This window comes from Lithobates pipiens, unplaced genomic scaffold, assembly GCF_037356315.1.
Source record: "Lithobates pipiens isolate NorthernLeopardFrog02 unplaced genomic scaffold, aLitPip1_a1.2 Scaffold_3, whole genome shotgun sequence".
Taxonomy (NCBI): domain Eukaryota; kingdom Metazoa; phylum Chordata; class Amphibia; order Anura; family Ranidae; genus Lithobates; species Lithobates pipiens.
In genome coordinates this window covers 47,989,842-48,061,930 of record NW_027507790.1, presented here as the reverse complement: position 1 = coordinate 48,061,930, position 72,089 = coordinate 47,989,842, and the positions used below count along the sequence as shown (strand labels likewise).

Sequence of the window (72,089 nt, the reverse complement as noted above, 5' to 3'; positions counted from 1 at the left end):
CGGGCCCCGCCTACCTGTACACGCGCTCGAAATGGGCGGACTTTCCGAGCGGGAACAGTCCGCTCATTTCGAAAGTACAGCGGACAGGCCCACACACGGGCGGACTGTTCGCTCAAACACAGTTTCAGCGGACAGTTTTTCGGAATTTCCGAAAGACTTTGTCCGTCCAACTGTCCGCTGAAACTGTCCGCTGAAAGCCCACACACGAGCGGACTGTCCGCCCAAACACTGTTCAGCGGACAAGGTTGGGCGAACAGTCCGCCCGTGTGTACGCGGCCTTAATCTAGGCTTGCCTGTAGGTCAAAGTGGTTTGTAAGGGTTTACAACCACTTTAAGTCATTTAAGATAGTGAGTGACTGCCATATTAGATTTACTCTGGTCTTTAGTTCAAATTGCTTACAGACAAACTTCAGTATTTTTCATTTTTTAAATTATATTTTATTGCTAAAGTCTGGTTTGTAATATCCTTTCTTGAACAGGACTGAAGGACATACATTTTTTTTGGGTACAGCGTCGCACGACCGCACGATTGTCAGTTAAAGTAACACAGTGCCGTATCGCAAAAAATGGCCTGGTCATTAAGGAGTAAAACCTTCTGGAGCTGAAGTGATTAAAGCACATGGTGCTATCTTGTATGTGTGTGAAGGGTTAACTGCTTGAGTAACTTGTCCCAGTGGTGATCACACTTAAGCTGGGCATAGACTGTTTCATTCACACTAGAAAAGTTGATTCAAGAATCCCCCTGTCGGGAGATTGTAATCTGACAGTGCCGGCTGCAGCTGCTGATCGCAAACATTTTCCAGAGTGTCCGATCGACTTCTGTTGAACAAGGAGGGAAACACAAAGATTGAAATTTGTCTGGTCCCTGCTGAACCAGCTGAATCTCTATGCCCAGCTTTAGTCTGCTGGTACTTAGATTGTTGTCCCACAAGCTGGAAAGTGAGGCTGGGAGAGTACTTGTTTTATATCTCTGAAATTAAGAATATCAAAAACATTACTAAACGCTATATATATATATATATATATATATATATATATATATATATATATATATATATATATAATTGGTTCCCAGTAGGGATGAGCCGAACACCCCCCGGTTCGGTTCGTAGCAGAACATGCGAACAGGCAAAACATTTGTGGGAACACCTATGGGACGCGAATGTGAAAAATCAAGAGTGCTCATTTTAACCACTTAACAACTGGCCCATAGCCGAATGACAGCTACAGGGTGGTTGCTTAACTCCGGGACGGAGTACAGTGACGTCCTCCCAGAATTTCACTCTCGCGCACCCCCTGGGGCGCGCACCCGAGAACATCCGTGACCATCATGGATCACGGTAAACGGACGCTCATCGCAGCTGTTTACCACGTGATCGCTCTGTCAAATGACAGAGCGATCACTTGTAAACAAACCGGCGTCATGACATGACGCTGATTCCTCCCTCCCCTCTCTGTACCGATCGGTACAGTGTGAGAGATTGGTGGCAGCAGTGCTGTGGGCTAGATATGTAGTGCCCACAGCACTGCTCTGTAACAACCCAGCAATACCCTGCCAATACTCTGCCATAAACTGCCATACCCAGCCATACTCGATGATACCCTGCAATACCCAGCGATACTTTGTGATACCCTGCAATACCTAGCTATACTCGACAATACCCAGCCATGTTCAGCCATACTCGGTGAGACCCTGCCATGCGCAGCCATACTCTGTGAGACCCTGCCATGCGCAGCCATACTCTGTGAGACCCTGCCATGCTCAGCCATAGTCGGTGATACCCTGCAATACCAAGCCATACTCGGTGATACCCTGCAATACCCAGCCATACTTGGTGATACCCTGCAATACCCAGCCATCCTCTGCAATACTTGGTGATATCCAGTCATGCTTGGCCATGCTTGGCCATACCCGGCCATGCTCAGCCATGCTCAGCCATGCTCGGCCATGCTCGGCTGTACTCTGTATGTGGCCAGGCTGTGGCAGTCTCACACATGTGGTATTGCCGTACTCAGGAGGAGTAGGAGAATCTATTTTGGGGTATAATTTTTGGTATGTACATGCTATGTGTTAGAAATATTGTATAAATGGACAACTTTGTGTTTGAAAAAATGCATTTTAACCACTTCCCACCCGCTGGCCGTCATATGACATCCTTGACTTTGTGCGGGGATATCTGAATGATGCCTGGAGCTACAAGCATCATTCAGATATCAGCTATTTCAGCCGGCGATTCTCTACACCAGGGATATGCAATTAGTGAACCTCCAGCAGTTGCAAAACTACAAGTCCCATCATGCCTCTGCCTCTGGGTGTCATGCTTGTGGCTGTCAGTCTTGCTATGCCTCATGGGACTTGTAGTTCTGCAACAGCTGGAGGTCCGCTAATTGCATATCCCTGCTCTACACCATAAGAATGATGATAGCAGCTGTTCCGCTGCTTTATCATTCTTACGGGAGGCGAGAGGGGACACCCCCCCTCTCACTGCCCTCCGGTGCTTCTGACTCACCACTACGTTCAAAGCCAGAATCAAGTTTTTTATTTTTCTTATTTTAGGCTTCCCAGCCTAGAGGTGAGATGTGGGGTCTTATTGACCCCATATCTCACTGTAAAGAGGACCTGTCATGCCATATTCCTATTACAAGGGATGTTTTTTGGGGGGAAAAAGTGTCAAACTAAAATAAATAAAGTAAAATGAACAATAAAAAAAAATGTAAGCGCCCCTGTCCCCATGTGCTCGCATGCAGAAGCGAACTCATATGTAAGTCCTGCCCACATATGAAAACGGTGTTCAAAGCACACACGTGAGGTATCGCTGCGAACATTAGAGCAAGAGCAATAATTTTGGCCCTAGACCTCCTCTGTAACTCAAAACATTTAACCAGAGTGTTACAGCCCCGGTACATCCTTGCTATATGCTTTGGCCTTCTACTGCCCTTCATATGCCCCAATTACGGCGCATATGCCTAGCTCCCATGTTGTTCACGTTGAATATCTGGAAAAGGTGCAATGACCGCTTTTCCCTATCCTCACCGTGTCCACCGCTTTTAAATATCCTATTTAACCCAGACATCCCAGATAGCCTGTCCAATGATCGTATGCTACCATGGACCCAAGCGGGACTCTTTCAACTTCGACACTTTGCTAACCCGGCGACACGCCATTTATTGACTTTTCCCACCTTGCAAAAGCAACACCAGATCCCCCAAAGGCTTCTACATTCATACTTACAGATCAGACACTTTTTCTCTATCAGGTCCCCTTCTCTGACTCTGGACAAACCCACAGACTTTGAGAGCCTATGTGCTAAGGGTCCTTACGAACCCAGACTGATCTCTACTATTTACACGATATTACATGACGCCATACCTATGACGGTGAACACCCACCACTACATGAGGAAATGGTCTCAGATTCTACAACACGATATTTCCCTGGTGGACTGGGGGAACATATGGGAGCACACTTCCAGAATATCTCGATGTGTGACCCACAAGGAAACTGCATACAAAGTTCTAATGCACTGGTATAGGACTCCAGATATTCTACATGCCCGTAACAGGTTAATTTCGAAGCAATGCTGGCGATGTGGTGGGGAAGTCGGCTCTCACTACCATATTTTTTGGGACTGCCCCCTAGTCCACCAGTTCTGGCTCCAAGTCCAAAATCTGTTAGAAACACTGGCTGGCACTCCTATTCCCCTGACGCCCATGCATTATCTGCTAGGCCTCCCTTTCTCTGGTATTTCTAAGGCCTTGCGTAGATTGTTGTCCTTCATCTTATTGGCTGCTAAAAGGGTCATACCCAGGTTATGGTTGTCCACCTCTCCACCTACACTTCCGCAATTGATCACCACTGTAGCTGACATACGCAGAATGGAACACTTGACGGCCGTAGTGGAGGGTAAGATGCAGAAATTTTCTAAAATCTGGTCAACATGGGATGAGTCTACATATGGCTCTGATGGGATTGCTCCTACTTAGTTAAACCTGGATACATACATGTCCCCGAGAGAAGGTCTGAAATCTATTTTTTTTTCCTTACAGCTCTCTTTGAAGTTACATAGTCTGTTTACAGTTTCTGTCTATAACCCCCTTAAAGATACAGTAGAAGATCACTACTTTAATCACATCGCTATGCCTCTATATGTTTAGAGTTTGTATGCCTTGTAATCAAAGTATACCTGCAATCTCGATATGTTAATATTAATATTTCATGTATATTTTCTTCTGTATGCTGTTGAAAATTTAAAATAAACAATTACAAAAAAAAAAAAACATTTAACCAGTAAAAAAATTTAAAGCGTCGCCTATGGGGATTTTTAAGTAGCAAAGTTTGGCGCCATTCCACGAGTGTGTGCAATTTTGAAGGGTGACATGTTAGGTATCTATTTACTCAGTGTAACTTCATCTTTCACATTAAGCAAAAACATTGGGCTAACTTTACTGTTTCGTTTTTTTAAAATCACAAAACTGTTTTTTTTTTCACAAAAAAAAGCATTAGAAAAATTGCTGCACAAATACCGTGCGAGATAAAAAGTTGCAACGACCACCATTGTATTCTCCAGGGTGTTTGCTAAAAAAACATATATAATGTTTTGGGATTCTATGTAATTTTCTAGCAAATAAATGATGATTTTTACATGTAGGAGAGAAATGTCAGAATTGTCCTGGGTGCTCCAGAACGCCTGATGGCACTCCCTGCATGTTGGGCCTCTGTATGTTGCCACGCTGTGTAAAAGTCTCACACATGTGGTATCACCATACTCGGGAGTAATAGCAGAATGTGTTTTGGGGTGTAATTTGTGGTATGCATATGCCGTGTGTGAGAAATAACCTGATAATATGACAATTTTGTGGGGGGAAAAAAAGGAAAGAAAAATCTTGATTTTGCAAAGAATTGTGGGAAAAAAATTACAACTTCAAAAAACTCACTATGCCTCTTACTAAATACCTTGGAATGTCTTCTTTCCAAAAAGCAGTCATTTGGGGGGTATTTTTACTTTCCTTGCTTGTTAGGGTCTGGCTTGTTAGACATGAGATAGGCCGTCAGTACTTCAGGGGTGATCAATTTTCAGATATTGGCACCATAGCTTGTGGACTCTATAACTTTCACACAGACAAAATAATATACACCAATTTGTACTTATTTTTACCAAAGATATGTAGTAGTATAAATTTTGGCCAATTACAAATTTGCAAATTTTCGTTCTTTTTTCTTTTATAGCACAAAAAATAAAAAACCCAGCAGTGATTAAATAACACCAAAAGAAAGCTCTATTTGTGTGATAAAAAGGACAAAAATTTCATATAGGTACAGTGTTGCATGACTGGGTAATTGTCATTCAAAATGTGAGCGCACCGAAAGCTGAAAATTGGTCTGGTTATTAAGGGGGTTTAAGTGCCCAGTGGTCAAGTGGTTAAAGGCTTATATGCAAGTTATTGCCATAAAAAAGTGTTTGGGGACCTGGGTCCTGCCCCAGGGGATATGTATCAATGCAAAAAAAAAAGTTTTAAAAAATTACAGTTTTTTTTCCGGAGAAGTGATTTTAATAATGCTTAAAGTGAAACAATAAAAATTTAATATTCCTTTAAATATCATGGCTGGGGGGGTCTCCTTAGTCTGCCTGTAAAGTAGTGCATCTTTCCCATGTTTATAACAGTACCACAGCAAAATTACATTTCTAAAGTAAAAAATTTCATTCCAAACTGCTCGCAGCTGTAATGTATTGTAGACCTGAACATCGAGCTCACCCCTAGTTCCCAGCATATTGCCTTAGTAGAAAAAGCAGTCACGTGTTAGTAGCTTTCAACACCAGTCAAAACTTGTGGAGATTTAATAAAATGAGCAGACAGTATTTGAATATTGGAAGTATCCCAACCAGTGTTGGTCATCTTACTTTAAAAAAGTAATTAGTTAAGTTACAAATTACTTCTCCCAAAAAGTAATTGTGTTAATAACTCAGTTACCACGTTGGAAAAGTAATTAGTTACTCAGCAGAGTAACTGTGATGCGGTGGTACTTGAGGGGTTGCAGTGGTGGTACTTGGGGGGTGGCAGAGGTGGTGTACTTGGGGGGGGGGGGGTGGCAGGCAGCGGTGGTGGTGCCATCCTCTCCCACCACCACCTCTGCCTCTTATTGATCCCATCCCCCACCACCACTGATCTCATCCCTATCCCCCCATCACCTCTGTTGTAGAAGTGATGGTGGGTGGGTAGGAAATCGGGATGGGATCAGTAAGAAGCAGAGGTGGTGGAGGACTTGGGATGGATCAGTTGCACTAAAATTTAAATCGTCAGTCACTTCCATGCCTCCAGGGATGCCTTTCCTCATGGGGAGAGAGAGAGAGAGAGAGACCCTCCCCTTCACTCGATTGGTGTCAGCTGACTTCGTTTTTCAGTGTCCACCCCCCCTCCCTACATTCTCTCTCTCTCTGGATAGGCGGGGCGGTCCAGATAATCTATCTGAGTCTTGGCCTCTTCTCAGTGGGCGAAAGCCCTGCTCCCCACGGCGGAACGAACAGCCAGACAGCGTTGCCACGGTGGGCCTCCCAGTACTGTCTAGGCCAGTGATGGCGAACCTTGGCACCCCAGATGTTTTGGAACTACATTTCCCATGATTCCCAAGCACTCTTCAATGTAGCTGAGCATCATGGGAAATGTAGTTCCAAAACATCTGGGGTGCCAAGGTTCGCCATCACTGGTCTAGGCGGTAGATGTAATTGCGGTACCGCCCAAGTAATGGGAATGGAGTTACCATGAGGGGAAGAGTAATCAGTTAGATTACTCGTTACCCTCCAAAGTAACTGCATTAAGTAACTCTGTTTATTTTAACTCAATTACTTACATCACTGATCCCAACACAAGCTAAAATATGGTATACATTAATTAAATGAACTTTTTTAATCCAAATTAGTTTTTCTCTCAGCATTAGTCTGCTGCATTATTGAGGCTGGTATGGTACACTAATGTCAATGGCAAGTATTGCGATACAAACACTGAGCAATGCATGAAGAATGCAGATATTTCATCTTATGATCAGGAAGTAGCAGTATTACAGGAAAGCTATAACTGTCACACAGCATTAGTCATCATTTCAGCCATTAAAGGCAGCCATTGTCATTCTACTGCATGGTAAAAAGGAACAAGTGTATGCAGCCAAAACATCAGCAAATGTAAAGCTCACCTCTGTTGTGTGAAAATCACACTATGCACAGCAAACACATTTGTAGTAAACACAAAAACTCAGCAACATAAAGAAGAAAGGTTAAATCAACTTGAAGTAGTTTACAACTAATGAAGAAATACATAGTGTCCATCCGACAGCTATCTCAAAGGGTTTTCTGCTATACATATAGGTTAAAGCAGACCTCCATCCGAAATGTTTGTCAATATTTTACCCACGGGCAGTGGTGTCGCTAGGTGGTGGCTTTTGGGGCTATAGCCCCAAGTCTCTGCAGGGGACCCCAAGGAGAGGGGAGGCTCTCTGGGGACCCTGATGTAAGTGGGGGGCTCTCTGGGGACCCTGATGCAAGAGGGAGGCTCTCTGGGGACCCTGATTTTAAGGGGGAGGCTCTCTGGGGACCCTGATTTAAGGGGGAGGCTCTCTGGGAACCCTGATGTAAGTGGGGGGCTCTCTGGGGACTCTGATGCAAGGGGGTGGCTCTCTGGGGACCCTGATTTAAGGGGGAGGCTCTCTGGGAACCCTGATGTAAGGAGGGCCCCTCTGGGGACCCTGATGTAAGTGGGGGGGGGGCTCTCTGGGCATATATACACACACGTATATATTACTGTCTATACAATGGCATCACGGCTTCGCCATTCAAAGGACCTGAGCCCACAAGCCTGGAAGGAAAACTGGGTGAAGATGGAAGCCCTGTCAACAGCGCACTGCTGAAGGTTTTTTTGTTTGTTTTGTTTTTTAAGGTAAATATAAGATGATACAAGCCATTTTTTTTTTCAAGTTTACTACCGCTTTAAATATCTCTTATGTTATTTTTGCTGTCTTTGCATCTTCGGGTAACGCTACCCTCACTTTTTGACAGAAAAAGAATTGGGGGGGGGGGGGATCTTCCACTAGGGTCACTTGCTCCAGTGACAACTTTGTCAAAAGACTACTCTGCCTTCACTTTCGTGGGATGACAACTTACTGTTGTTTGGTGACAGGAAACATAAGGAAATTTCACAGACTGCATATAAAAACCCAAAAAGGCTACAATCCTCCACACTATCTAAAACTAATTTTGGCTCGAGTTAAATTTTAAAGTAGTATTTCACAGGTTGTGGACCTTTGCTTGCCTTTGACCTGTGTTTGGGGTACTATTCCTCCCACAGACACCAATGACAGGGCACCATTAAGTACACTACTACGGATTTGGACACAATTCTTCCTACTGACCAACAATGGGGCACCATTTCTCCCACAGACACCAATAATGAGGCTCGATTCTTCTGGATGACACCAACAATTTGGACAAAATTCATCCCACTAACACCAAAGACGGGGCACTATTTCTCCCATTGACACCAACGATGGAGCACCGTTCCTTCTACTGATAACAGTTATGGGGTCCTATTCTTCCTCCCACTAACCAAAGGCACTATGTAATTTATTACTCCAACTACTTACCTACCCCGAGGTATGGTTTACTCCCATTGACTACTTTCATTGAGTTATTTGCTACTTCCACTGGCCAAAGTCCATCCAGCCTATGGTTTGAAGAACAGTAGACTGGCCCTTTGTTTAAAAAGTTTGAGGACTCCTGCTTAACCACTTGAGTACCAACTTGTAATATCGCTTCATTACCAGGCTTTTTCAGTTTTCCAGCACTGTGATGGTTGTATTACTGAATCCTTCCAGTACAATAGAAAGGCAGAAAAAATTAATAAAAAAAATAACATAAATAAATTAATAAAACACCCTCTCACCCAATGACTTATTCATTTGTTAATTTTTATTTTCTGCTTCTCTGGGAGGATAGACCATATTATGTACTTTATATTGTACTTGTTTGTATGACGTATATATAAGGCATTCATTTATGTTTTGTTTATTTGCAGTACTAAGTGCATCACCATTTTATAATACAGAGATTTTTGAGGTCATAAAGTTTCTGAAGAAGTGGGGTGTCCCACGAACCATGTAGACCAATATATATCGAACTTACTTTACATCTCTCACCTGAGCTTTGTAGATGGGTTGATTATTATAATTGACCGCTTCACATCACTGAGGACATTTTCACATCTTCCACCTTTAATTGAAACTGGGATCTGCTTGCTAGTTCTGTGTATCTGCTTTTGGTGAACTATGCTGCCTTCAAATTCTTTACCTCTGTCCATATCACTGTGATGTTTATTTTAATTTCTTATTGTCTATACCTAAATTATGAGCTGTTCTTATCTTTATGACTGTGACCGTTCTGCTCTCTTGTAGTCAGTCTCTGGTGTAAGAAGTTCATTCTGTTAGCCATGTGTTCCTCCTATGCAATCCTGACTAATTAATTGGCAATACCCTTACCCAAACTCCAGTATAAATTTAGGCCACCTCTAGGGCATGGCAGCTATCATCTTGGGTAAAGTATTGATATTGGATTACCGTATATACTCGAGTATAAGCCGAGATTTTCAGCCTCTTTTTTGAGGCTGAAAGTGCCCCCCTCGGCTTATACTCGAGTCATCGCTGTCTGCCCGCTCGATCAGCGTGTCGAGCAGACAGACAGCGGCCATTCTACGATTCAAAAGCCGCGCCTCCGGCTCCGCCTTCGCCTGTGATAGGCGGAACACTGAATTTCCCAGCAGCCTGTGTTCCGCCTATCACGGACATCGTATCATCCTCGTACTACGGACGAGGATGATACGATGTCAGTGATAGGCGGAACACAGGCTGCTGGGAAATTCAGTGTTCCGGCTATCACAGGCGAAGGAGGAGGCGCGGCTTTTGAATTTTACAATGGCCGCCGAAGAGGGCACGGGACGGAGGCAAGGCAAGGCAAGGCACGGCACGGCACGGCACGGGACGGGACGGAGGCAAGGCAAGGCACGACGGCAAGGCACGGCACGGGACGGAACGGAGGCAAGGCACGGGACGGAGGCTCGGGACAAAGGTAGGCTGGACACACACACACACACACACACACACACACACACACACACACACACACACACACACACACACACACACACACAGGGATGGGTGGATGGATGGAGACACACACAGGGATGGGTGGATGGATGGAGACACACACAGGGATGGATGGATGGAGACACACACACACAGGGATGGAGACACACACACACAGGGATGGATGGATGGATGGACACACACACACACAGGGATGGATGGACGGACACACAGGGATGGACGGACACACACACAGGGATGGACAGGCATGTCTCACCCTCGGCTTATACACGAGTCAATAAGTTTGCCAGTTTTTTTGGGGGTAAATTGGGGGCCTCGGCTTATATTCGGGTCGGCCTATACTCGAGTATATACGGTAAGTATTACACTTCGGCTCAGCACTTCAGCAAATGCACAAAGTGAAAATCCACAACAGACCTCAACAGAACACTAAACAGACTACAGGTGACCTCCTGCACAATCAATACTTCCCTCTTTTAACCCAGCTACTATAGAGGAAGTCACTAAACTTTTTTTGTAATGCACACCTAACCTCCTGTTCCTTGTCAAATACTATGGTCACCATCTGAGTCTATCCTACACCTTTAACTCATATCTTCAACCTCTACTGGCATCTTCCTCAACCTTCTAAAACATGCGCTAGTCACTCCCATGCCAAAAAAAGACCTCACTAGACCTCACCAATCTTAACAACCTAAGACCCATCTCTTTATTCCCTTTTGCCTCCAAACTCCTTGAATGTTTATTCTACAACCAACTGAGCGACCACCTCATTGAGAATAACCTTCTTGATCCCCTTCAGTCTGGATTTCGCCCACAGCACTCCACAGAAACTGCCCTCCTAAAACTCAGAAATGACTTACTAACAGCCAAAACCAATGGTCATTATCCCATATTCTATAGGCCCGTACACACGATCGGACTTTTTGACAACAAACATGCAAATTAGCTGTTTTGAGGCAACATCCGGCCGTATGTACGCTCCATCGGACAAACTTTTTCGGTTTTCAGCGGACTATTGTTGGCTGTGCGAACGGACAAATTTTTTGACAACATAAGTCCGATCGTGTGTACACAAAACCATTGGACTTTTGTACAAGGTACAAACACGCATGCTCAAAACCAACGCAAAAGATCAGAGAACATTACAAAAGTTGACCAAAGATGGCGCTGGAGTAATTGAACGTCTTCTTTTGAAGTGTCGTCAGTATGTTGAGACGTCACTATGTTCGTGTTTGTTGCCTAAAAAGTCAGATCGTGTGTATGCAATACAAACGTACGGCCAACGCCCTTTGTACAAAAATCCAAGGGAAAGTTTCTATAAAGTCAGTTTGTGTGTATGGGGCTTTACTCTTGGACCTTTCCTCTGCCTTTGATACAGTTGACCAACCCCTCCTCAAAAAAAAAAAAACTCAATTTCCTTGGTCTCCATGGCTGCACTCTCTGTTGGTTTGAATCTTACCTATCTCATCGCACCTTCAGTGTCACTTAAAACTCCACTTGCTCCTCTCCAACTCCTCTTACCATTGGGGTCCCCCAAGGTCCTGTCCTAGGACCTCTACTATTCTCGATCTACACGTCCTCCCTGGGTCAGCTGATAGCCTCCCATGGCTTCTACTACCATTTATATGCTGATGACACCCAAATCTATCTCTCTGCCCCTCACCTCACCCCATCAATCTCCTAACGCATCACTGAATTACTAACAGCCATATCAGCCTGGATGTCAAACCACTTCCTCAAACTGAATCTAAAACCGAGCTCCAATATTTCCTCCCCCATGTGCCCCGTCCCTTGAATTCTCTGTCAAGATCAATGGCACATCTGTCGGTCCTTCCCCACATGCCAGGGTACCCCAAAAGCCACCACCTAGCGACACCACTGTATTATGTATTTCAACAGTTGGTTATGGTTACTATCGGAGGCATATTTAAAGTCTCACTCAATTTGATTTAATATTTCGTTTATAACCCAGGGATTATGTATCCTATGATGTTATTATAATCTTGCAACAATTATAGCAGCTCACCTATATCTTTCTGAATATTTTCAAAATAATTGTAAATATAAATGGATTTAACGTTTTTCTTTTTTAACAGTGGGAAAGGGTTAGGCCTCATGTACACTACTGCTGCTAAGTTTTATATTGTTGCATCTGTGACCATTAAGGAAGAATTTCCCTCACTTGCTGCTTTGTCACAGAGACCACGAGTTTACAAAATCAGACAGTATTAAAATAAATTTTTATACAAGTAAAGTGGGAAAGGAAAGAACCTCTATCAGATTTTTATTTTAGTATTTGTCACCACTGGGGAGATCCCCTAACTTCCCGTCTGGACACAAGGACAAACTAGTATAGCAGATCTACCCAATAATGGTTAAGACAACAGTGACAACTTGACAGAGGGTATAACCCTTCCCCACACACAAAAAAAATCAGTTTTGGTTGCAGTGGGGTATTAAAAAATAAGTATCAGTTCCAGCACAATTTGAATTTTCATGTCATCACTCACACTAGCTTGAGCTCAGCCCATCAAAGATTATGGCTGATCCCAGATCTTCTGTTTCCAGATTCCTGACAACTTGAAGAGTTCCTACAAGAGAAGTAAGGCCAAAGCCTTTTTGAACATACTCCTCTTCTGGGTCACAGGAGTGCACTTGCTTTTGCACTCCTGTGACCAGGAATCAACTGACAATGGGCTAAAGCCTGCTGTTGACTGACATCATAGAGCCACGCCAAACTCTGGAAGGATCCTGACCATATTGTCAGGTTTGCCTGATTGGCTGTGGCTGCTCCCTCTCAAGCCCAGCGCTCCATGGGGGGGGGGCACCGCTCTCTGCTCAGAGTTGATAGAACTGAGAGATCAGCGGCCATGTAATCCCTCAGTTGTCAGGCTTAGAGTGGATGGAGGACAGCTTCAGCAGCAAAGAGGCGAGTGTGTAAATGTGTTTATTTTTATCTACCCTAAACTTCTCCTTTAAGCCTTTAGCAAGCACAGGTCATGGATGTCTAGATGTCAGGACCAAATTTAACAGCAACAGTATACTTCAGTTTACTTGCCAATAACATTTAGCTACCGAAATATTTTTTCCACTTTTTTTAAAGGGCATATACAAGGCCTTTATTAAATACTGTTTAAATAGTGGCTGCATTGCAGATCTTTTTGTCTGTGTGCGATTTAGTTAAGGGACTGGCATAAGTTCATGAGCACTGACTTCACCTTCTGAAATCTTATTCCAGGTAAGTGATTTAACATAATAGAGTGGAATTTTAGCCAAATCATGCTAGTTATGCTTAGAGTGGGAAAGGCCACCACAGCAATTTTATACCAGATCTTTGTAGCGGCTTAGAGTAAAATTAAAGTGGTTGTAAACCCCATTTATGAAATTAGACCCAAGCACATATATCTGCAGTGTTTACTTATCTCTCTCAAAAGTTCTAAGTGCCATATCTTTCTGCTGTTCCGTTCCTCACTTCTGACAAGCTCTCCAACACACGGGATAGCAGCTGAAACTTTGCGTCGGGAGGCAGCTTAGAAGAGGATAACCAGAGAGCTTGTCTATTCAGAGTACAGCTCTGCATGTTCCTTCATTCCTCTAGGTGGAGTGCGGGTGTGTGCCTTTCCTCCAATCAGCTCTCACACAGTGTAAGCCCAGTCTCCACACCCACTGCTGAATGATGAAGAAAGATTTGTAACACGATTTGCACTAAAGCGTGTAGAAAGGGAAAGACTGCAAACATACATGTAAAATGTAGGGTTTCACCCCTGTGTATCACCTGAGGCTATTCACTTCACTGGGTTTAGGAGAGGGTTTACAACCAATTTAACCACTATGGATCCACGGTATAGCCGAATGACGGCTACAGTGCGGACCTGCTTTGCCGGGACTACGTCTATTGGCGTCGTCCCGTGCACGAGCGGCCTGCGTGGCGAGCTCTGTGATCAGCGAGTCTATGAGACTCGGCTGATCACGGATCGGAGCAAGGGGTCGATCCCGACCCCTTACCACGTGATGTGACACAACAGAGCTGGTAATCGGCTATTTTTCCTCCTCGTGCTGATAGCGCGAGGAGAAAAAAAAAAGCAGAATAAACGGCGGCCGGGATCGGGACATCAGTCCCGATCACGGCCAGCTTATCAGTGCCCACCTGCCCCCTGCCAGTGCCACCTAACTAATAAAAAAAAGTGCCACCCATCAGTGCCCAAAATCTGCCTCAACAACAGTGCTGCACTCCAGTGCCACCTATCAGAGTCACCTATCAGTGCCCATCAGTCCCATCTATCAGTGGTACCCATCAGTGCCATCTTATCTGTGCCCATCAGTGCCACCTTATCTGTGCCCATCAGTACTGCCTTAACTGTGCCTATCAGTGCCCACCAGTGCCGCCTCATCAGCGCATTTCAATGAAGGAGAAAAATTACCTTTATATTTTAAATTTTATAACAAACTAAGAAAAAAAAAATTTATTTTGCATTTTTGTTTCTTTAGCAAAAAATAAAACTCCCAGCTGTAATTAAATACCACCAAAAGAAAGCTCTATTTGTGGGAAAAAATTATAAAAATTTCATTTGGGTACAGTGTTGTATGCCCGCGCAATTGTCATTCAAAGTGCATCAGCGCTGAAAGCTGAAAATTGGTCTGGGCAGGAGGGGGGTTTAAGTGCCCAGTAAGCAAGTGGTTAAAGTGGAAATTCACCCAAAAGGTCCCAAAAAGATGCAGGACCATTCAGATAGCACTGCACAGCGAGCAGCCAGCTGTGAAGCCGCAAGCAGTAACAGCCAGCTACTCTGTAAGTATGCTGGTGCTGGAGACAGAAGCGCAGTGAAGAAACTGGCTGGGTGAGGATCCTATTATAAGTCAGCAGCTACAGTTTTTGTAGCTGCTGACTATTAATAGTGCAAAAAAATTTCTGAACAATCATTTTAACTACTGGATAGAGTGGAGGGGATTAGAACCTGTCAGTATTTTTATTTTATTATTTTACTCTGCGTCTGTGCCCCCGTTAGGGAGATTCACCGTATTTGTTCTGTTTACCACCATCATCGAGAGTGAAAGTAAATCCCAAATTTTGGGTTGTCATCAGAACAATAATAGATGGGAAATCTTCTGAGGAGGACACTAGTTCCCGGGGATAACCAGGGATTCCCTCACTTTGGATGAATTGGTTCTCACTTCCTCTATTGTATATGGGACAGGAAGTGAAAAGAAATCTCCCTAATGGGAGACATGGCAAAAAAAAAAAAGCATAAAAATTGTAGTGCTCCCTCATATTGGTGGTCTGTGGAAATGTGTCCCCTTACATTGAGGGTCAGTGACATCACTAGTCAATGGAGATGACCCCCTTCGATTGGTGGTGAATGGAGAACAACACAATTACACTGGTGCTCAGTGGGAGGGATTCCTATTATGGGAGGCAAGAATGCCCCCCTTACAGATAGCCAAAAAGATCAAATGTGCTCATTGCTCCAGGAACCCTGATCTACAGTGTTCTAGCAGCTGACAACGCAGGTCTATTCAGCCACAACTCACTGGAGTGTCATGGTCATCAGAAGCCATATTGTTGCACTAAAGTAGCTACTGGAGCTGGTGATTGTGTAGTGAGTGATTGAGCTGGGAATTTCTTGGATTTCTACAACCCAGGCCTTTCACGGACCACAATTCATTTATTCCCATCAACAGTTTCTTTTTTCTATCTGCTCATGTGACGTGGCTCTTGGAAACTCAAGAAAGCATTAAAACCTGACGTTGGTTCTGAGACAATAAGATGAAACTCCCTAAGGGGAAGTATACAGAAATAAAAGACTGACAGAAGTTCCCCACTATGCTGCAACAGGTACTATATACTTATTGGGACTGGTTAAAACCCATCCTTACTCCATTTAGAAAAATAAAGTTTGGCAAGAATTGAGCTTTAATTGCATTGTAGTCCACAGGTAGGCCTGGGACCTGACTACTATCTGAAAGGGGTTTCCTTAAAATGGAAGAAACGCCTAACTAAATCTATGTACCCATTTTAATCTGCACTAGTCATGTGATCCTGCAACTCTGACTCAACTGTATCAGTGAGCGGCTGCTACAGGGGAGAGGATGTGCCAACAGCAGATAGGCAACAGGAACCTATGGGTGACTTTACGGTTCCCAGAATTCATTGTTGAGCACACCCTTACACATGGGATCTAGAGATGCGGAATCATGTGACTGGTTTAAAAAATAAACAGATGATTTTTTTTATTTTATGCAGACGATGTGGAAGGAGGGGGAGGGAATGTTTTTAAGAATAGTTAGTGTTGGGCTTTACTAGCACTTTAAGAACTTCAAATTGCTTGAGTCCTCCAGTTCGCATGTCACGTGTTTTAAGTGCTTATTTATCCACTTGCCAGGATTTTACAGAAAGTCGGGCAAATACAATTTTCATATGGATGTCAGTGAAAGCAGTCTACTTTTTTTTTTTCCTTATTACTAATGTCCTTTTTATAGACACTTTTTTTTTTTTAACCACTTGCCGCCCGCCCTATAGCAAATGGACGGTGGCAAAGTGGTTTCATAATCCTGACCGGACGTCATATGACGTGATCAGGATTATGAGCCGATGCGCGCCCCCGGGGGGCGCGCATCGTGGCGACCGTTGTTGCAGGGTGTCAGTCTGACACCCGGCAACTACGATCTCGGTAAAGAGTCTCCGACGGAGACTCTTTACCATGTGATCAGCCGTGTCCAATCACGGCTGATCACAGTGTAAATGGGAAAAGCCGGTGATCGGCTTTTCCTCACTCGCGTCTGTCAGACGCGAGTAGAGGAGAGCCGATCGGCTGCTCCTCTGACAGGGGGGGGTCTGTGCTGATCGATTATCAGCACAGCCCCCCCGAGGATGCCCACACTGGACCACCAGGGACGCCACCAGACCACCAGGGATGCCAAGGACAAGGTATGCCACCCTAGACCACCAGGGATTCTAGTCAGTGCCACAATGGATGCCAATCAGTGCCCATAATGGATGCCAATCAGTGCCCACAATGGGCATCACTGATTGGCATGCATTGATTGGCACTGATTGGCATCCATTAGTGCAATATATTATAATACAATGCCGCCTATCAGTTCCCATCTGTGCCGCCTATCAGTGCCTACCTGTGCCACCTACCCATGCCCACCTGAGCCACCTAACCCATGCCCACCTGTGCCACTTATCCATGCCCATCCGTGCCAATTTGTGCCACCTATCAGTGCCCATTCGTGCCGCCCATCAGTGCCACATATCGGTGTCCATCAATGCCACCTCATCAGTGCCACTTCATTGGTGCCACCTCATCGGTGCCCATCAGTGCCGCCTTATCATTGCCCATCAGTGTAACCCCATCAGTGCCCATCAGTGAAGGAGAAAACTTACTTATTTGCAAAGTTTTGAAACTGAAACAAAAAAAAACATTTTTTTCAAAATTTTCAGTATTTTTTTTATTTGTTTAGCAAAAAATAAAAACCGTAGAGGTGATCAAATACCACCAAAAGAAAGCTCTATTTGTGGGAAAAAAATGATACAAATTTCATTTGGGTACAGTGTAGCATGACCGCGCAATTGTCATTCAAAGTGCGACAACGCTGAAAGCTCAAAATTGGTCTGGGCAGGAAGGTGTTTAAGTGCCCGGCGTTGAAGTGGTTAAGTTTGTTTCCAGCCAAAATTATTTTTTTCTTATGCCGCGTACACACGATCAAACAATCGAGTGGAAAAGTCCGGCAAACTCAAGTCCGCCGGACATTCCCCCCGTGTGTAGCCTCCGGCATACTTTTTTGACCCGAAAGTACTACGTGTGTACGCAGCATTAGTTTTGGAATAGAGTAGGGAAGGGTAAGAAGCTCTGTCTGCTTTTTACCGCCATTTAGGGTTCCCTTAGAGAAATTTACCATCACTTCCTGTCATTCTGACATTTTACCAGACAGTGGGAGGAACAGCAGCAACATACAGGAATAAATATGCTTTTTTCCTAGTAGAGTATGGGGAAGCTAGAACCCTTGTCAGAATTATATTGTTTTGTGCATTGCAGTTGCAGATTTTACCTCACTTTCCGGCCTGATTCAGGACAGGAAATAAGCTACATCATCTAAGCTACACAATAAAAAAAATAATAATAATAATTTAAAAAAACACCTGACAGGAGTTCTAATCTTTCTCCGATTTATGCAAAATCAGAAGTTTCTGACTAGCCATACACTTAAAGGCTGGATTCACGAGCATAACCAGCATCCATTTTGTTGAGTGGCATGCTGCATGGAATGTTGAGTGGCAGGGGAAAACAATACATTGAAGATGTAACCTGCACTTAGAGGTCATGTAGCAATACACTCCATTAAGGTAAACAGCAGGGGATAACAACCAATTTTAAATGCATTTGTGAATTCAGCCTTAAGAGATACAGTGCCTCGCAAAAGTATTCACCCCTCTTGGCTTTTTACCTATTTTGTTACATTACAACCTTTAGTTCAATGTTTTTTTTTAATCTAAATTATATGTGATGGATCAGAACACAATAGTCTAAGTTGGTGAAGTAAAATTAGAAAAATATATACATAAAACTATTTTTCATAAATAAAAAACTGATAATTGGAATGTGCGTGTGTGTTCACCCCCTTTGTTATGAAGCCCATAGAAAGCTCTGGTGCAACCAATTACCTTCACAAGTCACATAATTAGTGAAACGATTTCCAATCTAAGTGTCACATGATCTGTCATTACATATACACACCTTTTTGAAAGGCCCCAGAGGCTGCAACACCGAAGCAAGGGGCACCACTAACCAAACACTGCCATGAAGACCAAGGAACTCTCCAAACAAGGGACAATGTTGTTGAGAAGTCCAAGTCAGGATTAGGTTACAAAAAAATAAATATCCAAATCTTTGATGATCCCTAGGAGCACCATCAAATCTATCATAACCAAAGGGATAGAACAGGGCACAACAGCAAACCTACCAAGAGACCGCCTCACACCAAAACTCACAGACCGAGCAAGGAGGGCATTAATCAGAGAGCTAGCAGAGACCTAAGGTAACCCCGGAGGACCTGCAGAGTTCCACAGCAGAGACTGGAGTATCTGTTCATAGGATGACAATAAGCCGTACCCACCCTAGAGTTGGGCTTTATGGCAGAGTGGCCAGAAGAAAGCCATTACTTTTTAGCAAAAACAAAACAGCGCGTTTTGAGTTTGCAAAAAGGCATGTGGGAGACTCCCAAAATGTATGGAGGAAGGTCCTCTTGTCCGATGAGACTAAAATTTAACTTTTTGGCCAAAGAAAATCCTGTCTGGCGCAAACCCAACACATCGCATCACCCAAAGAACACCGTTCCCACAGTGAAACATGGTGGTGACAGCATCATGCTGTGAGGATGTTTTTCAGCAGTCGGGACTGGGAAACTGGTCAGAGTTGTGGGAAAGATGGATGGTGCTAAATACAGGGATATTCATGAGCAAAACCTGGACCACTTTGTGTGTGATTTGAGGCTAGGACAGAGGTTCACCTTCCAGCAGGACAATGACCCCAAACACACTGCTAAAGCAACACTTAAATGGTTTAAGGGGAAACGTGTAAATGTTTTGGAATGGCCTAGTCAAAGCCCAGACTTCAATCCAATAGAAAATCTGTGGTCAGACTTAAAGATTGCTGTTCACAAGTGCAAACCATTCAACTTGAAGGAGCTGGAGTCGTTTTGCAAGGAGGAATGGGCAAAAAAAAAAAAAACAGTGGTAAGATGTGGCAAGCTGATAGGGACTTATGCAAAGTGACTTGGAGCTGTGACAGCCACAAAAGGTGGCTCTACAAAGTATTGACTTTAGGCGGGTGAATAGTTATGCACATTGACTTTTTCTGTTATTTTGTCATATTTGTTTTTTGCTTCACAATAAAAAAATCTTCAAAGTTGTGGGCATGTTCTGTAAATTAAATGATGCAAATCCTCAAAACAATCCATGGTAATTCCAGGTTATGAGGCAACAAAACACGAAAAATGCCAAGGGGGTGAATACTTTTGCAAGTCACTGTATGTGCCTGTATTTGGCAACATGGTCAGTGTTATAAAAATACACATAGTAACTTGTCCTAATGAGTTCTTCAATACCACTAAGCAAATTTGTAGGAAATACAGGACTGGCACTGCAGACTTACTTTTGAAGGGATAACCTCCAGGACTATAATTCTGACAACTTCATTGTTGAATATCTTGACCTACAAAACCCCCATCAGAGTCTCTAGGTCAGATCATTACTAAGTAGTCATGCCAGGATGACAAGCCCAGAGCTCTGTATCATCATAAACTTCACAAACTTGTTGACAGGTTTACTTCTATCCAGACTGGTTCCCTTTTTATGAACATTAGCCACACAAAAAAAAATTGTCCAGCAGATTTAGGAATTTCTAATCACGTGATTTTTGTGTGGTTTATTTAGGCCTTCAAAATGGACCTTGCATTAAAAATAGAGCCCCTTACGCCTATAAACAAAACACATGGGGAAAAATTGCAAGCAAAAAAGACAAAACAATGGGAGAAGAAAAAAAAGGTACTAACCATACACTCAGCTTCTGGCATACTAGCCTGGGTGCAAATGATCTTCATCCAGGGATGTCAATTTTCACAAACATGGCCTCAACTGAGTGAAAGAAGTCATTAACCCCCAGGAAACCAGGTGCAAGGTTAGTAACTTTTTCCTATTTAGGCTACTTTCACAATTGGGTGTTGCAGGCGCTGGTGGTAAAGAAGGCTTAACGTAGCAGTGCTTTACCGTCATTGTAGCGGCCACTAGTGGGGCAGTTTTAACCCCAGCTAGTGGCCGAAAAAGGGTTAAAACCGCCCACGAAGCGCCACAGTGCTTTGGCGCGTTTCTCCATTGTTTTCTATGGGAAGGGGTGCTTTAGGAGCGGTAAATACTCCGCTCCTACGATGCAGACGGCAGGACTTTTTTTGACCATCCTGCAAGAGCACCGCTCCGGCTTTCACACTGGAGACAGCAGCGGCTGTTCCAGGGTGCTTTACAGGAGCTATTTTTAGCGCTGTAACGCCTGCACCCCAGTGTGAAAGGGGCCTTTCTCCTAACATTTTTATATGGGGGATGGGGCTCTACTAAATAGAGATATCCTATTTTTTTTTTTTATGCAAAGTCGGCTTTTACGCAACCCTGTCACCAAACTGAATGAGAGAAAGTGAATACTTAACTTTCCTGTCACTGATCCGCTGAAGGGAAACCGCTGAATGAAATCTTCTTCAGGGAGCGTCAGATGCCTGTGTCTAATGCCGCGTACACATGATTGGATTGCATACACACGGTCACACAAACGTTCTCTGAACCTTTGACCATCAAAAACGCGGTGACGTACAACACGACGACGGCCGAGAAAATTAAGTTCAATGCTTCAGAGCATGAGTTGAATTGTTTCCGAGCATGCATAGGAAATTTGGTTGGTACAGGCGATCGGAGTTTCCGATCGGAACTTTTTCCGACAGAAAAATTGAGAACCTGCTCTCAATCTTTTGCTGGCGGGAATTCCGCCAGCAAAAGTCCGATGAAGCATACACATGGTCGGAATTTCCCACCAAAAGTTCACATCAGACTTTTGCTGGCGGAATTTTCGATCATGTGTACGGGGCATAAAAGCTGAGTATATACACATTTTATTTTTTGTAGGCTCAACTAACCAGCAGGTTGAATGGAAAAAAAACTGAAACGGATTCCTCACACAAGGGATGTTGATGCAGGTATTCTATGGTACTCTGGCAGCCCCCGTCAGGATACACCCATCACTTTCAGCCATGGAATGCTGTTTTTTGCAGCATGACCATTCAACAGATGATCATTATACCAGCTTCTGTTGGACAGACAGATGAACACACTGACTCAAATTCAGCCATAATTTCAGTACATGTTTTAGGCTCAACACAATACTCAGTACTAGTTCCACTCATCAAGCCCTGCACCTCTACAGGACAGTGTAGTGAAACAGGGGTCAGAGGGAGGAAACACTGATCATCATAGGGATCCAGTAGGTCGACATTTCTGGAAATGTAGTTTCTGAAAGAGACGTCAACTTGTAAGAATTTCAACTGAGCTGCAGGAAAGGTAAGTATTCACTCAGTCTTCTTTACATGTACATTTTATAGTTACTTGCATTTCGGCAGCCAGATCACTTTAATTAACACTTGTCAAGAGGGGAAAAAAGTATGGGCAATCATTGCTGCGCTCAAGTATGACAGCCAAGCAAATAGGATTTTTCAGAACATCAGCAATGGCTGCCCCTGTATTTGTTCTATGACATTTCCAAGACAACTGAGCACATTACAAGCAGTAGAATTCTAAATATTTTTTTTTTTGCATAGTGCGTTAAAGATCTTTAGAGAAGACTATACTCAAAATGAATACAGTAGAGTACAAAGGCAACATCTACCGAAATACAGCTGATTTCCAGTCTAGGTATTCCATGGAGGGATACAACAGTCATTCTGGCACCTACACCATACATGGCTGCACAGCAGAAACATCAAACATGTCAAGGCAAGAACCTTTTACATAAGTAAAAGTTGAGAAAAGTTATCATTAGCTCTTGCACATAATGGACGTTCACTGTAACCTTAACTGATGTCAGTTAGCACCATCCATCATCACAACACACACATTTGAAGGAATGAAAGGTTTTTGAGGTAAAGCTGCTGTTGGGAAGAATTTTTCCTGTGCACACCTTGTTTCCCGTGTAAGTTTATTGATGGAAACTGCAATTCTGACACTAGAAAAAAGGAGAAAACTGCAGAAGAGTATCATTGTACGCTGAGCTAGTTCATGACATACAATATCAAAGTGCTATCAATAGAATGAACTGTGAACTTTACAAAATGGTTTTCCATATTACACATGCTATTTTAAGCTAATGTACAAAGTAAAATAAAGAACACTTAAGATTCCCAACACAGACTCAAACAGTGATTTTAAATTAAAATTGTGAGCCAGCATCTCTTTGTTGATTTTCAGCACACACAAAGCTTGAAATATCTTCAGAAACGTACTCTGACTTCTCTAGTGTACAATATGGACAGACAGTACCAACAGTGAAGAAACATTTAGAAAAACTGCAATGTTTTTCATGGTCACAGAGTCTGACAGATATCCTGAAAAACATCATTCTATATCATCTCAGCTGGGCACTTACAGCCCTCCTGCTGTTAAACTACAAGTCCCACAATGTCAGGGCATTGTGAAATATGTAGTTCCTCAGATGAAGGGCAGCTAGCTGTCCAACCTGCTAAATGTCATGACACAGTCTATTTAAATATAGGGCTATCTGTGCAGAACATGAATTGAACATAACAACATTTTAATAACATGACAAAGTGCAGTAACACATAGCAACCACTGAAATATTTAATTATTATAATTGCTGATGAGAACTAGTTGTTATGGCTTGCTGCACTTTACATCAATTCGTCCTGCTCTAAGGGTATGTACATCACGTTCCCGTGCAGTGAACAAACCATTGCTGTATTTACAGCCACAACTCTATTCTTTACAACAGGACAACACAACGTACACACATAAAGGGCCAACTGCAAGGCAACCTGCACGACAGCAGACATTTTGTGCAGTTGCACTTGGACTGTACCTTTTCCTGCCCTCAGCCCTTCTAAGACCCCTTTCACGCTGGGGGCGTTTTTCAGGCACTAAAGAGCTAAAAATAGCACCCTGTAAAGCTCCTGAAAAATGCCTCCCCTGCAGCCCCAGTGTGAAAGCCCAAGTGCTTTCACACTGGAGCGGTGCACTGGCAGGACATTAGAAAAAGTCCTGCAAGCAGCATCTTTGGAGTGGTGTATACACCACTCCTCCACTACCCCTGCCCATTGAAATGAATGGACACCACTGCCAAAGCGCCTGCAAAGCTATTCAGCAGCGTTGTTTTTTACCCTTTCTTCGGCTGCTAGCGGGGGGTTAAAAAAGCTGCTAAAACAACGCTATAACTATCTGCGCTTTACCGCTAAAACGGCCACTCTGCGAGTGTGAAAGGGCTCTAACAGTTTAATACTCACCTCTCCTTCACCCAGTGAGAGATTGTGGATGAAATTGCAAAGACGCTTGTCAGAATCTTCTAATCTGGGTCTGTACATACCATGTGCACTCTCCATTCAAACCTACATAATTTTTATGCGGAGCACAGAGTAAGAACACTCTATAGGATGGAAAGGAGCATGCACAGTGCATGCATATTCTCTGGCTTACAAGAAATCAAAAAGTGACTGTGGGATTTTATCCACTCAATCAGGGACAGGCAAGTAAAGCCTGCCATAGACAACATGTTCGAATCTCAGTTGGTTCAGCAGGAAACAGCCTAGATTCCAAACATGTATGGACAGGCTGAATGTACCCAAGTTGATCAATCAACTTGGGTACAACCAGCCTGTCGGATTGTACATGTGATTACTACTAGTGGCTGTTCTAGCCACTAGCAATAATCATTGTGTTCTCCTGGAGGAAGAATTGCCCTGTCAAATCACACTGTCTATGGCCGGCCTTAGACCAACAAGGGGCTGGGGGCAGGAAGAGCTTCTAGACAACAACTGTATACCCATAATGAGGTCTACATATAAAGAACAGGTATTATCCAGTGAACCAAGTTACTCTGGGTAAATGCTTCATCATATAACTCTGCACCTACCCTAAAAAAATCTATTAGTTATATTTTTCTTGATCCTGTTTGAAAGAATAAACTTTTAAAACCAATACCTTTGAAAGCATATACCCTTTACCAAAAAGTGAAAAATTCGACTATATCACTTCATGAAATAAAAATATAATCTGGATTAAGTAAATTAGCAGTTTTGTATCAATAAATGTCTGCCCAATTATCTGTATTATACAACATAGATACCTATAAGCAAAACAATTTTCAATCCTAGAGTTGCAGAAGCAGCTCTTAAGCGTTCAGAAAACTTGACAATTCTTCAAAGACACAGAGTCACAACAGGGCAGCAGCTTGGTTTACCCCTTTAATAAACATTATTTTAACATCCGGCAGAATTACAGAAGAACGGGCTCATTTCCAACAGTTTAATTTTTTTTCTTTTTCTTTTTTTTGATAGTAACTTTATTTTCTTTGTTACAAACTGAAGGAGAACTTACCAAGTCCCACAAAGCACAGTGCAACATTGAAAGGAAAACTAAGAGCCGAACGTTCAATGATCCCCTCCCTTGAGTGGCTCACGATGGACCAAGGTTATGTATCCCTTTAAATGTCAGAAAATAGCTGTCATTGAAAAGGCTACAAATGGGAGGGGGAGTGTTAGACTAAAACCTAACAGATACAGGGCTTTTATCAAGATGTGTCCAAAATGAACTGGTGATTTAAAAAAAAATTGTATGCGATGCTACAATTAAACCCTAAAGGAGAAAAAAAAAAAAAATCAAAAATTTCTTTTGCGTGTCATTTTTTCTTTCTGACCAAAGTGAACAAGGATGAAATATTTTCAGCAGTAAGAATGGCAAGAAGTGATATATATATATATTTTTTTTTTACACAGAGAGCAGAACTGCACTCCCATTTTCACACTGTTTTTTTTTAATCCTCCTCTAACAGTTTGCAGTAGAGTTTAGCGTAAATCGCGGGTTGATGCTGCGCCTCTGTTCCATGTTCCCGCGGAGTCCTGCCTCATGTGTATTTTCAGGGGAGGGTGAAGGAGGGGATTCTGAACTCGCTGACTCCAAATCTTCAGTTGCGCTTTTTGAATTTGTGTTAATTCTTGTGTGTGTGTGTAAGAGATCTTGTGTATGTGTGTCTAGTCCACAGGTCGCTTCTCTCCGTATTTCTTTGTAAACTCTTCAGCATTCTTACAGAATTTTTTACGGTCCTTTGAGTATTCTTCAGCTAGGTCTGCACGCAGGGGATGCTCTGGTTGGGGATCGTTGACCAGGGCAATAAGAGACTGAATGACTAGGTGAAAGAGAAAAACAGTTCAGAAAGGTGGGATAGCTCACAGTAGACAAAGCTCCTATGTCAAATAATTACAAGAATTTCAAAAAACAATTCATTTACATCAGACATATCAAACTGTTGTTTTTTTAGGCCACATGTCCCTCAGTGGCTTTAAGTGGAACTAAACCCATTGATTTAACAGTTTAAAAACACAGTTACATTTCCAGTACATGTCGGGAATGTAATGGTCACATTAGCTGTGCTCTCACCTAAACTGTCTAATTAAATGGCTGGTGTCCTAACTGAACACATGTTCAGTATCATGGCAGTTGAAAATCAAACAGAGGCCAAGATGACCTCTTCCTTGGCTGAAAACTATTGGAGGGTTTACTTCCAATTTAAGTTTAAAAGTGATTGAGGCCCCAGCTGTTATTCAGTTGATAGTTTCTTTTACCATTTTGCAACTAAATTTAAAATGCATCTCTGGTTAAAATATACATTCAGTAGTCTGTTGGTAAAATTAATACCTTTACAATCTTAGCAATTTATTTTTTCACAGCAGCATTCTTATCCAATTGTGCATAAAAGTCAGATTTCAGAGACTCCCTTTACTACTTTTTCTGCAGGGGACCGGAAGCATGTGGCTGCTTTATAAGCAGCAGAGTGACTGATCAAAACCCCTGTCCTTAAGCTGCAATTGTGCCGACAGCAACAATTTATCTGGAAATGAACAGAAGGCAGTAGTATTAAAATTGAGCATGATTCCTTTCCGGTCTGTGCTCTGCCCACTCTTAATTAGCTCTACTCGCCCCATGCCTCATATTATTCTCTCTGTACCTTAGCCACTGATGATATCCTAAAGCTTGATGGAATATGTTGGCATGATGAATGGTGTAGCATGAAGAAAGGTGTGGGAAACAACATGCTGCACCACAGTGCCAACCCACTTTGGCTGAGCATAGCAGGAAATAAAACTACGACTGAAGACATCACTGGTACTTTTAAAATTGTGGTTTTTGTTTTTTTATTGGTGGAATGACATTTTATAAATAGAAAAAAATAAAATTATGCAGGATATATCTATCTTTCAGGTGTTCTGGGAGCAAAATACATGTCTATACTTTGAGACTACTATGTTGTGCCAACATTTTTGTACTGTAATTTCTTCATAAAAAATAAAAAAATAAAAAAAAAGGGAGGATGCTAAGGTAGAAAATTGGTTGTAAGGATTGTTAGGAGTATCCTTGGGATAAGCTTTAAATTATTTAAGGCTGGAAACTGCAGTTTTTATTTTGATAGGAAGTGGCATGTAGCAGACATGTGGGTCCATTCATTTTGTTTAACCACTTGCCGCCCGCCCTATAGGCAATTGACGGTGGCAAAGTGGTTGCATAATCCTGATCGGACGTCATATGACGTGATCAGGATTATGAGCCGCCGCTGCATGCCCCCTGGGGCGCGCATCGTGGCGATCGTTGTTGCGGGGTGTCAGTCTGACACCCGGCAACTACGATCTCGGTAAAGAGTCTCCGACGGAGACTCTTTACCATGTGATCAGCCGTGTCCAATCACGGCTGATCACAGTGTAAATAGGAAGAGCCAGTGATCGGCTTTTCCTCACTCGCGTCTGTCAGACGCGAGTAGAGGAGAGCCGATCGGCTGCTCCTCTGACAGGGGGGGGGGGTCTGTGCTGATCGATTATCAGCACAGCCCCCCCCCCCCCCCCAGGATGCCCACACTGGACCACCAGGGACGCCACCAGACCACCAGGGATGCCCAGCAAAAGGTAATCCTCCCTAGACCACCAGGGATGCCAGTCAGTGCCACAATGGATGCCAATCAGTGCACATAATGGATGCCAATCAGTGCCCACAATGGGCATCACTGATTGGCATGCATTATTGTTTGGCACTGATTGGCATCCATTAGTACAGTATAACAATACAATGCCGCCTATCAGTGCCCACCCGTGCCGCCTATCAGTGCCCACCCGTGCCGCCTATCAGTGCCCACCCGTGCCCATCTGTGCCGCCCATCCATGTCAATCCGTGCCAGCTATCAGTGCCAATTTGTGCCACCTATCAGTGCCCATCCGTGTCGCCCATCAGTGCCACCTGGCATCCATTAGTACAGTATAACAATACAATGCCGCCCATCAGTGCCCATCCGTGCCGCCTATCAGTGCCCATCCGTGCCGCCTATCAGTGCCCACACATGCCCATCTGTGCCGCCTATCCATGCCCATCTGTGCCGCCTATCCATGCCAATCCGTGCCAGCTATCAGTGCCAATTTGTGCCACCTATCAGTGCCCATCCGTGTCGCCCATCAGTGCTGCCTGTCAGTGCCCGTCAGTGCCACCTATCAGTGTCCATCAATGCCACCTCATCAGTGCCACTTCATTGGTGCCCATCAGTGAAGGAGAAAACTTACTTATTTGCAAAGTTTTGAAACTGAAACAAAAAAAAACATTTTTTTTTTCAAAATTTTCAGTATTTTTTTGTTTAGCAAAAAATAAAAACCGCAGAGGTGATCAAATACCACCAAAAGAAAGCTCTATTTGTGGGGAAAAAAATGATAAAAATTTCATTTGGGTACAGTGTAGCATGACCGCGCAATTGTCATTCAAAGTGCGACAGCGCTGAAACTCAAAATTGGTCTGGGCAGGAAGGTGTTTAAGTGCCCGGTATTGAAGTGATTAATCAATTCAGCCAACAGTTTGAGGTTTTACGATTTACATACACACACAAAAAAAAAAAAGTGACCTTAATTTTCTAAAACCAGCATTACCTCCCGTGCTGCATTAAAATTACCATCTAAATATTAACCTTATAAAGATAACAACAAAATCTATACAGAATTTCCACTAACGGTTGTAGTTTTTCGCAAATTATATACATCAAGTCAGAATGAAATTAAAAAAGTAGTTTTTCTCAACCCCTTTATACCATGTAGGGAACCTTAAAGTAGAACTATGGGCAAAAATGTTTTGTTTTCATTTTGGATAGATACATTTCCTGCAAAACATGTAGGGGATGTTTGTGCACTGAGGACTGCACCTATGTTCCATCGTGGAGAATATCCAGCATCAGCGTAACGTGTATTGTCATATTATATGGTTTTTTTCTATTATTTTGTAAACCCCTGTTGTAACTTTTGTCTGGATATCTAGTTTTTAATTCCGCTTTATCAATATATATATATATATATCAATATATATGTATCAATAAAATGCATACCTTTTACTTAATGTGTAATCTGTCCATAGTCTGAACAAGACTATGCAAGGCAAATCTGCAAGTTTTTTCTTTCAGTTTTTATGCACAATGATGTGATCTTGACTCCTCTTATTCTGTGTCTGCACCAATATCAAGATGCTTGCTATGGGAGCAGACATGCGGGCTCACTCTGAGCCAGGCTGTGTGTGTCAATAGACACTCAGGATTTGACTGACAGCAGCTGGAGCCAATCAAAACCAGGAAGAGCGGGAGAGAAGACCGGCAGCTGGGCACAGTGCTAGATCAATACAGGAGTCAGGTAAGTGACAGAGAGGGTAAGGAGGGAGCACACAATGGAAGGTGTTTTACCTCCAAAGAATACAGTAAGGTAAAGAGCCTGACACTATTTTGATTTCTAACAATGCTATTTTGATCCACTCTAACTTGATGTGTAATTCTTATGAAACTACTATTGGGCTTTCACTGTCCATCAAGAAAGAGTTAACCCAAAACATTTTTTGACAGTAGGCCTTCACAACCACAGCATATGGAAGAAAAGATATTAGTGCTGTCTTTTTGATACAGGCTATATATATATATATATATATATATATATATATATATATATATATATATATATATATATATATAGAGAGAGAGAGAGAGAGAGAGAGAGAGAGAGAGAGAGAGAGAGAGAGAGAGAGAGAGAGAGAGAGAGAGAGAGAGAGAGAGAGAGAGAGAGAGAGAGAGAGAGAGAGAGAGATAAAGGAATAAAACAAACAAAACCCCCATGAAATGAGACTGCCGTGGGCAAAGCTAGCAGCAAATATAACAACACCCACTGATGTCTCATCCTTTGTACAAAGTTTATGGTAAGTTTGCTGGCTAGTGTCTAGTTTTAAAGGATAAGTTCATCTTAGGGAACATGTTACACCCATTTTTTCGGTGGAACATGTAACATGTTCTCACTGCTGCAGCCTCTCCCTGATCTGCTGCCTCTAGTGACAGCAAGTCGGGGATCTTCTTTCACAAACTCACTGTCAAAATTTAAAAACAAAAAAAAGTGCCTGCCCAGCCGTGTCATTGATTTACAGGGTTCTGTGAATGGGAAAACTACAACTAGCCTTCAGCTTTTGTGGCTGATGGCTTGTATTTTTCAATGAACCGATGAGCGCTCTGGTAGTTCATTGAGTATTCCTGTCATTGTGTAACTGTGTTTGTATGAGGTACAAGCAGATAGCTTACATGAATAGTCTGCAGGAGCCCTGCATTGCACCCATGGTCTGCTGATGGCAGGTGCAATGCTTTACAGGCTCCTAATAAAAAATAAAATAAAATAAAATGCACATTTTTTTTTTTTTTTTTTACCTGAAAATAGATGTGCATTTATATGGTGAACTTATCCTTCAAAGCTCTTACCAGCACAAACGAACATATATAGTGCAACATAACTTCAATCCAGCTTGAATTGTCCATGTTCTCTAACTTCAGGTGTCACTCTCTTGATATGGCATCAGAAAGTGTTCTTTTAAATGATTCACCATAGTAAATACCTACAGTTTCTGTTATTCAGTAAGTAGCTAAAATATGGAACAAAGGGGTTGATTTACTAAAACTGGAGAGTGTAAAATCTGGTGAAGCTCTGCATATAAACCAATCAGCTTACAGGTTTATTTTGTCAAAGCTTAAAGTCACTGTAAAGGCAGACTTTTTTTATCTCAATTCATTCTATGCATTAAGGGTCACAGGTAAGTGTCTGAATGGACACAGTGAGCTGTGACTTGGCTCGGGTGTCCCCATAGCAAGCTGTTTGCTGTGAGGGCACTCAACAGGAGGGAGGGGCCAGGAGCACCAAAGAGGGATCCAAGAAAAGGAGGATTCAGGTTGCTCTGTGCAAAATCACTGCACAGAGCAGGTAAGCATAACACGTTTGTTATTTTTAACTTACAAATAAACAAAACTTTCAATCACTTTAACTGAACAAGCTAAAGTTAGAAGAGGATAGGTTACCATGCACAGCTACAGCAGATTTTGCACCGTCAAGTTTTAGTAAATCAAAGAAAATCATTGCTTATCTTTGAATAAAATATTTGGGAGAATGCGTGCGTTTGTGGACATGTCTTGTGCAAGATCAAGGTCCCATTTTTTATTGTAGCAGGCACTCTTACTAACAGCCCCTCCTTCCAAAGCAAAAAAATAGCCCTGGTACTTCTGGGTAAAGGGCACACGCAACACCTAAACTCCATAGCAGCTAATCACAAGGCCTGAACATTGCTGCATAGTGGTGGTGTGTGTGAAGGGTGATGTGCTCCATGCAAATAACAACTTTCATAAAGTCACACCATCTTTAGACTACTTTCACACTGAGGGACTAAAGCACTAAAAATAGCTCCTGCAAGGCGCCTCTCCTGTCATTCCAGTGTGAAAGGCCGATTGCTTTCACACTGGAGCGGTGCGCTGGCAAGACGCTAAAAGAAAGTCCTGCAAGCAGCATCTTTGAGGCACTTTAGGAGCGGTGTATGCTGCAGCTGTGCTTTGCTGGTGCTTTTAACCCCTTTTCCGGGCGTTAGCGGGGGTTAAAAGCGACCCGCTAGTGGCCAAAAAGTGCTGCAAAAACAATGGTAAAGCGTCACTAAAAATAGCAGCGTTTTACTGCCAACGCCCACCTGTGAAAGTGCCTTTAGTTACAGATTTAGTCAGCCAGTGAAAGTAGTAAGGGTAGGAGAGGGTAGCTTTGAGTGCCTACCACAGGGTTAGACAAGTAAACCTGTAATGATTTATGAAAAACAGTCTTTAGTTGCATTCAGCCAATGAATTGTAAAAGTATAATACATTGTATATGTACTCAATATTTATGAATGCTGGAGCAATCCAATGCATTTCTCAATTTCTACCCTTGTGGGCCCGATTTAACCTACGATTAGTCTAAACTAGTATCCAGGACCAAGCAGGGTGAACCTCCCCAACTTTAGCATGTCTCCAAGACACTGAACTTAGCTTTTTGTCCAAGCTGGTACTGCCACCAGTCTAAGAGTTCTCAGTATATTCCTAGGAAGAACTCATACACTTTGTCATGTGCCAACTTAAAGCGATTGTAAAAGGCAAGTTTTTAAATAACAAATATGTCTATACTTACCTGTGCTAGCATGGATTGCATACAAGCATATTATGTCAAACTTACCACAAAACAAAGCCTTCCAGCGATGCAATCTCCTTGCTGCAGACGGCATCCATCTTCACGGCCTCCAGCTCTGTGACTAGCGAGGTAGCTGCCAGTCACGGCACAGGGCTCTGTGGAAACGGCACAGGCAGCTGTTTCTTCAGAGCGCATGCACCAGTGATATTTACTGCACATGCAGCCAGTAACATCTCCTAAACGGTGCATGTTTACACTACCTATAGGTACTGTATACTGTGAAGATGTACACTGGTCTTTTTCATTCATCTGTCTCTACCAGCCCTGCATGTGAGAGTGCAGGCACTTTTTACAATCAGGGTGAACACACCCTCTTGCAAATTCACCATTGAAACATATGAAAAGTAACTTAGAACATGTAACAGTAGCTGGGCTAAAAAAAAAAAAAAAAAAGGTAGTGAAGATCTAGCTGTCTCTGAAATCTATTGGTTTCACACGTTTGTACTGAACTATAAACACTGTACGGTGTCATGTAGCACATGTAAGGCCTCACTCCAATCTCCTTTTTGACTACAACTTCATTGTTCAAGTTTAATCACATTAAAGTGTCAACAGAGACTATTTGCCCTGGAGCACATAAAAGCCCTAAAACCTGGATTGCTTTATTTCACTCACAAAATACCCAATTCCCCTGGATAGCTGAACCTTTCAATTCTTTACCTGTTTAGTATATTCCCCAATTTCATAAAGCTATCAACAGCAATGTGCAGGAGCTAGTGGGACAAAGTGCCTCAATAAAAATGGCACTTGCATAACACATTACCACATTTCAGGGGCCCAAGGGCAAACTTGATTGGCACTTTGCGATGTTAAAGTTTGGCACAGATAAAATTTAAGTTTAGTTGTCAGTTAACAAATGTGTTTTAAAAATAAATACAAATAAAAAACACTCAATTCAGCACCGCATTTTCACAGCCTCTATATAGCTACCTTTACTAATAAATATACAGCCAAAAAGAGAAAAAACACAATTTTGTACAAGGCTCGGTTCACACCTATGCATTTTTTGGCGTTTTTTTTTTGCAGAAACACACTACAGTTCACTTAACATGGTTTCCACAGCGTTTTTGCAAAGGGTCAGGGACTTTTTTAAATGCAAAATGGTGCTTTTTTTTTTTGTTTTCGTCTTTTTTGGATCAATAGACTTTAATGGAGAAGCTGCAGAATAGCATGTAGTGAGTTTTTGCAGCAATCTGCATTTTCTAATCTAAAAATCATTTAAAAAAATGCAAAACGCAAAATTGCAGCAAAATCGCGTGTGCAAAAAATTAAAAAACACTGCAGAAACAATCACATGCAAACTGCATAGGTGGGAACTAAGCCCAAGAGCCTATTACTACATCTGAGTTTTAATTAGTTGAGACGCATAACGTTCATTCACATGCGTGCAAACGGTCACTTTCAAATCTGTATTTTTTTTTTTATGGATATAAACATAGCTCTATTATAGAACACATAGCAGCGTTTAGCCCTCTATAGCAGTGATCAGCGACATAAAAAAAATTCCAAATCCTACACTCGAGATTAGTACTGTGGCTTAATTTTCGCCTAAATATTTGTAAATATGTGTACACGCGTAAATGCATTTCAGTGGACCTAGAGGAGTTGATGAAGAAATATACTCTGCTAAACACTGTACAGACACGTGTTTCTAAACATGCATGAAGGCAAGTAGCTTACGTGCCATTACATGTTATTTATGCTGGATGTTTCTGCCAGCAAGATCCAGCATAGGTATGAGTATTTGAATTACCACTGCATGCATGAAAATACCCTTACTGGAAACCACAGGAAAAAAGTAGCAAGTAGGATTTTTCCAAAAATCTATAGATGTAAACTGTGCTTACATGGTTAACTCTAAAGTGTTTCTTTTGCTGTTAAATAAGATTTTTAAACAAATTCAAAAATTCAAATTCAAAAATTCAAAGCCTATTCCATCTTACCTTGGTCAGTTTTGGTTGCTGGTTTCCAGTTTTCAGCGCTGATCACCGGCAGACATACCTGGCCCTTCTCATCAATATTCGGGTGGTAGATTTTGGTTTTGAATGTGATCTTGGGTGGTTTAAATGGGTACTCTGCTGGGAAGTTAATTTCAATCCGAAATGCACCTTTGTCATATGGGGGATTGTCCTGGAGAAATGAAGAAGAAAAATTTACTAAAGAAGATCTTTATTCAAAAATGCCTTCCTAAACAGTAGCATAAATGTCACATAACTCATAAAACTAAGCTAGGACTGGACAAGTCGCAGTTACAAGCTCCTACAGGAATAGGTCTTAGTTGCTTGCCAAGAGCAAGATTGCAGTATATCTCATACCAGACAAATGTAATGTTACATGCTTTTACTGACAGTGGTGAAAGCCACAACTAACAAACACCAAACATTCAGTGTGCAGTTAGAACTTTGAGGAGTGCTTATTTTATATTGCATGTTGAAGAACTGGACAACAGAGAAGATTATCAGTCTAGGAAATAGTTCTGCATGAAAAGGTCAAAGGAAAGACTCCAAAAGTCTTGGAACAAACGTGTATTATTGCAAAGGAAGCTCTAAGGTTAGCAGTGATCCTGTGAAATGTAGGACAGGGGAGAGGAAGATCCTGCTGTCAAGGGGCCGATGCTGGTTTAGTCAGAACAAGGAGGGCCCAGGTTGCTGGTGGAGTTAGTTGCAATGGACACATAGGGAATGAATGTGAATGCTATGAGGGAGAGATCAGACTGGATTTGTTTGGCAGAAAGGCAAAGGCAATATATTGGTCTAAAGAATCCCAGGCTGACACTGAGGAGGGGGGCAAAGGTAAGTTGAGCTGGGTGGAAAAAGCTCAACATAGGTGAGATAGAGAGTGAAAATTGCCAACTGTTCAGCTGGGCAATTTATGAGGACATAATATTCTGGGGTAAACAGCTTTAAGAAAACATAGGATAGGGAGCTTAGTGGCAGTGAAAAGTCAGGGAAGTGAGACACAGTGGTAGCAAAGCACTCAGAATAGCTCCACTAATGCTAAAGCTGAACTCCAGCCTTACCTTCTGTCTTGCACAGATGTACAGTCTCCTTTCATGTACTGACATTAATTACCGAGATTTAACTGTACACTGAGCTTTTCACGGTGTGCATTAAAATATGCAGAAATCAGATACAGCCTACCTAATTTTTTGGTTGGAGGAAATCCAACATCATGCAATCTTTTCCACTCAAACCTTACTGACTCTGGCACACACCTTGTATTCATTGGATTTCAGTTCCTTCAACCATGGGAGGGTCAGCATCACAAGTAGAAGTTACCTAGGGTAGTCTAGAGACTCACTGTATTTGCATTTTCTCCAGACTAAAGTCCACCCATTAAAGTAGAACTACAGGCACATGTTTTGCCCATTAAGGGAGGGTTATAACCCCTGTAAAGTTTATTTTTGCCATCTTTGTCTGATTTTGCAGATTTACCTTCACTTCCTATCCCATAGCCAAACAGGAAGTGAGTGGAAATCCCTGCAAATTAAGGAACTCTTTTGGGGACCCCCCCAGGTCACCAGCACTAGTATGCCCATTGGAAGATTTCCCCTACAGCAGGGCCATAACGGCTCTTCTTGACAGAGCTGCAGTCGTGGGCCAGCAGAGAGATATATGTCATCTCTCACCGCCCGCCTGTCCGCATGTTAAGTTTACCCGCTTGGACACCGCTGGGGAGAAGTAGTGACAAGCTGTATATGGGTGACATAAATAAACAGTGTTATGTGAATAAATTAAACACACTCTTCCACAGCAAGGACGATCTGCTCTCCAATCAAATGTGATCACTCTCCTGCTTCATGCTCAGCTGTTTTTGCGTCCACACTACTGGCCTGTTTCACTGGTTGTGAGTGCTCCAAAAAACTTCCTCCGTCCATCATATAGGGCAAAAAAAACGTATATAGTGAAATAGGTTTTAACACATCAAAGCTTCTTTCTTTATTAAAAAGCCCACACATGGCCAACAACCAAAGGGGTATGTAAAAAAAACACAGCAACACTGCAGCATACAAAAAATGTTTTCCTTAAAAAGGTTAAAAAAAAAAAATAAATAAATAAAAATAAACGGTGTCTCGTTATAAACTTCTATATGTTCAGCTGCTCATGCAGACTGTACCGTATGTCTGGTCCTTGGCTCCACCCGACGTGTTTCTCTTTAAAAAGCATCTCCTTTCCCAGCAGATGCTTTTTAACCAGTTGCCGACCGCCGCACGCCGATGTACGTCGGTACAATGGCACGGGCAGGCATAAGGACATACATGTACGTCCCTTGCCTCCCGCGGGTCGGGGGCCCGATCGGGCCCCCGCCCGGTGCCTGCGGCGGTCGGTATTCGTACGGGAGCGATCCCGGACGAGGGGACGGCCATTCATTCATGGCCACCCCCTCGCGATCGCTCCCGACGAATAGAAATCCCCGGTGACATCACTTCCTCTCCTGTAATGTAAACACAGGAGAGGAAGTGATGTATTCTCTCCTCCGTGTCGGTATTTTTCGTTCCGACACGGAGGAGAGCGGTTCAGTAAGTTGCACCAACACTCTACACACACAGTAGAACATGCCAGGCACACTCACACCCCCCCTTTACCCCCCGATCACCCCCCCAATTACCCCTGCCCCCCAGTCACAGTGACACCAATGTCATTTTTTTTTTTTTTTTTTTTTTTTTTGCATTGGTGTCATTTGTGACTGTAATAACTGTTAGGGCAGTTAGAGTTAGCCCCCTTTAGTTCTAATGTACCCCCCTAACCCCCCCAATAAAGGTTTAACCCCGTGATCACCCCCCGTCGCCAGTGTCACTAAGGCTGGGTTCACATTGCAGCGGTTTATGAGAACGAATGTGATTCGCACCGCACTGCAGTGCAAATCACATCCGATCTCTGTGCGATTCGAGTTCAGCCATTCGCCGCACCCGCCGCACCCGCCACACCCGCCGCACCCGCCGCAAATTCGCACGGGACCCTTTTTTTGGCCCGCAGCAGAATCGGATCGCATGGGTGTTCACACCATGCGATCCGAGTTTGCAGATCGCACTGCGATATGCGAACTGATCTGGGGGTGTCAGTAACATTTCACTGACACTCCCAGCAGTTCGCATAGGGCAGTGTGAACTGCCGCCGGGAGGCATGCGATGCGGGAACCCGCCGCGCATTCGTGGCGTTTCCGCATCGCTCCAGTGTGAACCCAGCCTAATAAGCGATCATTTTTCTGATCGCCGTATTAGTGTCACAGGTGACGCTAGTTAGGCAGGTAGGTATTTAGGTTCGCCGCAGCTTTTTATAGCGCCAGGGACCCCCATATACTACCGCATAAAGCCCCCTGATTGCCCCCTAGTTAACCCTTTCACCTGTGATCACCATATAACTGTTACAGGTGACGCTGGTTGGTTAGTTATTTTTTTATAGTTTCAGGGCACCCGCCATTTATTACCTAATAAAGGTTTAACCCCCTGATCACCCGGCGGGTGTCATTTGTGACTAATAACTGTTAGGGCAGTTAGGGTTAGCCCCCTTTAGTTCTAAGGTACCCCCCTAACCCCCCCAATAAAGGTTTAACCCCGTGATCACCCCCCGTCGCCAGTGTCACTAAGGCTGGGTTCACATTGCAGCGGTTTGAGAACGGATGTGATTCGCACCGCACTGCAGTGCAAATCACATCCGATCTCTGTGCGATTCGAGTTCAGCCATTCGCCGCACCCGCCACACACCCGCCGCACCCGCCGCAAATTCGCACGGGACCCTTTTTTTGGCCCGCAGCAGAATCGGATCGCATGGGTGTTCACACCATGCGATCCGAGTTTGCAGATCGCACTGCGATATGCGAACTGATCTGGGGGTGTCAGTAACATTTCACTGACACTCCCAGCAGTTCGCATAGGGCAGTGTGAACTGCCGCCGGGAGGCATGCGATGCGGGAACCCGCCGCGCATTCGTGGCGTTCCCGCATCGCTCCAGTGTGAACCCAGCCTAATAAGCGATCGTTTTTCTGATCGCTGTATTAGTGTCACAGGTGACGCTAGTTAGGCAGGTAGGTATTTAGGTTCGCCGCAGCTTTTTATAGCGCCAGGGACCCCCATATACTACCGCATAAAGCCCCCTGATTGCCCCCTAGTTAACCCTTTCACCAGTGATCACCATATAACTGTTACAGGTGACGCTGATTGGTTAGTTATTTTTTTTATAGTTTCAGGGCACCCGCCATTTATTACCTAGTCTCACTAGTGTACCCCTAAATTTAGGGGTGTCTACTTTCCAAAATGGGGTCATTTGGGGGGGGTTTGTGCCATCTTGGCATTTTATGGCCTTCAAAACTGTAACGCCCTTAGAAAGCCTGAAGGCGGTGCTTGGTTTTCGGGGCCCCGTACGCGGCTAGGCTCCCAAAAAGTCCCACATATGTGGTATCCCCGTACTCAGGAGAAGCAGCAGAATTTATTTTGGGGTGTCATTTCACATATGCTCATGGCATGCGTGAGCAATATATCATTTAGTGACAACTTTGTGAAAAAAAAAAAAAAAAAAAAAAAGTTTGTAATTTTCCCGCAACTTGTGGCAAAATATAAAATATTCCATGGACTCAACATGCCTCTCAGCAAATAGCTTGGGGTGTCTACTTTCTAAAATGGGGTCATTTGTGGGGGTTTTGTGCCATCTTGGCATTTTATGGCCTTCAAAACTGTAATAGGTAGTGAGAAGTGAACTCAAAAATTTACGCCCTTAGAAAGCCTGAAGGCGGTGCTTGGTTTTCGGGGCCCCGTACGCGGCTAGGCTCCCAAAAAGTCCCACATATGTGGTATCCCCGTACTCAGGAGAAGCAGCAGAATTTATTTTGGGGTGTCATTTCACATATGCCCATGGCATGTGTGAGCAATATATCATTTAGTGACAACTTTGTGAAAAAAAAAAAAAAAAAAAAAAGTTTGTAATTTTCCCGCAACTTGTGGCAAAATATAAAATATTCCATGAACTCAACATGCCTCTCAGCAAATAGCTTGGGGTGTCTACTTTCTAAAATGGGGTCATTTGTGGGGGTTTTGTGCCATCTTGGCATTTTATGGCCTTCAAAACTGTAATAGGTAGTGAGAAGTGAACTCAAAAATGTACGCCCTTAGAAAGCCTGAAGGCGGTGCTTGGTTTTCGGGGCCCCGTACGCGGCTAGGCTCCCAAAAAGTCCCACATATGTGGTATCCCCGTACTCAGGAGAAGCAGCAGAATTTATTTTGGGGTGTCATTTCACATACGCCCATAGCATGTGTGAGCAATATATCATTTAGTGACAACTTTGTGTAAAAAAAAAAAAAAAATTTTTTTTTTGTCATTATTCAATCGCTTGAGGCAAAAAAATAAAATATTCAATGGGCTCAACATGCCTCTTATCAATTTCCTTAGGGGGTCTACTTTCCAAAATGGGGTCATTTGGGGGGGTTTTGTACTGCCCTGCCATTTTAGCACCTCAAGAAATGAGATAGGCAGTCGTAAACTAAAAGCTGCGTAAATTCCAGAAAACGTACCTTAGTTTGTAGATGTGACAACTTTTGCGCAAACCAATAAATATACAATTATTGACTTTTTTTTTACCAAAGACATGTGGCTGAATACATTTTGGCCTAAATGTATGACTAAAATTGAGTTTATTGGATTTTTCTTATAACAAAAAGTAGAAAATATCATTTTTTTTCAAAATTTGCGGTCTTTTTACGTTTATATCGCAAAAAATAAAAATCGCAGAGGCAATCAAATACCATCAAAAGAAAGCTCTATTTGTGGGAAGAAAAGGACGCAAATTTTGTTTGGGTACAACATTGCATGACCGCGCAATTACCAGTTAAAGCAGCGCAGTGCCAAAGTGTAAAAAGACCTCTGGTCATTTACCAGCAAAATGGTCCGGTCTGAAAGTGGTTAAAGAGAAACGTGTCAGTTGGAGCCAAGGACCAGACATACGGTACAGTCTGCATGAGCAGCTGAACATATAGAAGTTTATAACGAGACACCGTTTTTTTTGTTTTGTTTTTTTTACCTTTTTAAGAAAAAAACATTTTGGATGCCGCAGTGTTTTTTTACATACCCCTTTGGTTGTTGGCCATGTGTGGGCTTTTTAATAAAGAAGCTTTGAGGTGTTAAAACCTATTGCACTATATACGTTTTTCTGCCCTATATAGTGGATGGAGGAAGTTTTTTGGCACACTCACAGCCAGTGAAGCAGGCGAGTAGTGTGGACGGAAAACAGCTGAGAGTGATCACCTTTGATTGGAAGAGCAGATCGTCCTTGCTGTGGAAGAGTGGGATATCGCTTGGTGTGGAGGGTTCCTTCTGATATATGCCCATTTGATCCTTGGATCTGGTAAGCGGTCATTTGGTCATTTTCATATATCACTTGCGGGATTACATGTGGAGGCTGTATTAAAAGAAAAACTGTTGCCGTTCAGTTAAAGTTTGCTTATTTTCCACCATTTGGGAAGAAATTCTTTGAAGTTTTTTGCTTTGACCCTGCAGAACATATGGACTTATAACCATAGCCACCACTGGTTCATATAATTGTGTGTTCATACGCTGTGGGCATATTGTTTAATATGTTCACATAACGCTGTTTATTTATGGATTTAGTCACTGGGTAATTAATATTTTTTTTTTTTCCCCTTAGGGGATGAACGACACTATTTGTCACTTATTTTATTGATAACATTTGATGATTTATTTATATCATCTCACTAAACCTGACCTAGGTCACGCAATTGAAGTTCTTTTTCACTTACACTTAACCCTATATTCAGGTTTTAGTTGCAGCACCTGGCAATGTTTTATCACCTTTGAGTGTTTTTTCAGGTGGAGTTTATATATTCCATTAAATTTTTTTGTTCACGTACCTTTGTACATTGTGTATATTTGAGGTCATTTGTACCTCGTTAATCAATTAGCACAGATTTTTCCCTTTTAAACAAGGTGACAGTGATGTACAGAATAACGGCACCTGTTATCAGCTATCGGCCTAAAAGGTGGCTGAAAATCAGTATCAGCCCTGAAAAAACAATATTGGTTGGTCCCTAGCCCTGACACAGCACTTTTGAAAATGTCAATGTATTTGTGCAGTGTGACTCAATTGAAGCCTGTAGGTAAATTTCAGTATCTAAAAAGGTGACTCAAATATTAACCACTTCCCAACCGCCTGCCGTACATATACTGCAGCAAGGCGGCTCTATTACGCAAAGTTACATACCTGTACGTGACTTTGTCAAAGGCCATGGGGGGGGGGGGGGTGAGGGCGTGCTCCAGAGCCACGATCACATGCTGATTGGCCACAGGGGGAGCCAATCATCGGGCCCAGAGGACGAGATGTCCGTCAGCCACCTGCGATTGCTCCCCACAGAAACGGAACAGCGGTCTACCAATGTAAACAAGCAGACCGATGTGCTGTCAAGTATGAGCACTTTGATCTAGTGTTTCTGCTAACCAAGAACACAGATCAGAGTGTCCATGCAGTGAGCCCCCCCCCCCACAGTTAGAAACACACTAAGGCAGTGTTTCTCAATTCCAGTCCTCATGGCCCACTAACAGGTCATGTTTTCAGGATTTCCCTCAGATGAAACAGCTGGGGTAATTACTAAGGCAGTGAAACTGATCAAATCACCTGTGCAAAATAATGGAAAGCCTGAAAACATGACCTGTTAGTGGGCCATGAGGACTGGAATTGAGAAACACTGCACTAAGGGAACACAGTTAACATTTTGATCACCCCTGATGTTTACCCCTTCCCTGCCAGTGTCATTACTACAATGTCAGTGTATATTTTTAGCACTGATCACTGTAATAATGTCACTGGTTCCCAAAAGTTACAATGTTAGGTTGAAAAAAAAAGACACAAGTCCATCTAGTTCAACCATGAAAATAAGTAAAAAATAATATCATACAATCCCATATACCCAAATCCTATACCCACAGTTGATCCAAAGGTTGACAAAAAATCCCAGCAAAGTAGGACCCAATCTGCTACAGCAGGGGAAAGAATTCCTTCCGGACACCACAAGAGGCAATCGGATTTCCCCAGGATCAACTTTACCTTAAAATATCAGTACCCGGTTATATTATGTACATTAAGGAAAGAATCCAGGCCTTTCTTAAAGCAACCTACTGAGCTGGCCAGAATCACCTCTGGAAGGAGACTATTCCATATTTTAACTCTTACTGTGAAGAAACTTTGCCATATTTGGAGATTAAATCTTTTCCTCTAGGCGTAAAGAGTGCCCCCTGTCTCAATGGGCTTATCTCCCAGGCCTGTGTGGGTGATTGGACATCACACTTTAACAGACATGAAGGGGTTAAAACCCACCTCTAGACAATCTACATTCCCTTCACCCCCCTTGTTTGTGTTGACTGTAAAGTGAAAACTTATCACCAAGTTCACTATATGGACCTCATATATTTGTACATGTTGATCATATCCCCCTTTAATGTTCTCTTCTCAAGAGAATAAATTCAGTTCCTCTAAATCTTTCCTCATAACCGAGTTCCTCCATGCCTCTTATCAGTTTGGTTGCCCTTCTCTGCACTTTCTCCAGTTTCCCTGATATCCTTTTTGAGAACTGGTGCCCAAAACTGAATTGCATATTCCAGATGAGGTCTTACTAATGATTTCTACAAGGGCAAAATTATATCTCTCTCCCTGGAGTCCATACCTCTCTTAATACAAGAAAGGACTTTGCTGGCTTTGGAAACCTGCAGCTTGGCATTGCATGTTATTATTGAGGTTATGATCCACCAAGACCCCCAGATCCTTCTCTACTACAGATCCCACCAGTTGTAACCCCCCTAGTATGTATGATGAATGCATATTCTTAGCCCCAAAGTGCATAACTTTACATTTATAAACATTAAACCTCATCTGCCACTTAGTCACCCAGTTAGACAGTGCATTGAGGTCGGCTTGTAAATTGGAGACATCCTGTAAAGGATGTTATTCCACTGCATAGTTTTTATGTCATCTGCAAAGACTGAAATGGTACATTTAATCCCAGACCCTATATCATTTATAAAGATATTAAAAAGTAAGGGTCCCAGCTCTGAACCTTGGGGTACACCACTGATAACCTTACACCAATCAGAGCAAGAATCATTAACCACTATTCTCGGAATTCTCTTTTAGCCAGTTTTCTATCCATTTACAAACTGATATTTCCAAACCTGTAGATTTTACCTTACACATGAGCCGTGTGGGGAACTGTATCGAACGCTTTTGCAAAATGCAAAATCCACAACCACCCATCTGTCCAAGGTTTTACTTACATCTTCATAAAAAGAAATCAGATTTGTTTGACAACTTCTGTCTTTCATGAATCCATGCTGTCTGTTGCTTAACCACTTAACAGCCGCCCTATAGCCAAATGACAGCTACAGGGCGGTTTCTTAACTCTGGGAGGCTGTCATATGACGTCCTCCCAGAATTCCGCTCTCGCGCGCACTCGAGAGCATCCGTGACCTGTGGACCCGACGGATCACGGTAAACGGCCGCTCATAGCGGCCGTTTACCACGTGATCGCTCCGTCAAATGACGGAGTTATCACTTGTAAACAACAACCCTCCCCCTCTCTGTACCGATCGGAACAGCGGAGGCGGAAGAGATCGGTGTCAGCAGCGATGTGGGCTGCATCTGCAGTGCCCACATCGCTGCTCACCGAAAATTAACCCCTTAATTTCCTGCCAACACCCTGCAATGCTCTGCAATGCTCTGCAACACCCGCCAATACCCTGCAATGCTCTGCAATGCTCTGCAACACCCTCCAATACCCTGCAATGCTCTGCAACGCAATACTCTGCAACGCCATACTCTGAGATACCCAGCCATACCCAGCCATAGTCGGTGATACCCTGCAATACCCAGCCATAGACACCCCCCCTCCCGCCGCCCTCCGGTGCTTCTACCGACTCGCCAATACGATCAAATCCAGAATCTTTTTTTTTTTTTTTTTCAGGCTTCCCAGCTTAGAGGTGACATGCGGGGGTCTTATTGACCCCATATCTCACTGTAAAGAGGACCTGTCATGCCATATTCCTATTACAAGGGATGTTTACATTCCTTGTAATAGGAATAAAAGTGATCAAAAAATTTATTTTTGGGGAAAAAAATGTCAAACTAAAATAAATAAAGTAAAATGAACAATTAAAGCGCCCCTGTCCCCATGTGCTCGCATGCAGAAGCGAACGCATACGTAAGTCCCGCCCACATATGAAAACGGTGTTCAAACCACACATGTGAGGTATCGCTGCGAACGTTAGAGCGAGAGCAATAATTCTAGCCCTAGACCTCCTCTGTAACTCAAAACATATAACCAGTAAAAAAAAATTAAATCGTCGCCTATGGGGATTTTTAAGTAGCGACGTTTGGCGCCATTCCACGAGCCTGTGCAATTTTGAAGAGTGACATGTTAGGTATCGATTTACTCAGCGTAACTTCATCTTTCACATTATGCAAAAATTGGGCTAACTTTACTGTGTTTTTTTTTTTTTTAAGCACAAAACAGTTTTTTTTCCCAAAAAAAAGCATTCGAAAAATTGCTGCGCAAATACCGTGCGAGATAAAAAGTTGCAACGACCACCATTGTATTCCCCAGGGTGTTTGCTAAAAAAACATATATAATTTTTTGGGATTCTATGTAATTTTCTAGCAAATAAATGATGATTTTTAAATGTCAGAATTGTCCTGGGTGCTCCAGAACGCCTGGTGGCGCTCCCCGCATGTTGGGCCTCTGTATGTGGCCACACTGTGTAAAAGTCTCACACATGTGGTATCACCGTACTCGGGAGTAATAGCAGAATGTGTTTTAGGGTGTAATTTGTGGTATGCATATGCTGTGTGAGAAATAAACTGATACTATGACAATTTTGTGAAAAAAAAAAAAAAGTAAAAAAAAATCTTGATTTTGCAAAGAATTGTGGGAAAAAATGACAACTTCAAAAAACTCATCATGCCTCTTACTAAATACCTTGGAATGTCTTCTTTCCAAAAAAGGGGCATTTGGGGGGTATTTGTACTTTTCTGGCATGTTAGGGTCTCAAGAATTGAAATAGGCCGTCAGTACTTCAGGTGTGATCAATTTTCAGATATTGGCACTATAGCTTGTGGACTCTATATATAACTTTCACAAAGACCAAATAATATCCACCAATTTGTACTTATTTTTACCAAAGATATGTAGTAGTATAAATTTTGGCAAAAATTTATGAAGAAAAAATTACTAATCTGCTAAATTTTATAACAGAAACAAAGAAAAATTCATTTTTTTTACAGAATTTTCTGTATTTTTTCTTTTATAGCACAAAAAATAAAAAACCCAGCAGTGATTAAATACCACCAAAAGAAAGCTCCATTTGTGTGAAAAAAAAAAAAAAAAAGGACAAAAATTTCATATAGGTCCAGTGTTGCATGACTGAGTAATTGTCATTCAAAATGTGAGAGCACCGAAAGCTGAAAATTGGTCTGGTTATTAAAGCGGAGGTCCACCCTAAAGTGGACCTCCGCTCATCGGAACCCTCCCCCCCTCCGGCGCCACAAATTGGCACCTTTCAGGGGGGAGGGGGGGTGCAGATACCTGTACAGTACAGGTATTCTGCACCCACTTCCGGGATAGCTCTCTGCGGAAAGGGGCGTAGATTACGCCCCTTTCCGCAAGTGCCCCGCTGCCTGCTGGGAAACACACAGATCCCAGAGGCAGCGGGGACCATCCTTATTGCGCAGCGCGATTCGCGCATGCGCAGTAGGGAACCGGGAAATGAAGCCGAAAGGCTCCATTTCCTGATTCCCATACCCAAGATGGCGGCGGCAGCACCCGACAAGACGATCTAGAGATCGGCTTCGGGTGCCGACATCGCGGGCGCGCTGGACAGGTAAGTGTCACTATTTTAAAAGTCAGCAGCTGCAGTATTTGTAGCTGCTGGGTTTAAAAAAAAAGAAAAAAAAAAAAAAAAAACGCGGAGTCCCGACGGGCTCCCGCTTTAAGGGTGTTTAAGTGCCCAGTGGTCAAGTGGTTAAAATATATTTTTTTCCAGCAATGTGGTCTTTTATTAATCCCTCCAGTATCTTCCCACCTATAGCAGTTAAACTAACAGGTGTATAGTTACTTGGTAAAGACTTTGTTCCCTTTTTAAATATGGGCACCACATTAGCCTTACGCCAATCCAGTGGTACTATTCCTGTCATTAACGAGTTTGTAAAAATTAGAAACGGCTTTGAAATGACAGAGCTCAATTTTTTAGAATCCGTGGGTGGATGTCATCTGGTCCAGGCGCTTTATCAACCTTAATGCTGTCTAAATATTTCTGGACCATTTCAATTTTGAGCCATTGTGGATCATTTGGGGCTGTCTCACTACCACACCCATTCTGAACATTAGCTCCCCCATGCTCCTTTGTATAGACAGAACTGAAGAAAGTATTTAATAAATTTGCCTTCTCTTTGTCCCCAGTCACCCACTTTAGATTATTTTGTAAAGGGCCTACATGCTCACACCTGACCTTTTTAATATTAATATATTTGAAGAATTTTTGAGGGTTTATCCTACTATCCTTTACAATCTGACGTTCGGTTTGAATTTTTGTGTCCTTGATTTCCTTTTTACATATTCTGTTATATTCTTTGTAACATTTAAAGGACAATAGTGTTCCTTGATTTTTAGATTTTTTTTAAAGTTCTTTTCTTAGTGTTTATAGCTTTATTTAACTTTAGCCGGAAGCCACATAGGTTTTATTCTTAGCCTTTTAAACGTATTGCCCATGGGAATATACTTTGCAATGCGTTCACAAACAGTCATTTTGAAGAAGTCCCACTTCTGTTCATCAATGCCAATATTCCTTCCCAGTTTAAGTCCTGGAGAGCAGCCCTCATCCTTGGAAAATTTTGTATGTGTTTTTTGCTTACAGCCAACATCAAATGAAATCATGTTATGGTCACGGCTACCCAGGTGTCCTTTTATAATGAACATTAGCAATACGTTCTGCATGGTTTGAGATTACTAGGTCCAACAGAACATCATTCCTAGTTGGGGCCTCAATAAACCAAACCATAAAATTGTCTTGTAATAGGCTTATAAATGTTTGTCCTTTAAGAGTTCGAGCAGTGCCATTACTCCAGTCAATTTCTGGGTAGTTAAAATCCCCCATTTTCACTATCCCAGCCCTTGCAGCCCATTTCATCTGTGCAAGGAGCCGAGTCTCCACCTCATTAACATTGGGGTGTCTATATCAAAATATCAAACTCAAATGATTAACTTTGAACTACGCACCTCTATATGCAGTTCCACCCATAATGCTTCAGCCTCATCACACTCTCCATCAATTAGGTCCTCATTCATACTCACTTTGAGGTTACTTCTCACATAGAGACAAACCCCGCCACAAGTGTCAGCTAGGAGGTGTCCGATCTGGTGATCGCTGATCACCGGCATTACAAGTAAAAAATAAATTAAAATGCCATAAATCTATCCTCTATTTATTAAACGCTATAACTTTTGCACAAACTAATCAATATACGCTTATTGTGATTTTTTTTACCAAAAATATATAGAAGTATACATATTGGCCTAAATTGATGAAGAAATGTGATTTTAATTTTTTTTTGTTGGATATGTTGTATAGCAGGAAGTAAAAAATATTGTTTTTTAAAATTGTCGCTCCACCAAAAGCAATCTCTATTTTTTTTGGGGGGGGGGGGGGGGGGGGGGACATACATTTTATTTGGGTACAGTGTCGCACAACCGCGCAATTTAAGGTAATGAAGTGCCGCATCACAAAAACGTTTGGGGCTGAAATAGTTAAAAGAAAGCAGACACCCTCTGTTGCCTTCTTTTACCTCAGGCTGTGCTGTCTGAATGCCCAATGACCATGATGGTGGGAACAGACTACTATTTTTGCAGTTCTATTTTACCAGGGTTGGCGCCTATTTGGGGCGGTGGTGGTTCCCCAGTATGCTCCAGTGCTCTGATGCTTGGGAGGAGGTGTTTCTGTCCAGGTGTACTTGGGTATGTCATGCAGCAGGTGTTTTTATAACGTAATGTGATCTTCTTGTACTGTTCCTGAGGAAGCAGTGTTGCCAGCTGCAAAACACATCAAGCTGTGAACTAGTGTGGTCAGAACTTTGACAACTTGACACTGTATATATGGCTAATGCTATAAAAATAAATGTTCTTCATAATTTCCATGGCTTAGGAGTACAATACAAACTAATGGTCTAATATGTTGTGCTTCATAGGTTTTAATGTGATGCAATAAAGATTTTATATATACATACATACACATACATACATACACACACACACACACACACACACACACACACACACACACACACACACACACACACACACACACACACACACACACGACTTCAACTCACTGGAACGATGAGACCCTGCCAAGTCAGAAGGTTGGCTTCATCAACCTGGATATTACGAAAATTTTTCATTCCAGATTTGCGGATCTCTTCAAGCTCCTAAGAAAAAAAAAAAAAAGAAAAGAAGGTCTTGAGTTTGCGTGCATATGACAGTTTGACCATCAGGAAAGTTGGTAATGATAGAAATGGGTCTTAAAGCAAAAAGGCAAATATAGTGAACTAGTCAAGTTTTGACATGACAAAGACAAGCAGTAAAGAGGTAAACACTCAAAGTGCTGCTCTACGCCCCCCATGGAGAAATTAAAAGTCAGCAGATAGCAGCTAACTTTTAATATTTGGACTTACCTGTCCTGGAATCCAGCAGTCAGCACCCAAGCCAATGTTTCCATCAGCTCTCGGGTGCCCCCTGCCATAACTTGTAAGTGAAACAGTCAGTGAAGCCTTGCGGGCAATTCCCTACTGTGCCGAATGGCCAGGTGGCGGGGGAAGGAGGAAGGGCGGAACGTCTGATGTACCGTTGCCGCGGTGAGGTCTGAAGGAAGTGGGGACAGGTAGTGAAGGAAGTGGGGGACACATAAGCCGCGCTTCCACTTTTGACTTCTATCAGTGTCTGGTTAAAGCTTATAAAAGGAGTTTTCATACTGCACTGCTTGTCCTATGAGGATGCAGGACCCATGACCCTCTGTCTTGACAGTGCTGATTGGCCCTGTGCTAATCACACGCACTCTCCCAAGAAAAACAAAACAACTCTCTAGCAATACACACCAAACTGAGCATGTGCAGACTGACTCCACTAAGTCTGTCTTATGCAGAGATTGGGGCTAGGTTAGACCCTCTATCAAGTTTTTATTGCCAACTATGGGGAGATTCACCGCTCTAACAATGGTTAGCAGGACAGAAAGTAAGAGGTAATCCAAAAATTCCATCTGTTCATTAAACGTAAGACACTCTAACCACTTCAGCCCCTGTTTGTGCAAAAGTTATAGCGTTTACAAAATAGGGGATAGTTTTATGGCATTTTTATAATTTTGTGACTGCGACATTATGGCGGGCACATCGGACATTTTTGGGACCATTGTCATTTATACAGCAATCAGTGCTATACAAATGCACCGATTCCTGTGTAAATGACACAGGCAGTGAAGGAGTTAACCACTAGGGGGCAGTGTAGGGGTTAAGTGTGTCCTGGGGAGTGTTTCTAACTGTGGGGGAGTGGCTATGTGTGGCACGTCACTGATCTCTGCTCCAAATCACAGGGAGCAGAGATCAGCGACACTGTCACTAGGCAGATGTAAACACGCATGTCCCCGTTCTTCCTCTCCATGAGGCGATCGCGGGTATCCCTGTGGTGATCGAATCCACGGGACCTGCGACCCGACTCACAGGGCTTGCCACGCGCGCGCGCGCCTCTTAAAAGGGCAACGTACAGGTACTTTAGTTTGCCTGTACGAGCCCTTCTGCCGACGTATATCGGCGTGAGGTGGTCGACAAGCGGTTAAGGCGTACTTTGCATAAATGTCCACAAGTAAGTTAACCACTTTAATACAGGGCACTTTCGCACCTTCCTGCCCAGGCCAATTTTTAGTGCTTTCACCATTTTAAATGACAATTGCGCGGTCATGATACACTGTACCCAAAATAAATTTTTATCATTCTGGTATTTGATCACCTCTGCGTTTTTTTTTTTTTAAATAAGACCAAATTTTTGGGTTGTTGGGCACTGATAAGACAGCACTATGAGGTGGTACCAAAGAGGTAGCACTGATGGGCATTCATAGGTGGCACTGAGACAGCAATGATATGCATCACTGGCAGGCATTTTTCATTGGCACTGATTGGCAGCTGCCTGGTGGTCTAGGGTGGCATACCTGGTGGTCCTGTGTGGTCTTAAGCAGGCATCCGAAGGGGTGCTGCACTGATTAACAATCAGCACAGACCACCCCCATCAGGAGAGAAGCCAATGAGCTCTGCTCTACTTGTGTCTGTCAGACATGAGTGAGGAAAAGCCGATCAACGGCTCTTCCTGTTTACATCATGACCAGCTGTGATTGGACACGGCTGATCACGTGGTAAAGGGTCTCTGTCAGAGACTTTACCTAGATCGGAGTTGCCATGTGTCAGACTGACACGCCGCAACAACTATCACCACGATGTACACTGTCATATGATGTCCAGTCAGGATATCGCAACCACTTTGCCGCCGTCATTCTGCTATATGGCGGGCAGCAAGTGGTTAAATTTTGTCAGTGAACTAATCATGCTATAAAGGAACGCTGCAAGAGAAAGCAGAGCAGTCCTAAAAGTGTGCAGTACTACAGACTGATAAGGGGCATCTTCTCACTTCCAACCCTTCTTATACTGGTTCTCAATTCCCACTCTAAATAGTAATGTTAAGCTCAGTCATTAGTGGAACACAGCTTAGAACCTCAAACTAGCAAAGGAATTGTACAGAACTGCTATTCTGTTTTCAATACTTTGAGGCAGTGAACACACATCAAAGTGGATAAATGAATTATGGTTTCAGCATTAATTATTATTGTTCTGATTCTGCAAAATCAGAAAATATTGAAGCCAAAGCAACACTGGCTCAGGCAGGCAACTAGCAATTTTATAAAATAAAAGGGCAAAAACGGCAACCTACATCTCCCTAATTCCATTTTTTTTGTTATGCAAAACTCCAGCCAAACATATCATAGAAACAGTTCATTTACTGCAGCAGGGTGGCATGGGCAGGCAGAATCACGTACTTGTAAATCATCCTGCCTCTTCCAGGTTAGGGGTGCGCCACGGCTCCGGGTACCTGAATGCTTTGAGCATCTGGGTGATCGTTATGTCATTACATGATCATGACAACAAAAGCTGTTTTGAATTGCATTTGTAACAGCTGTGCTTCCTATAGCGATGCAGTGTTTGGCCCACAGCTATCACATGGTACATGGACCAATCACAGCACCCTGTACCATGTGATAGCTGTGGGCCAAATACAGCGCACAATAGTAAATCACAGCTGTTATAAATGTAACCCATTAATGACAGTTCAAAACACTGCTGTTACAGTTATCACCATTAACAGCAATCAAAGTATAAAAAAAATTACATAAAATCCCTAAAGTCCCTCCACCCACAGAGTAGCAGTTTTAACTTATAACAAAAATGAAAAAAAAAAAAAAAAAAAAAAATCAAAAACCGAATCACCGAGTTGGAAAAGGGATGACCCCCAAGTATTTTGTTGAACCATCTTTTGTTTTAATTACAGCCTTTAGTCTGTTGGAATATATCTCTACTAACTTTGCAACATTTGCCCACTCTTCTTTGATGAATGACTCAAGTTCAGTTAAATTTGATGGTGACTATTTGTGGACTGCAGTCTTCAAGTCATTCTACAGATTTTTGAAGGGGTTTAAGTCTGGGCTCTGACTAGGCCATGCAAGGACATTCACCTTTTTCTCCTTCAACCTCTGTGTGGTCATTTTTTCTCTGTGCTTTGAGTTATTGTCATGTTGGAAGGTAAAACTTCTTCCCATTGACAACTTTCTGGCAGAGAGCAGCAGATTTTGCTCAAGAATTTAACTTTTTTTTCCCCCATTAATTTTTCGTTCTACCCTGACAAGTGCTCCAGTCCCAACTGCTGAGAAACACCCTCATAACAAGATATTACCACCTCCCTTCTTTACTGTAGGAATGGTGTTATTTGGATGGTGAGCTATATTGGATTTCCGCAAGACATATCGTTTGGTGTTGAGGCCAAATAATTACATTGTAGACTCATTTGACCAAAAGACCTATTTCCATGTGGCCTCAGAATCTTCAAGGTGCATTTTGGCAAAGATCATTAGTGACTGCATGTGGCCTTTCTTGAGGAGCGGCTTTTTTTTTTCTTGCAACCCTCCCATATAAGCCACATTTGAATTTGTGATATTGTTGTCACATGGTAGATATTTGCCAGCACACCAAGGATCGGCACAAAGTGGCGTCCAAACAGGTAGTTTATTGCATGATCACAACACAAGAAAGGTGCGATGTTTCAGAGTCACATACCTGACGAAGGGGTCCTGCGTGACTCCGAAAAGTTGCACCTTTCTTGTGTTGTGATCATGCAATAAACTACCGGCTTGAACACCACTTTGTGCCCATCCTTGGTGTGCTGGCAAATATCTACTTTGTTACTTGAACCAGTATCCAGCTAGTTGTTGCTGCAGCACCCCAATCTTGCGAGCTTATACCAGGAACGCGTGCGAAGGGGAATATGAAGTATTAATTGTTGTTACATGCACACAAGGATCATTCTTTATCATAAATTCCTGCAACTGCTTCAGAGTTGCTGTAGGCCTCTTGGTAGCCTCTCTGACCAGTTTCCTCCTGGCTTTGTCATCCAGTTTGGAGTGACATCCTGATCCAGGGAGGGTCTGTGTTGTACCAAATACCTTCTACTTTTTAATGATAAACTTTACTGTGCTTATAGGCATTGATAAAGCCTTTGCCTTTTTTGTATCCATCTCCTGACTTGTGCCTGTCCACAACTTTATCCTGGAGTTTTTTTCAACAGTGTCTTGCCACCAATAGTTGATTGTCTGCTTCAGTTGCACTACCAGAGGCTGAAATGCTCCAGGAAAGCGCTTTTCATACCAAGCTAATTAAAAGGGCCACATCTGATAGTCAAAAGGTGACTAGCTACACCTGATTGAATTTACAAGTCATTTTTGGGAGGTGGTGGTCCTTTTTCCAACTCAGGCCACAAAGCAACAAGATGTGATTATTTGGGGGTGGTGATGAATCTTTTCTTTACCGTGTGTGTGCGTGCGTGTATATATACGAATGCTATACGTTACACACAAACCAATATACAGGTGCTTTTTTTTCCAAAGTCATGATGTAGCAGAATAAATTCTGGCCTACAGTTATGAAGAAATTTGATTTTATTGGATATGTTTTAGAACAAAGTAGACAATATTTTTTTTTTACTTTATAAAAAGGAAAAAAGTGATCAACTGTCACCAAAAGAAAGCCCTATTTGTGTATAAAAAATAACAAATTACATTTACTGTACATACAGTGCTGCGTGACTGAGCAATTGCCAGTTAAAGTAGCACAGTGCTGAACAGCAAGAAATGGCCTGGTCATGAAGGGGGTAAAACTTTCCAGAGCTCAAGTGGTTTATTTCTGTCTGTGTTGCTCTAAGAAGTTTTCCTCACTTCCTAGATCAGTGATGGCGAACCTTGGCACCCCAGATGTTTTGGAACTACATTTCCCATGATGCTCCACTACACTGCAGTGTAGTGGAGCATCATGGGAAATGTAGTTCCAAAACATCTGGAGTGCCAAGGTTTGCAATCACTGTCCTAGATAGTAGTAAAAAGGTAAGTGGTACCAACTTTTCCATACCATCTAAAACAAAAAAAATGGTTTTGGCTAGACAAACATTTTATTTATGCTAAAAAAAACAAAAACAAACACTCAATAAATCCCAGGTCACCATGGTATGTCTCATTAAAAAAGAGAATCTGTCACCAAAAAATAAATAATCACACAGGAGACTGTCCCCTAGGTGATGGAAAAAAACTTTTTTTTTTTTTTTTTTAATTGTACATGTTGGTATCTATTTACTCAATGCAACTTCAGCTTTTATATTTTACCAAAAAATTGGTAATTTATTGTGTTTTTGTGCCCTCCAGAATTAACGTTAATGTATTTTATACTGAAATTGTGCATTTCCTAGACCTTTGTGGTAATATCGTGTGATATAAAATATTGGAACTACCACTATTTTATTCTCTAGGCTGTCTGCTTTCAGAAAATAGGTCATGTTTTGCGGTAATATCGTATGATATAAAAAATTGGAACTATCGCTTATGTATTGTCTAGGGTGTCTGCTTTCAGAAAATATGTAATGTTTTGGGGGTTTTATATAATCATCAGGCCTCCAATTTTTTAAATATGTGCAAGCCTTACAAAGCTGGGGTCGGCCCTCTGCTATGGTAACTCGTAAGTGATGACCTGACATTACTTCCGATTTACCCAGATGTCAACTGCTCCATTTTTTTAATGGAAAGCATTCAAAAACCACAGATCTTGGTGATTTGAATGCTTTTAAAAGGCAGAGAGGGATTTGGGGTCTTATAGACACCGGGTCTTTCCATAAAAAGTACCTGTCACAAGCCTATTGCTGTCACAAAGGAAGTTTACATTTCTTGCGCCAGTAATTCTAGCACTAGACCTCCTCTGTATCTAAAGTGGTAACCTTTTTAAAGGCTTTTAAAAAGTTGCCTATGGATAGTAAAACGTATGTACTTTGTCTTTGGTATTGCATGGACGCGCACATATAATGTTTGGGGGTTCTAACTAATTGTCTAGCAAAAAATACAGATTTTTACATGTAAACAAAAGTATCAGAAAAAGACCTGGAGCTGAAGTGGTTATGCACACTTTCATTTTCATATTTGGCATATGTATAGGGCCACTGCAATCTACAATTCCAGACCTATGTTATACCTTAACTCCTTGCCAACCGGCTCACGCCAATATACGGCAGCAGAAGGTACGTACGTACAGGCATATTAACGTACCAGTACGTTGCCCTTTAAGACACTGCATTGTGGGCGTGCGCCGCTGGCTCTGTGAATGTGATCGCAGGTTCCGCAGACTCGATGTCCGCAGGGATACCTGTGATCGTCTCACAGAGAGGAAGAACAGGGAAATGCTGATGTAAACAAGCATTTCTCTATTCTTCCTAGTGACAGGACTGTGATCGGGAGCGGTTATCAGTGTTGTGTCACACACAAGCCTCACATGTGTGGTTTGAGCAGCGTATACATATTTGGGCAGGACTTATGTGTGCGTTCGCTTCTGAGCGCAAGCTACAGGAGCATTTTAAATTTTTTTTATTTTACTTCATTTTTACACTTTAAAAAAAAAATAAAAATTGTGATCACTTTTATTCCTATTACAAGGAATGTAAACATCCCTTGTAATAGGAATCTATATGACAGGTCCTCTTTTTGGAGAGATGTGGGGTCAATAAAAAAAAAAAAAAAAAAAAAAATTCACCGATCTCATGCCGATAGCCGCGATCGCGCCTTAGTTTATTTGCGGGTACCTGGGTGTGACGTCATAACGCCGCGCCCGGGCCTCCGATGGTCATAAAGAGGATTGGTGGCCATCTGGTCAGTGGAAATCTCTATCATCGTCGTCATCCGGCGGCAGGGGATTCTTTCGATGGCACGGGAGAGCCCAGAGAAGCACTGGTTTGTGGCGGGATGAGGTGGGGGGGGGGGGGGGGGAGACACTGCCCTCCCATTGCCTATAACAGTGATGGCGAACCTTGGCACTCCAGATGTTTTGGAACTACAATTCCCAGGATACTCATCTACACTGCAGAGTGCATGAGCATCATGGGAAATGTAGTTCCAAAACATCTGGGGTGCCAAGGTTCGCCATCACTGGCCTATAAGAATGACCAAGCGGCGGAACTGCCGCTATGATCATTCTTATCGTGCACAGAATCGCCGGCCGGAAAGATTGATATCTGAATGGTGCCTGTAGCTATAGCCATCATTCAGATATCACCGCAACAAACTAGAGGATGTCATTTTACTATGGCTGGGTATTGAAGTGGTTAAAGCGGCGCAGTGCCGAATCGCAAAAGACGCTCTGGTTTTTGGCCAGCCAAATGATCCGGGGCTGAAGTTGTTAAAGTGATTGTAAAGTATATATTTTTTTCCCAATAAAAATAAACATTATACTTACCTGTTCTGTTGCAGGTAAAAAAATAAAAATAAAAAAAATATTTGCCCAATTTCCCTATCCACAGATTTAATGTGATTGGGGAAATCGCTCCCACTGCGTTATGTTCAGGGGAGCAAAAAAACAAAAAACAAAGAACAGGCTGGTTGTACAGAAGTCGATCGAGAGATTGACTTCTGTACACCGGCCTGCCTATAGATGAGTCGATATTTGGCTGATATCTGCTGAACCAGCTGAATTTCGATCTATGGCTGGCTTGAATGTGCTTCAGCTGTAAGCATGTTTTCTGGTTTGAGTTGGGGGTTGTTATTACAGGTATCATTTGTTTGTTGTTTATAATGTAGATGATAAAGATAGAGAGGAGAGAGAGGCGCGATAAAGAAAGAGAGGAGAGCCAGAGTAGAGAGACAGAGGAGGAGAGATAAAGATTGAGAGGAGTAGAGAGGGAAAGAGAGCAAGAATAATGCGAGTGTGAGACAGACACCATGAATAGCTTGGAGGGGGATAGTCTGATGTCATGTCTTCGGTGCTAGGCCATATAGGCTCACAGCCTGGGAGATTTAGGGGGTCCTACAAATGAAAAAACTGAAGATGGAAAATAAAAAATCCCCCCCTTGGTGAAAAAGCAAACCTTGTCAGCGGCACTCAAACATCCACATACTGGACTGAAGTAACCTATATAAATATAGTGTGCTATCCTTTTAAAAGTGAACAAATCCAAAATTAAAGCGGAGCTCCACCCAAAAGGGGGAGGTCCTGTTTTAAGTTCTCCTCCCCCCTCCTATGCCGCATGCGCACCCGGATGTGAAGCCCACAGTTGAAATGCTGGTGCCAGGGAGAGAAGCGATCGCTCGAGAGAGCACATCACTGGATCCTGGGAAAGGTTGGTGTGCGTTTATTAAAATTCAGCAGCTACAGTTTTGGTAGCTACTGACTTTTAATAAACATAGATACGACTGGAGCTCATCTTTAAGTGAATGAATTCAAAGAGCAAACGCATAAGTAAATAAGTGCAGGATATACAAATTATACATCAAAATGTGAAATAAACTGTAAACTAAGACCATAAGTGAAAAGCCTAGCGTCAACATGCTGGTCTAGGGTTCGGGTGTACTTCAGCATCCAACAGCTCTTCCCCACACCACAAGATACACCACCAGACCACTATATCATAGCAGGTCCAAAGAACTTTTATGTGATACCCAGATCATTCACTCAAGAGGCTTCAATAACAACTATATTGGATGTACTCAAATGGCCAAAACTATTAGGGGTACCCGGATGACATCCTACGATGAAACGCGTTGAGCATGAACAGCCCTTCTGGAAAATCAGCACTTGCATTCAATGGCTGCAGCACTTATCAGTGTATTCTGACCTGGGGGGGAGGGGGCACGATAAGAAAACAATAGTGCAGCGGGGGAAAGCCACACATCCACATCGCTGGTATGGATGCAGGGATCTGTGAGGTTTTTTCAAGCCGCTCCCCAAGTATACCCTGCTTTAGAGTAGTAAAGTCCCTTAGATGTGTTTCTTAGCAAACACAATATTCAAAAGATATGGAAAATAGTAGAGACACACAGACACACACAGGTTGAACGATGTGGAGGGGAAGCGCTCTCCACATCCCCGCACAACGGAGGCCTGGGCAGCTGGTGTTCTATCGAGAAATGTCTTCCATCGAAAAATGCCTCCTATGGGTCTGCACATGCGCAGTACGCAACTTCATTCCAGCTATGTTGATCAGCTGACATGACGTCAACACAACGAATGCGTAGATTGTCAGAGGCAGTATCTGACGATCTGCTAAGCGCCAAGAGAGAATGAAATTGTCAGATACTGTTGCACAGCAGGTTTTGGCTGTGCTGAACGGCGTGTTTTCTGTCTGTTGCATGGCGGCTTGAGTGTGTTAAAGGGCGGGTTAAAACACACCCACAAACCGCCCCACAATGGCGAGGCAGAATCCGACAATTACATTCTCCCTTGGCGCTTAACAGATCGTTGGATACTGCCTCTGATGATCTGCGCATGAGCCGTGCCATATCAGCTGGATTGACATTGCGCATGCGCAGACCCACCAGAGGCATTTTTCTACGGAGGGCATTTCTCAATAGAACACTGGCACTCAAGTGTCTGGGCACAGTCTCGGGTGTGTGAGTGATCTGGGCTGGCCCGGAGGCTGGTCACGTGTGCTCTGCCCAGGACTTACCTCATAGTGGCCACAGAGCTCTCCATGTCATGACGTCACAGTGTCACTGGACTTAACAAGCAAAGGTTTCCCTCTGTATAGAAAAAACAGACAAGTGTTCGTTGTGACCGGACACATTTCCCTTTTGTCTAGGATTCCTCCTGGAATAATATGGAGCACTTCCTGGTATGTGATGAGGGTGCCTAGGCACTCCTGTACAGCCTGGTCGCTGTGTACCTGCAGTGTCAGACACAAGTCCCATATTATCCCGCAAAGAAGCTGTCAGCCAATAAAATCTACAGGTATACATGGGGCAGCGTGGTGAGGAATATCACCGCTGCTCATGATTGGCTGACAGCTTCTTGGTGGGATAGCATGTGGCTCGTGTCTGAAAAAGCCTAAGCACATCACAGCCTTTGATCTGACACTGCAGGTACACAGCGACCAGGCTGTACAGGAGTGCCTAGGCACCCTCATCACATACCAGGAAGTGCTCCATATTATTCCAGCAGGAATCCCAGACAAAAGGGAAACGTGTCCGATCACAATGAAGACTTTATTTTCTCTATACAGCGGGGAACCTGTTAGGTCTGGGGACACTATGAAGTCATAACAAAGGAGGGCTCCGTTAGCGCCATGAGATAAGTTCCCGGCCAGAGCACACATGGCCTGATACTACCAGGTGCCCGGATCACTCACACCAGGGACTGAAGCCGGGGCTCCGTGTCCACACACCAATGTGTGCCGCCTACCCGGAAACTGAAGCCGCCCTGCCCTCCCCGCCCCCCTCCGGACCTCCACCGTGCGGGAACGTGAGGCCGCTTCTCCTCCACACCGTACGGAACAGGGAGTGCCGGGCTCGGCGGGCGGCGCGGGGTGAGGCCGGGGACTCGAGGCCTGCCAGCGGGGACCTCAGCAGTCTCCACACAGTGCTCACCGTCCCTGGAGGGGCCCACACGGCCCCAGGGAACAAACACGCCGCCTGAAAAGTCTTCTTCTGAATGAAAGAGCCGCCCTTTCCCCCATTACCTTCATCAGCCTCCTGCTGGCCGCCATCTTGGATCTGAGGGGACTTCCCACAATGCATCGCGGCTAAAGGGCCAGCACTTCCTGGTGCGCCCAGAGCGGGTCACCGGGCAACCAGGCAGAGGGGGGGCGACAACAGTACTCGGCTGTGAGGGCGGGAGATCTTCCTGAGGGGGGTTAATAATCACACTCTGCTGTCCCTGGAAACCTCCTGTATCTATAGGAATCCTGTCATGGCACCATGTTTGAACCTACCTTTAGAAAAGGTTAGTAGTCAGGCTGCTGTGCTGACTCTTTACACTCAATACTTGAAGTCACTTTGTGACTTTTCATTCAACTTTCATTAGCTGCTTGTGTGGTGAAAGTCAGGGACGGCGTAGCAGCCAGGCCAATAGCATTTTCAGTGATACGTTTCTCATGGCAGGCGATCCGAAAATCGTACAAAAAAAATGATTGAAACGATCGCATGATAATTGGATCATTAGTACAGAGCTTCTTGAGAGCCGATCAGGATAGTTCATCCGATATTATTCTTTTGGACATGCACGTATGATGCCAGATCGTACGATTTTCGTTTAAGCAGTACAGCTGTCCTTTGAAAATGCATTACAACACATGACATCACTTCTGAATTTTTATTCTGTCGTCCGAGAATTTTCATGACTTTAGTAAACTCATCAGATTCGACGTGAGATTAGCATGCAAAAAAAAAAGGGACGATCATTCGTCCGATAATCAAATCGTGTGAACGGGGCATAACTTTCACCGTTTGACTACCTGTGTTCATTTTGACGTCAAATTTTGATTTAGTTTTAGTCATAGTCTGACTAAAATGCCATTTTAGTTTTAGTCATATTTTAAATATCTGAATTGTTTTCATTTTAGTTGACGAAAACCTTTTCGACTACTAAATTAACATTGTCGCCTACCAATCTGACATCTCTCACATGCATGTTCAAATCGGTATTTTTATTTTTTGCTAGAAGATGGCAGAAACTTTATTTTTATTTTCAAGGCCCTGGAGAATATAATGGTTGCTGTTGCAATCTCTTATGTCGCATGATATTTGCACAGCCATTCATCCATCGGAAATTTTCAGGAAAAAATACACTTAAAGACAAACTAAAGTCTGCTCACATAATCTGTAATAAAACTATCTTTGCCATTCTGAAGCTTCCCTCCAACCACTTTGCATATTTTCTATATACTGTGATTCTGTACGTACCAAATATACTGCAGAAATCTCCCTCCATTGAGTCTGTCTGCAACCATTTTAACTGTGGGCAGCTGAAGCTGCTGCCTGTTCACTTACTGGATTTACACAGAGGCACACCTGCAGCTCTCATTGGCCCTCTTATGACTCACATTCCCCCTCCCGGCAAACTCTCACAAGAGAGAGAGCTGTGTATGATTGTCATAAGCCTAGGCTTTTTACCAGACAAGAAACGGGAAGTGGGCTGTATATGGTATTTACTGGCAGAAAAAAAATGTTTTACTATCCAAAGTTTAAAACAACGACGGAAGATTTAATAGGTGGAAAGATGAAAAAATTACTGAAGTTCAACTTTAAAGTGGAAGTCCATGCAAAAACGAAAATTTCTGCATCTATAGATACCACCGATCTAACACTAACCTATCTGACCCTATAATAAAGGAATCAGTATACGTACCTTTTTTGAACCCGCTCTGCCCCAATCTCCAGCACCGGAAGCTCAGCAGAGGACATGGCCGACAACGACTGTGAAGTGAATGGGAAGTGACATCGACCATAGACTTATTATGGGGCTTCCGTTGTCCGCTGTGTCATCTGCACCCGCCTCCACAGCGAAGCCGTGGCTAACAGCTCAGCGTCAGAACAGGTCACAACGGCTTAAAAAAAAGTAAAAACTATCTACAGTGGTGTGAAAAAGTGTTTGCCCCCTTCCTCATTTCTGTTCCTTTGCATGTTTGTCACACTTAAGTGTTACAGAACATCAAACCAATTTAAACAATAGTCAAGGACAACACAAGTAAACACAAAATGCAATTTGTAAATGAAGGTGTTTATTATTAAAGGTGAAAAAAAATCCAAACCATCATGGCCCTGTGTGAAAAAGTGATTGCCCCCCTTGTTAAAACATACTATAACTGTGGTTGTCCACACCTGAGTTCAATTTCTCTAGCCACACCCAGGCCTGATTATTGCCACACCTGTTCACAATCAAGGCATCACTTAAATAGGAGCTGCTTGACACAGTAAGGTCCACCAGAAGATCCTTAAAAGCTACACATCATGCCGAGACCCAAAGAAATTCAGGAACAATTGAGAAAGAAAGTAATTGAGATCTATCAGTCTGGAAAGGGTTATAAAGCCATTTCCAAAGCTTTGGGAATCCAGCGAACCACAGTGAGAGCCATTATCCACAAATGGCGAAGACATGGAACAGTGGTGAACCTTCCCAGGAGTGGCCGGCCGCCCAAAATTACCCCAAGAGCGCAGCGACGACTCATCCAAGAGGTCACAAAAGACCCCACAACAACGTCCAAGGAACTGCAGGCCTCACTTGCCTCAGTTAAGGTCAGCGTTCATGCCTCCACCATCAGGAAAAGACTGGGCAAAAATGGCCTGCATGGCAGAGTTCCAAGGAGAAAACCACTGCTGAGCAAAAAGAACATCAAAGCTCGTCTCAATTTCTCCACAACACATCTTGATGATCCCCAAGACTTTTGGGACAACATTCTGTGGACCGATTAGACAAAAGTGGAACTCTTTGGAAGGTGTGTGTCCAAGTATATCTGGTGTAGAAGGAACACTGCATTTCATAAAAAGAACATTATACCAACAGTAAAATATGGTGGTGGTAGTGTGATGGTCTGGGGCTGTTTTGCTGCTTCAGGACCTGGAAGACTTGCCGTGATAAAAGGAACTATGAATTCTGCTGTCTACCAAGAGATCCTGAAGGAGAATGTCCGACCATCTGTTCGTGTACTCAAGCTGAAACGAACTTGGGTTCTGCAGCAGGACAATGATCCTAAACACACCAGCAAGTCCACCACCGAATAGCTGAAGAAAAACAAAATGAAGACTTTGGAGTGGCCTAGCCAAAGTCCTGACCTGAATCCTATTGAGATGTTGTGGTATGACCTTAAAAAGGCCGTTCATGCTCGAAAACCCTCTAATGTAACTGAATTAGGACAATTCTGCAAAGATGAGTGGGCCAAAATTCCTCCAGGACGCTGTAAAAGCCTCATTGCACGTTATCGCAAACGCTTGGTTGCAGTTGTTGCTGCTAAGGGTGGCCCAACCAGTTATTAGGTTTAGGGGGCAATGATGGTTTGGATTTTTTTTCACCTTTAATAATAAACACCTTCATTTACAAATTGCATTTTGTGTTTACTTGTGTTGTCCTTGACTATTGTTTAAATTGGTTTGATGTTCCGAAACACTTAAGTGTGACAAACATGCAAAGGAACAGGAAATGAGGAAGGGGGCAAACACTTTTTCACACCACTGTATACTCGTTCTTTTCTTTACTAGATAGGTTAGTGTTAGAATACTGGTGGCTATAGATGCAGGGATTTTAGTTTTTGCATGGACTTCCACTTTAAAGCAGAAGTAAACCCATCAATTTACCAGTTTCAATAAACCGTTACATTTCCGCCATGTGCTGGGAATGTAAAGCCTGTTTGTTGGCCAGCCGAGAGTCTGATTTTTGTCAATAGGGCGTGCGCCTGGATCTTGTCTTGCATACCAACGGTACACAATTGTAGGTCAACAAACACAAATGTAGTGACGTACTACGAGGAATTTCAGCTCTTGATGCCACCCTTTGTGACCCCTTCTGCTAATTTTGTGTTTGGTGAGCATTGATTCCGAGCATGCGTGTTTCTACTTTCAACTTTTGTGTGATGGACTTGTGTACTGACCATCAGAAAATCTGATAACAGACCGTTGTCCACCGAAAATTTACTAGCCTGTCATCCAACATTTGTTGGCAGAAAGTTGTCAACAATTGTCAAAAGGAGCGTGCTAACGGTGAGATTCTAGGACAACAGTCTGTCAACAGACAATCCCCTGCCCCTGCCAACAATCGTACCGTGTGTACAAGGCTTAACTGTCACATTAGTTGTGTTCTCAATCAAACCGTCCAATAGCTGGTGTCATACCTGATCACGTGTGCTGTATCATGGCAGTTGAAGATTAAACAGAGGACAAGATGGTCAACAGCTTCCTTGGCTGAAAACTATAAGACGCCTTTCACACTGGGGCGTATATCAGGTGTTTTTCAGGCTCTTTAGCAATAAAAAAAGTGTCTGTAAAGCGATTGAAAGAAGCCGCAACTGCAATCCCAATGTAAAAGCCAGAGTGCTTTCACACTGAGGCGCTGCGCTGGCAAGGCGTCAAAAAAAGTCCTGCAGGCAGATTCTTTGCCGCGCTTTTGGAGCGGTGAATACACCGCTCCTAAAGCACCCCTTCCCATTGAAATCAATGGGAAGCGCCTGAAAAGCACCTGAAAATCGCTTTTGGCAGCAGCGTTTTGTGGGCGCTTTTAACCCTTTATTTGGCCACTAGCAGGGGTTAAAAGCGCCCCAATAGCGCTTGAAAAATGCTGGTAAAGCTCTGCTAGTTTAAGCGGCGCTTTACGAGCGTTTTTCGAGGGCTGACATTGTGAAAGGGCTCTTAAAGCACTTGGGCTTTCACATTGGAAATGCAGATGCGTCTTCTTTCAAGCGATTCACAGGCGCGTTTTTTAACGCTAAAGCACTTGAAAAATGCCCCAGTGTGAAAGGGGTCTAAGGGGGTTTACTTCCACGCTTACCTTTAAAGCAGAGTTCCAGCTTGTTCATTTATATTACAAAAAAACTCCCCCGTGATGGTCACAACTAATATCTAATACATAATGGAATTTGTAATAAATATAGATTTTCTGAATCATTTCCTTTGTTAAAAAAAACGCTCTCTACTTTCCTTAGTGAGGGCACTCCCATCTTCAGTGTGGGCATATGAAGCCCACTCGTTCCTTCCGGGATACAGTGCCGCTTGCTATCCAGCATGCACCTCCCAATCTCGTGCATATCATACAAAGCGTGACCCACTCATTGTGTTGTGAAGGATGCCCATTGACTCCTGGGAATGATGACACTAATATTCCAATGGGAGTGCGGAAATAACGTACTGCGCCGCAGTGAGGTACAGCAGAAGCGAACCTTCGGCTTCATAAATAAGGTTAAAAAAAAAGTGGGTCTGAGTAATTTTCAAGCGATCATGAACACGGGGATGCATAGTTTACAGAGTGGATGGACTTTAAGGTTGTAACTCTAAAATAAAAAAATAAAAAGCACTTGTTCTTAAGGTAGAGGGTTTCTGATCTTATTACATAGTCAGGTTGAAAAAAGACACAAATCCATCTAGTTCAACCAATAAAAAAAATAATAATCATACAATCCTACATACAAAATCCTTCACCCACAGTTGATCCAGAGGAAGGGGAAAACCCCAGCAAAGCATGATCCAAATTGCTACAGCAGGGGAAAAAAAAAGATCCTCCCTGTTCCCCCGAGAGGCAACTGGATTTTCCCTGGATCAACTTTACCTATAAATGTCAGTACCCAGTTATATTGTGTATATTTTGGAAAGAATCCGGGCCTTTTTTTTAAAGCAATCTAACGAGCATTCTATACATTAAAGCGGGGTTCCACCCTAAAGTGGAACCTCCACTGATCGGATCCCTCCCCCCCTCCGGTGTCACAATTGGCACCTTTCAGGGGGGAGGGGGGTGGAGATACCTGTCAAAGACAGGTATTTACACCCACTTCCGGGCATAGACTCCCGTGGGAGTCTACGCCATTTTCTGTCCTGCCGCGCTGTCTGCTGGGACACACACAGGTCCCAGTGACAGCGCGGACAATTCCTATGCATCGCTGGAACCCGGGACAGGTGAGTGTCCATTTATTAAAAGTTAGCAGCTGTAGTATTTATAGCTGCTGGCTTTTAATATTTTTTTTTGGTGGAATCCCTCTTTAAGATAAAAAAAACCTTGTGTGTGCAGTAGCCCCCCAATACTTACTTGAGCCCTATCTCAATCCAGTGAAGTTGCACAAGACACTCGACTGTACAGGACTCTCCCTCCTGCCCGTCTGAGACGCACAGCAGTTGCCATTGGCTCCTGCTGCTGTCAATCAAACTCAGTAAACCAATGAGGCATGAGAGAGAGGGAACGGGGCCAAGCTATGGCTCCATGTCAGAATGGACACACAGAGCATTGGTTCGGTTTGGGTGTCCCCATAGCAAGCTACTTACTGTGAGGGCAGGAGAGAGGGGCCAGGAGTGCCATGAGGGACCCGAGAAGGGGAGGATCTGGGCTGCTCTGTACAAAACCACTGCACACAGCAGGTAAGTATGACATATTTGTTATTTTTTAAACAAAAAACAAGACTTTAGTATCACTTTAAAGCACGATAAACAGCATAGTGTTTCTGCAGTGTCATTTGTCCCTTGTGCTGTGGAATACCTGGTTGATCCTGCTTTTTCCTGTGTCCCCCTAGGTGTGCTGACCACGGTAATCATGGTCGCTGATCCATGATACCGTGGTCAGTTTACATGCCTCCGTCATCCCACAGTCTCTCACTCTCCCTCCTTCCCTGACGTGTGTGTGTGTGTGAGCCATCTCCTTCCCTCCTGCTGTTATTCCGCTGTGGCTGTAAAGTATGCATTCTGATATCCCCTTTTTTTTAACCCTTTCATGACTAAGCCTATTTTTGGAATTTGGTGTTTACAAGTTAAAATCCATATTTTCTACTAGAAAATTACTTGGAACCCCCAAACATTATATATATTTTTTTAACAGAGACTCTAGAGAATAAAACGGCGATTGTTGCAATATTTTATGTCACACGGTATTTGCGCAGCGGTGTTTTAAATGCAACTTTTTGGGAAAAGGGACACTTTCATGAATTAAAAAAAAAAAAAACAGTAAAATTAGCCCAATTTTTTTGCATAATGTGAAAGATAATGTTACGCCGAGTAAATAGATACCAAACATGTCACACTTTATAATTGCGCGCACTTGTGGATTGACGACAAAGTACGGTACCTAAAAATCTCAATAGGCGACGCTTTAAACATTTTTTACGGTTACCAGGTTAGCGTTACAGAGGAGGTCTAGTGCTAGAATTATTGCTCTCGCTCTGACGATCGCGGCGATACCTCACATGTGTGATTTGAACACCGTTTACATACGCGGGTGCGACTTCCGTATGCGTTTTCTTTGCTTCGCGAGCTCGCGGGGACGGCGGGCGCTTTAAAAAATTTTTTTTAATTTTTTTTATTTATTTTATTTCTTTTAAAATGACTAAATTGTTTAAAAAAAATAAAAATAAATTGATCACTTTTATTGCTGTCACAAGGAATGTAAACATCCCTTGTGACAGTAATAGGCGGTGACAGGTACTCTTTATGGAGGGATCGGGGGTCTAAAAGACCCCCCACCCCTCCTTTAGACTTCAGTGTATTCAGATCGCCGAAAACGGCGATTCTGAATACCGGATATTTTTTTAAAACCGGCGCCATTGGCAGCCGAGTAAACGGGAAGTGACGTCATGACGTCGCTTCCGTGTTTACTGTGAGGAGACTGGAACGAAGCCGATTACGGCTTCGTTCCAGTTCCTCCCCAGTGGCCGGAGGCATCGGATGGCGAATTGGTGCTCCCGATCGAGCAGGAGCACCGGTAACAGCGGCGGGAGGCGGCAGGAGGGAGGGACGTCCCCTCCCGCTCCTCCGGCATAACAGCCGAGCGGCTTTTAGCCGCATCGGTTGTTATGCCTGGATAGCCAATCGCCCGCTAAACAAAACGGTACCGGGATGATGCCTGCAGGTGCGGGCATCATCCCAGTATACCCCCTGGAAGCCGAGTACGCACATCTGCGTACGCTCGGCGGGAAAGGGTTAAATGCTGCAACTAAATACCTTATTTCAGAGCACTGCTGTGTGGTCGCTTCACCTCCGGGCTGATGTCAGAGGGGAATCTCAGCCTCTCTGACATCAGCTGATCAGAGAAGGAGAGCAGCTGGAGGTCACGTGTCCACACAGCGGCATTGGGCAAAAAGGTATTTAGCTGCATCATTTTTAAAAAACACAGACACTGTACATTTTGCTATAACAGAAGGGATATCAGTACTTTAGCTCACTGGCTTTACAACCACTTTAAATGGATTTTAGTGCACATAAACAGAATAGAATACCCCCCCCCCCTTTTTTTTTTTTTGTAACATAAAAAAGATGATGTTGCTTCAAGTAAATAGATGCCAAACTTGTCAAGATTTAAAACTGTGCATGCTTGTGAAGTAGCAACAAACTACGATATCCTAAAATTGTCCATAGGCAATAAACAGCATTTAAAAGTTATCAGTTTAGAATTAAACATGAACTCTGGCAGTAGAATTATTGCTCCCACTCCTATGTTTGTGGCAATACCTCACACATGTAGTGCAATCGCTGTTTACATATGCCTACCAGGCCTACGTGCGTGTTTGCATTTCCATAGGGGATGGAGGTGCTTTCATTTTTTTTTTTTATCATTTTATTTACACTTTTTCATTTTTTCTTTTTAAAATGTTTGTATGGGTTCAGTTTTTTTTTTATTTATTTTTTTAAATAACAAACGTCACACTTGCCTGATCTGTGCAAGGGTTTTGCACAGAGCAGACCCCAATTCTCCTGGTCTCGTGTCCCCCGCTGGTGCTCATGTCCTTCCCCCTGCTGAGTGCTGCCATAGCAAGCTGCTTGCTATGGGAGCAGTCGTGCTCACTCCCGAGCCGCTTCTGTGTGAGACCCACCTTTGAGACACACAATGCATGGCTTGGCCCTGCCCCACCCCCCTTCCTCTTCACTGGCTGTGATTGACATTGGCTCCTGCTACTGTGTCTCAGCCAATGAAGAGGCATTGACCCGGGAGAGCTTCTGCTCTTGTGCACATTGCTGAATCGAGATCAGGCTCAGGTGAGTATTGGTGGGGAGGGGATAGCTGCACGCTGAAGGTTTTTTTTTTTTTAGAACCACTTTAACTTTATTGCTATCGAAATGTGTGAATAAAACTCATTGTGACAGGTACTCTTTATTAAGACATCAGGCATCTATTAGATACCTGCTGTCTCCTCTGCGCTTCTAACTGACTGATGAAACACAGATCATGTTGATTCAATCTTGGTTCCTGATTGCTGCCTGACTAGTCTCTAATGTTGCCAGAGTAAGCCAGCAACAGTGTTTCTGTTCACTGCCACACCAGTTCCAGTGTCACCAGACCAGTGTGAGCCAGTAACAGTTTTCCTGATTTCTGCTACACCATTCTTTGTGTCGCCTGACCAGTGTAAACCAGCAACAGTTACTAGATAAGTACAGCCAGCAACAATGTTTCTGATTGCTAGCCACACTTGCCCCAGTGTCACCAGAGTTAGTGCAGTCACAACAGTGTTCCTGATCACCACCACATTATTACAGTGCAGTGTCAAAAGAGCCAGTACAGCCAGCAACAGTGTTCCTGATTGGTACCACAACAGTACTATTGTTACTAGGCCAGTGTAGCCATCAACAGTGTTCCTGATCTTCACCACAATAGTCTCAGTATCGCCAGACCAGTGTAAGCCATCAACAATGTATCTGATCGCTGCCACATCAGTGACAATGTGATCAGACCAGTTGAGCCACATTCCAGTTCAGCCAACTAGTTCCTGATTCCTAGCCAAACCAGTCCTAGAGTCATCAGAGTCAGTACAGCCATCAACAGTGTCCCTGATCACCACCACATTAATAAATACAGTGCAGTGTCACCAGAGCAGCCAGCAACAGTGTTCCTGACACTGCCACACCAGTGAAATATTGTCTCTGCCTGCCGCCTGTACTGACACTGGCCTTTTTATTGACTACATTTCTACCTACTGTCTGGGCCAATCCTTGGCCTGTTTGTTGCCTGCATCTCTGCCTGCCACCTGAACTGACCCATCTGCATGTCCCACTGACTAGTCTGACGAGACACCAGTCCCAGCCATCCCCGTGACTTTTGTCGAGTGGGAACAACCATGGATGAATTGAAATTAGGCTGGTCCCTGCCAACTGGACACATTTTGATCCATCCATGGCAAGCTTTACATAAGTACTATATCACCCCACTGAAACATTGCACATCAATGTATTGATTTTCCATCTGATACAATTGTTTAATCCAGCCTTTCTCAAACTTTGTAACATGAAGGAACCCTTGAATTCACTTTCATGCCTGGTAATAGTGATTATATCTACATGTCATGGGATATTAACATGACCAGTACGTTCTAGATATAAAAATAAAGATATAAGCAATGTGGTGTACTTAGAACCAACATTGGTGGTCATTGGGAAGAATGTCCCCTACATTGGTGGTCATTGGGAAGAATGCCCCCTACACTGGTAGTCTGCATAGAATGATGGTAACTAGGAAGAATGGTTCCTAAATTGGTGGTCAGTGGGAGAAGGATCCCCTTACATTGGTGGTCAGTGGGAGAAGGACCCCCTTATGTTGAGGGGTTTATAGGAAAAGATTCTATTATACTGATGGTCCATGGGAAGAAAGCTCTTTACGTTATTGGCTGAGGCAAACCCATTGCCTTGCAGATAGCGGAAAAGATAATTGTTGTGCTAACTGATATCTGAGAGGCAGAAATTGTTCAAGGAACCTCTAGTGACTTTCAGAGGAACCCTAGGTTTCCGGGAAGCCCTGGTTGAGAAAGACTGACTGGTGACCCCACAATAGGGATAAAACTTTTTCGCGATAGAAGAAAAGAGGTTTAACCTTAAACTACAAAGAGGTTTTTTTTACTGTAAGAGTGGCAAGGATGTGGCATTCCCTTCCACAGATGGTGGTATCGGCGGGGAGCATTGATAGTTTCAAAAAACTATTATGCCGTGTACACACGACCGGACTTTTGGACAGCAAAGGTCAGACGGAACGAGTCTGTCGGACAATTCGTTAGTGTGTGGGCTCCATCGGACCTTTGCTTGCCAAAAACCCGGCGGACTTTAGAAATAGAACATGTTTTAAATTTTTCCACCGGAGCTCCGCCTGACCGAGAAATCCATTCGTGTGTATGCTAGTCTGATGACAAAAAACAATGCTAGGGCAGCTATTGGCTACTGGCTATGAACTTCCTTATTCTAGTCCAGTCGTACGTCATCACGTTCGAATCTGTCGGACTTTGGTGTGATTGTGTGTGGCCAAGTCCGTTCATTCGGAAAGTCCGTCGGAACTCCGCCGAAAGTCCGTCGGAAAGACCAGCGGACCTAGTCCCTCTAAAAGTCCGGTCGTGTGTACGCGGCATTAGATAAGCACTCGAATAACCACAACATACAGGGCTATACAATGTAAATGTAGCACCCTCTACTAATAGGTAGGTGCTAGTGTAGGATTTTTTCTAGTTATGCTGCGTACACATGGTCAGATTTTCCGACAACAAATGTTCGATGGGAGCTTGTTGTCGGAAATTCCAACCGCGTGTAGGCTCCATCGCACATTTTTTGTTGGAATTTCCGACAACAACAATTTGAGAGCTGGTTCTCAAATTTTCCAACAACAAAATCCGCTGTCGGAAATTCCGAGCGTGTGTACACAATTCCGACACACAAAATTCCACGCATGGTCTGAATCAAGTACAGAAGCGCTCGGTCTGGTAAAACTAGCGTTCGTAATGAAGATGGCACATTCGTCACGCTGAATATTTTTAAATCTTTAAATGCAGCGCATTCTCTTCTTCTTTAGAATGCTAGCATAATGAAGTTGTTTTGCTGCTGATATTCACACAGAGTTCTCACAAACTGATTTCTTTATTATTTCTTGTGATCTCAATATATGAATAATATTTTTGATTTTTTTTTTTGGCAGATCTCTATAATAATGTTTTGAATTTTTTTATAGTGATTTTTTGTTTTTGGTGAAGATTTCCTTTTTATTCATTTTTTTTTTTTATCAAGCTCTCCTGTTTTTTTTTTTTTCTATTGATCTCCATAATATTTATTTTTGTTTTGTGTCAAGTTATCACAACATCATTATTATCTTGTATTTTTAACCTCAAGGAGTTTGTTTGGTGTTGGTGTCCCTTGTTAATTTGACATTGTCTTTTTGAAATGCACCTGCATACTCACAAACTGTTCTTTGTGAAGAAAAACACATAGCCAAGTATTTGTGGGAAAAAAAATAGCTATTTATCATGGGTCATAACCAAATAAAGAGGAAGGCAGCGCTGGATAAACTTGTGAAATTGGCGAAGCCT

General features: G+C 43.1%; 1 protein-coding gene across 1 annotated transcript; it reads right to left on the bottom strand.

The window, feature by feature from the left end:
• Positions 1-25,143: 25,143 nt before the first annotated feature.
• Positions 25,144-59,933, bottom strand: UBE2L3 (ubiquitin conjugating enzyme E2 L3). Its single transcript, XM_077461627.1, has 4 exons — positions 59,817-59,933; positions 48,863-48,958; positions 34,435-34,621; positions 25,144-26,097 (listed from the first exon to the last, which is right to left on the bottom strand). The coding sequence occupies exons 1-4, from the start codon at positions 59,841-59,843 to the stop codon at positions 25,943-25,945; spliced, it is 465 nt and encodes a 154-aa protein (XP_077317753.1). The 5' UTR covers positions 59,844-59,933; the 3' UTR covers positions 25,144-25,942.
• Between the last annotated feature and the right edge of the window lie 12,156 nt (positions 59,934-72,089).

Coding starts and splice junctions, on each gene's coding strand:
- UBE2L3 (XM_077461627.1), bottom strand. CDS start 59,843: ATGGCGGCCAGCAGGAGGCTGATGAAG. Junction 48,959..59,816: donor CCAGCAGGAGGCTGATGAAG/GTAATGGGGGAA, acceptor TTTTTTTCTTAG/GAGCTTGAAGAGATCCGCAA. Junction 26,098..34,434: donor AGCAACCAAAACTGACCAAG/GTAAGATGGAAT, acceptor TCTTTCACCTAG/TCATTCAGTCTCTTATTGCC.